Below are 72,089 nucleotides of genomic sequence, written 5' to 3' on the forward strand. Positions count from 1 at the left end.
CAATGGGGGACAGATCCGGAGATCTTGCTGGCCAGGGTAGTTGACTTACACCTTCTAGAGCACGTTGGGTGGCACGGGATACATGCGGACGTGCATTGTCCTGTTGGAACAGCAAGTTCCCTTGCCGGTCTAGGAATGGTAGAACGATGGGTTCGATGACGGTTTGGATGTACCGTGCACTATTCAGTGTCCCCTCGACGATCACCAGTGGTGTACGGCCAGTGTAGGAGATCGCTCCCCACACCATGATGCCGGGTGTTGGCCCTGTGTGCCTCGGTTGTATGCAGTCCTGATTGTGGCGCTCACCTGCACGGTGCCAAACACGCATACGACCATCATTGGCACCAAGGCATAAGCGACTCTCATCGCTGAAGACGACACGTCTCCATTCGTCCCTCCATTCACGCCTGTCGCGACACCACTGGAGGCGGGCTGCACGATGTTGGAGCGTGGGCGGAAGACGGCCTAACGGTGTGCGGGACCGTAGCCCAGCTTCATGGAGACGGTTGCGAATGGTCCTCGCCGATACCCCAGGAGAAACAGTGTCCCTAATTTGCTGAGAAGTGGCGGTGCGGTCCCCTACGGCACTGCGTAGGATCCTACGGTCTTGGCGTGCATCCGTGCGTCGCTGCGGTCCGGTCCCAGGTCGACGGGCACGTGCACCTTCCGCCGACCACTGGCGACAACATCGATGTACTGTGGAGACCTCACGCCCCACGTGTTGAGCAATTCGGCGGTACGTCCACCCGGCCTCCCGTATGCCCACTATACGCCCTCGCTCAAAGTCCGTCAACTGCACGTACGGTTCACGTCCACGCCGTCGCGGCATGCTACCAGTGTTAAAGACTGCGATGGAGCTCCGTATGCCACGGCAAACTGGCTGACACTGACGGCGGCGGTGCACAAATGCTGCGCAGCTAGCGCCATTCGACGGCCAACACCGCGGTTCCTGGTGTGTCCGCTGTGCCGTGCGCGTGATCATTGCTTGTACAGCCCTCTCGCAGTGTCCGGAGCAAGTATGGTGGGTCTGACACACCGGTGTCAATGTGTTCTTTTTTCCATTTCCAGGAGTGTATTTACGTATCCTACACAGACCACATTCAATTTGGATGTTTTCATTGTGCATTTTTAGCTTGATTGATATCTCTGGTTCCAATTGTATTAAATTTGTTTGTATTTTATCGACTTACAGACATGGTCATCAACCATCTTACTATTAAAGAACCTTACAATAGTTAGGAATTTCGCTTCACATTTGCGAACACCAAATATCAATATTTTACCATCCTGTACCTATTACAATTATGATTGATATATCATTAAATCTTACTTATTGTAAAATATAATCCATGATATCTAAAATCTAAGATTTTCGTTTTCTGCTAGAATACAGTTACGCCTGAACCCGTACACTAATTTCTGTTAGCGATAATGTTCTCTTTACAGGGAATGTAGTGGAACCGACATTGAGATCATTGTCTATCCATACTGCTGCACTCTTCTGAACTCTGAATGATGAGCTGTTGTCTTCCTACCTTGCACGCCGCAGGTTAACACAAATTCCTAAAACACTCACAGAGCGTCCTCGCCCATCTGTGGTAGGAAAATACATCAGAACTAGTCCCACACATGTCAGATGATGGCCACCCTGTCAGGATGGTAAAATACCATGGTAAGGTGGTCGAATATATGTAATCAGTCGGCCACAAACATATCCTCTTAAAAAATTTTCTTAATAAATATTTTTGTGTTGTATCAACCAATGGTAAATATCAGTGGGCACTGAAAGTCAGTAGGGGGACAAGGACGTGCAAGACACAGTATCCCCAAAGTATAGTTCTAACACCACTCTTAGCTTTAAGTTTTTCTTGCAAGCGCACAGGTGGCTGACACAGCATTGATTATTTGGTTCTGTCCCAACTGGTAAGTAAGTATTGTGGCAAGGGAACTAGGAGCAGTAGAGAAAGGCTGAAATAGGGTGCGTCAGTTAAAACTGCAGAAACGGAGATCAAAGAAATTAGCAATGGCAGATCGAGGCCTTGACCGAATAGAGGTAGACACCCAGCAAGATAACGTACAGGAAACACAGAACAGCACAACAGAAGACACAACGCCACGAGAAATAGAACAAGTGGTGCAGCAGGACGAAATACTGAGCAACAAGGCGCCGTAAGCGGCGACCAACATATTGCAGAGGTGCAGGAAGTTGGGGATCGGCTTGAATACGTAGAGCCCAAAGTATATGTAATAAGACATACCGCACAACCGAGTACAGGCAATACAAGTCGAAATGTGTCACCGCATGGTTCACTGTAGCGAGTTGCGGACTGACAGGAGAATGTAAACGCAGAACGAAGCGCGTTGGAAGAAGAGATAATAGGACTCGTTAATTTGTCGGAAATTCTCCAGCAATTAACGTGCACCATAACGATACAAAATAGAGAGATAAAACAACAGATGCGTGAGCAGAGTGTGAGAACAGCGAAACAACTCCAACAAAAGAAACGTGAGCAGAATGCGGGAACAGCAAAACAACTGCGTGAATCAAACAACAGTTAGGTCACATAGAGGAAGAGGCAGAAGAATCTCGAAATATGATCGAAAACTTAATAATAGGTCACACGCAGTTAAGAACCGATACGGACAAGGTTCACGTGGTCGTGCAAACACTGTGTGACGACACACAGACCGAATTCAAAATATTACGTGATGATACCCACGGTGAAATTGCAAAGATAACCAATTAGGTTAATGCAATTACACGCAAAGCAGCGAGCACAGCACGACAAATAGTTGAAGACAGTGTGTTGCAAAAACGCATTACGAAAGCGGTTCTCAAGAGGTACGAAACTCGCATCGTGAGAATAGAAGCGAAAACGAAGAATCAGTTTGAAAAAGTCAGAGAAGAACTGTTACGAACTATACCAGAGCGAAGTGATCAACATCATAGAAACTCTGAATTCGTAATAACTTCCGAGTCAATAACGCCACCAGAAAGGCAAGGAGTTTTACAAGGAATGAAAAAAGATTTTATGCAAATATAATTCCAATCGCAGGCGGAGAAGAAGTTAGGCGATAGACGGTCACCTGCGCTGTCACACGTACGTTTCGAATCTTACGAAGAGCAGACGGAACGACGAAGACATCGGGTACCTCAGAAATATTTTTCGGAACAATTCGGACCACATGATGAAGTGACAAGATTAACCAGGCAATACACCGAGCCAATACGTCACAGGGAAATGCAAGGGTGCGAAGGTTATAGCGTAATGCGTACCGCCAGTCACGCAGAGCCGATTGAAGAACGTCATTGCGTTCCATTACAGCGATATCACGCAAGTCTAGACGAAAGTTACAGTGGGCAGTATCCAATGGATTTACTACAACCTGAGAGACTGACAAGTGAAATGATCGGAACACCGGTGTGGCCGAGCGGTTCTAGGCGCGTCAGTCTGGAACCGCGCGACCGCTGCGGTCGCAGGTTCTGATCCTGCCTTGGGTATGGATGTGTGTGATGTCCTTAGGTTAGTTAGGTTTAAGTAGTTCTAAGTTCTAGGGGACTGATGACCTCAGATGTTGAGTCCCATAGCGCTCAGAACCATTTCTATTTTCTGATCGGAACAGAAGCGGCAAGGATTCTCGAATTTCGTACGTTACCATGACGAAGTACGACAACGATCATTTCCTCACAGTAAGGAAGATTCAGCGTTTCCGTCAAGGAAACTCACTGCATCCACGAACCTTCATTGATCAGTTCAGAGTAGGACTACCAGACCATTGGACATTAGCACGCAAACTAGACTTTATATGTGTCCATATGTCTGGAACAGTAGCAGAAACGATGCAAAACGTAGCAGCTACATGTCGATCTTATGAAGATTTTAGAGATAAGTTTCTCTCACGCTATTGGTGGAGTGAAGCGCAAAATAGGGTGAAATATGAACTATTACAAAATCCAAACGTCGGGAATTCAGGAGAGAAGAGACCTGTAAAAATTTTCGAAGCAATGGCAAAGAAAAACCAATGTTTGGACAATTGATTAAATTGTGTACCATAAAGCTGCCACTAAAATACCAGCAGTCATTGGTAGTGCACGGAGGCAATGACGTGGAAGCCTTCAAAGGAATTTTGAGAGAACTAGATTTCATATTTTCAGAAGATGAGGCAAGAAAAAAGCGAAACCCTCCTGAAAACGTGAATGAAAGACCGCGAAATGCCCCGAAGACATCACGAAGGAATGTAAGCTGTTACGAACTGCGTGATAACTCAGCGCCGAGAAGTGACAACAGATTCCAACAACGAAACGGTTATGGGTACGTGACAAGAAATGGCAATGGTTATCCACCCAGGAATGGCAGTAATTTCTACTGAGGGAATAACGGCAATCGCAATGGGTATTGGAGGACAAATACGCCGATAAATTTCCAGCAACAAAACCCGTATCGACAAGTCGAACAAAGACAGGAAGGACCAAAAGAATACCTGCAGATCAGGCCACCAAACCACGATAAACGTTCGAACTGACGAGAGAGGGCCAAGCCAAGGAGAACAGCGCACCTACCAAAGCAAGCTCCATCTGCATAACGAGAGAAAGAAATACTTCGACACGAGAGGTGAAAGATGAAGGAACAGAGCCGCAGTGACCGAAAGAAGGCGAGATACCGTGAACATAAAGTTGGACATGAAAGAGTTGGGAAGCTTTCACAGAAACGGACGACCAGGGCAAAAAGAGGCAAGCATAACGGATGCCGAGTTAAGAGGTAAAGTAATTAGCATTGCAGAGTTATTTAATATTGAAACTAGGGAGAGCCGATTCCAAGAGGATAACGTACCGTATAGAAAAATAAATATTTTGTCACGACAGGTAGTAAATGAGGAAACAGGACATCAGGTAAAGGCAGGAAAACAACAATATCATGCCGGGGAGAAATTAATTGGGAGGATACCGATGAAGGAAACGAATTACCAGAGGCACGCACAACGGGAGAGGAGAATAGGGACGAAGTAATTAAACTTGCCGAGTTATTTGAGGTTAAGACCAGGGAAATAGAAATCAAGTAGGATAATGCACAGTCGACAGAAGTTAAATATAAATTTCAATTGGGCACAGGCCCCAATGTGTACAATGATGGAAGTTACAGAGAGAGTTACAGTTGTAGAATTTTGGAACACGTATTATGTTCGAGTATAATGACTTTTCTGGAGACTAGAAATCTACTCTGTAGGAATCAGCATGGGTTTCGAAAAAGACAATCGTGTGAAACCCAGCTTGCGTTGTTCGTCCACGAGACTCAGAGGGCCATAGACACGGGTTCCCAGGTAGATGCCGTGTTTCTCGACTTCTGCAAGGCGTTTGGTGCAGTTCCCCACAGTCGTTTAGTGAACAAAGTAAGAGCACATGGACTATCAGACCAATTGTGTGATTGGATTGAAGAGTTCCTAGATAACAGAATGCAGCATGTCATTCTCAATGGAGAGAAGTCTTCCGAAGTAAGAGTGATTTCAAAAAAATGGTTCAAATGGCTCTGAGCACTATGGGACTTAACATCGGAGGTCATTAGCCCCATAGAACTTAGAACTACTTAAACCTAACTAACCTAAGGACATCACACACAGACATGCCCGAGACAGGATTCGAACCTGCGACCGTAGCGGTCGCGCGGTTCCAGACTGAAGCGCCTAGATCCGCTCGGCCACACCGGCCGGCAGTGATTTCAGGTGTGCCGCAGGGGAGTGTTGCTATTCACAATATATATAAATGACCTTGTGGATAGCATCGGGAGTTCACTGAAGCTTTTTGCGGATGATGCTGTAGTATATCGAGAGGTTGTAACAATGGCAAATTGTACTTAAATGCGGGAGGATCTGCAACGAATTGACGCATGGTGCAGGGAATGGCAATTGAATCTCAATGTAGACAAGTGTAATGTGCTGCGAATACATAGGAAGAAAGATCCTTTATCATTTAGCTACAACATAGCAGGTCAGCAACTTGAAGCAGTTAATCCCATAAATTATGTGGGACTAGGCATTAGGAGTGATTTAAAATGGAATCACCATACAAAATTAATCGTCGGTAAGTCAGATGCTAGACTGAGATTCTAAGGAAATGCAGTCCGAAAACAAAGGTAGTATGTTACAGTACACTTGTTCGCCCACTGCTTGAATACTACTCACCGGTGTGGTATCCGTACCAGATAGGGTTGGTAGAAGACATGGAGAAGATCCAACGGAGAGCAGAGCGCTTCGTTACAGGATCATTTAGTAATTGCGAAAGCGTTACGGAGATGATAGATAGACTCCAGTGGAAGACTCTGCAAGAGAGACGCTCAGTGGCTCGGTAAGGGCTTTTGTTGAAGTTTCGAGAACATACCTTCCCTCCTGAGTATATCTCGCGAAGAGACCACGAGGATAAAATCAGAGAAAAAAATGGCTCTGAGCACTATGGGACTTAACATCTGTGGTCATCAGTCCCCTAGAACTTAGAACTACTTAAGGACATCACGCACATCCATGCCCGAGGCAGGATTCGAACCTGCGATCGTAGCAGTCGCGCGGTTCCGGACTGAGCGCCTAGAACCGCGAGACCACCGCGGCCGGCTAAAATCAGAGAGATTGGAGCCCGTAAAGAGGCATACTGACAATCTTTCTTTCCACTAACAATACGAGACTGGAATAGAAGGGAGAACCGTTAGAGGTACTCAAGGTATCATCCACCACACACCGTCAGGTGGCTTGCCGAGTATAGATGTAGATGTAGATGTAATAAGGGCATTTAGATGCAATTATTTGGGAGTTTCCTCGAAGAAATAAGAGGCAGATGTAGTTGATCTGAGAGAAGATGAAGTTAAATGAGGAGAAGAAGTTGTAGAAGAGAGAGAGATAGTGGTCGAGGCATATCCAACAGAAAGTTCGAATTCACTGGTAAAAATCCTGAAACGATTCACATAGGATTCAATAGAGGATGCTTTAATGCAGGGAGATGAGGAAGAACAGAGCAAACCGGTCGAGATTCAACCAGTTGTGAAGGCCATGGTAGCAAAAATCTCAATTACTGTAGTCATAGACAGCGGAAGCAAACTAACAGCGATTTCGGAGAACTTATTTAACTAATGCAATGCTAATGAAGAAGTACCGATCTTGAAAACGAAGAAGACTAAAGTGAAGGGAGCCGTCAAAAATCATGTTGCGGATTTCAATAAACAGGCAAGGTTAACTCTTTCGTGCCAATGTCAAAAGATCGAAGCCAATTTCGTTATTATACCGAAATTAACGGTAGACTTGATAATAGGTGCGGATTTTTTGAATCAAACACAAGCTGTGAGAAACATGGGAAAAGATAGCGTCACTTTTGAGAACAATACACTTCTCTTTGTGCCAGGGCTGTACAGTGTCAAACATAGGCGGAAGAGCAAGAGCCTTCCAGACATAAGGAATGATGTTCCACCACTCAAACAAAATGGTATAGACAAAAGGAACCGAGCACACGAGCATAGAATGGGATAGATAAAAGTTTAGGACATCATCATGTTAACCATATTTGAAGGTATGATGAATAACCATTTAGAGGCATCAGTAAATAATAACAATGAAGTGTGTTTCCCGACACGACGTGGCCAGGAGTCTGAGGAAAAGAAGACACAGAGGAATTAGAAGTACCTTAAATTTTTATATGTAGCAACTAACATTGATATGTAGAGTTTTCAAAGGTGAAACGGATAAATCATGATCTAATAGCATGACATACTAACATGCCACACCACGACACCACACACAACGAACTTAAGGAGTCTCATTAGCTTAAGGTATCAGGAACAAATTGGAATCTGATAGAGAAACTAGGACTGTAACGCAGAGATAGGACGCAGAACCAAGTAAAGAATTTCTTACGAGGAGTAAATTAGGCATTAGGCGTAAGGAAGATTATAAGAAAAGGTTTTTGTACTCAAGTCTCCTGCAAGAAACAGTCATCAACGGCCCACCACAACGATGAGAGCTGAAGAGCGTAAATGACGTGAATGTATACAATCAACGATCTTCAACGATGTGTCCACCGATACTCAAGTCGAAAGGACTGCAGGGAACGACGGGCATGAGGGAGAAAAAAAAAAATAAATAAATAAAACTGCAGAGCTGAAGGAAAATCAGTCAATGCTGAACTACACGTCCTAATCAACGACTGAAACACTAACGAATGTAAAACTTCAAAGCAACTAGTAGTCAATAATTTCCTATATCCTGCTCAGAGGAGGGACAAGGTTCAAGTGAGAAGAAAGGGAGATGCTAGGAAGAACAGAAGATGAAGAGTCCCAAGGCCGATGTTGAAGAGAATGGAATAGAAAAAGGTTCCGACTAGCAGTGATATAAGATATTCTCCACAATGTGTAGTATTCAGGATTACTATCCATCAAGAATATATTGGAGGAAGACAGCATCAAAGCCCTGAAGACAGTACTTCAGGCAATTAACACGTATCAGGAGTCAGGAACGCTAAACTTGTGTTCCAACAAATACATGACAACGTAATCGAAGAGTAGTTTTAAGATCTGTCCAACACAGGTTGAATCTGACCATAGCGATCCATATAGCACAGTACAAGTGACAGGAGTTCACCACAATTGATTGATTGAAGTTACTTGGCAGAGGCACATATTCGTTCTCCCATAGCTCCAAACGCAAGCAGAATAGAAAAAAGTACTGACTAGCAGTGATGTAAGATATTATCCACAATGTGTTGTATGCAGGCTTAATACCCATCAAGAATATATTGCAGGAAGATAGTATCAAAGTCTTTAAAACCCCACACAAAACACACACCAGAAACTGCTCATCATACCTCTCATTTCTCATGAACTGTGAGGGTGTTTGTACAGAAAAACGTACTATAACAGTTCATGCAGGCATGTGGGTCGCTTTGGTTCAGTTGGCATAGTATCATATAATCATTTGTAGTAGTAGATTCAATAGATTCAGACAGTAGACCCTATGACGAATTTATACCGCAATAGATTCCCAGCTAACTGTAGGATTCTCAGCCAGCTGTACCATAGCGACCCATACACTCTTTTGATGGGTAGCGCTATAACTTATTTAACGAACACTGACTTTTGCTGTAGGCAGGCCTTGGTGTGATGAAAGCTTGATATCGATAGAGACAGAACGTTGAACTCAACCATCCTTCCCGCAAACAGAATGAGATTTAATGTCTTGGCTGGCACTGTATTTTTAAGTAATCCCTAACATAAATTATAAGTGTTTTACGTTTTACATGGGCATCTAAGATTTCCAGCAGATTTCTCTCTGATACTCACCTGTGGCGTCCAGCCTTACTATCGATAAGGAATGAAGTCTCTGCTTTGAATTTCTACCATGTTATTCTCATCTGACATTCCAACACAGTTAACCACTGATCAAGATAGCCGTATTTCTATGACATCACCACGAAGGTATTAATACGCATAGTTCTAAGTTTAGAATTCATGACTGTTTCGATGACGTGAGAATCGAAGATTGCTGACCTGGGGATATGAACGCAATCCAAAATAGTTGTTCCAGTTCACGTGGCACTGTGATCGTCTACCCCCCACCACTCACCCTCAGTGCAGGCTTGCTAACCATCAAGCGAACTTAACAGTTGTGCTCTGTACTCCATAGTGAAAGGCTGATCATTATAATGAGCGTATGGCATTGGTGGCCGGAAGGCCCCCCGCCGCTCCACAAGTTCTTTAACGCCACTCCGGCGACTTGCGAGTGAATGAGGACGAAATGGTGATGAAAGACACATCTCGAGGCAGAGAAAATCCCTGACCCCGCCAGGAATCGAGCCCGGGACTCCGTGCGCGTGAAGCGAGAATGCTACCGCAAGGCCACGAGCCGCGGACAGGCTGATCATCATCATGACGAAGTATCATTAGAAATCTACCACCTCAAGGCAGAAGAAACTGACTCGCACACTCACTTGTAAGCATTGAACCATTCATTTCTCTTAATGTTTAGTAGTCCGCATGCGTCTGTGTATATATACAGTTTTCATGGCTTTCTTTTGTTTTTCTCTCAGTTCAGCAGCTCCGTAATGTAGACGATGCAGTGCCCAATACTTTTAAGTAGCAGGAGCAGATATCAAGCCAGCATGCAGACACACTCCTTGATGAAGCTCCCACCACAATGGAGTGTAAATCAAGTCAGCATGGTGAACTACGAGGCCTGTTCAGAAAGTAAGCTCCGATTGATTGCCAAATTGAAACCACAGTGAACATCAGAAATGTTTTACTTGTAACAATTAGCTACACCTTTCAGCTACTTCTCTACGTAGTCGCCGTTCTGACTTAGACTTTTGTCATAGCGTTGTACCAACTTTTCAATAGCCTCATCATAGAAGGCAGCCGCCAGTGCTTTCCGCCAATTCTCCACGCTGGCCTACACCTCGTTGTCTGTGTCAAAATGTTGTCTTCAAAGACAGCGGTTCATGTGACCAGAGATGAAACTCAGGGGAAGACAATTGCGGACTGTATTGTGGGTAATCTAACATTTCCATTTGAAAACGATGCAGGAGGATCTTCATTGCCCCTGCAGAATGCGGCTGAGAATTGTCGTGAAGACGAAACAGCACGACAGTTATGTAATGTTAGCTGCATAGCTTCAGGCGAAATTTCTCACCAGGCCCTCGTACTTGGCGGCAGACACTATTTTCTAGACATCTTTACGCACTCACTGCGAGCTCAGAAATGAGAAGAGCGACGTGATGCTAACTGGGGTTATACTAGAGACACTACCCAACACATCTGTGCAAAGCTTTATCGGATTTTCATAGTCGTTTCCATTTCGCGACCGATCGGAGCTTACTTTCTGAACGCCCCTCGTATTTCCAGACTTCGAGTTCTCACTAATCCATTCGGGGCATCACTAAATCAACATGCACACAAGCTCCCTGACACAACACCTGATGCACCTGAGCAGGGCACGGAACTGTTTCCAGTCTTCAACTTTCCACTGTATTCAACGTATGCACCAACTCACCGAGCCTCGGTGAAGTCGTTACAGAGTGCTGTTGTTCAACACTATTTATCAACTGACCGCCAGCAAATGGAAGAGTGTTAATGTTGGTTTAGCACCTCACGTAGACTTCAAAACTATAAGGGAAATAGAGAAAGTCTGGCTGAGTGCAAAGGTGCAGTTCAGTGATATAGAGTGGGATCACCTATGCAGTCGAGGTCGCCAATAACTTAGTAATCTCCATTACAATGGAAAGAAACATATTAGTGTTCAATTAGTGGATACCTAGCGCATCAATTGATTCATGTAATACTTCGCAATTGACTTAAAATCTGACACATTACGACGAATTCCAGTTTCTCTAAAACAGTGTCATCTGAATAAGACTTATTTTATAGCACTGCAAGTCTTAATAACTAAAATAAGTACTTCAACTGCTATTGTTTCAAATAACCTAACAACTAGGGTACTTTCTGGAGACTGTTTTTCGATGCTGTTACCTTTGGCTTTGGTAGTGCTGGAAATGATACTCTCAGCGTTGCTACTTATCCGCTGAAATTGAGCGATTTGGCGTACATAGTGTCAGTACTATTCGAAATATTACGTTAGGTATACAGTTTTGACAAGTAAACAGTTGCTTTGTTAATCGTTCCCGTCGAGTGCGTGAGGTTTTGAGTTACGCAGGGAGCAGGTCGTAAACGAAAGGCCGTCGGGCCTATAGAAATGTAAAGGCCACCTGTGGTGGGGGACGGATGAGGGGTCATAAAATTCCGTCCAGCCGATAGCGAAACAGGTAACTTCCAGTGGACCAGAAACAAAAAAAAACAATGACGTCCTTGGTTCAGCCGAAATAGCGATCATAGACATCCGAATGGGGTCATACAGAAACTTTAATATTAAACTTTTGAACCCAAATCCATTATAGAATCTGAAGTGTTCATGCCATTTGTCAATTATATCTCAACATGTCTCTGTAGCCACACGCGGGATCTAAGTGAAAACAGTGGTGGAGTCTCAGTAGAATAATATTAAAGTTAATCATATTTGAAATCCAATCAGCCGCGATAGAGCCGCCTGGACAGACCGTAACAAGTGCCAACCTCATTAGATATGGAGCGTTTGAGCCAAAGGATGAAGATAGAGGTAGGTACCGACGGCAACTTCTGTGAATGATTTTACTCTGTCCTTGGCATAGGTGCTTTAGGGAGTTCACATGAAAGCTGAATTTAAAAATGGCTACTCTGTAATAGGTGGCGGTGGTGGTCTAGCAGGTGGAGAACTGGACTCCAGCTTTATATGCCCCAGGTTCAGTCCTAGATAGGAGCGGCGAATTTTCCTTGTTCCATTCTTTCCAGGACGGCCCCAGCCTACTATCAGATGAGTAAGGGGCTCCTTCCCGAGGGTAAGAGGTGACCGGGGCGATCGGTCCACCAGTCTTCCCCTCCCCGTGGCGCAGCAAAACAGCATTGCGTGTAAGGACTACGAAGATAAGATAAGAGAAATTGAGGCTCATAGGAGGCATATAGATAGTCGTTCTTCCCTCACTCTATTTGCGAGTGGAGCAGGAAAGTAAATGACTAGTAGTGGAGAAGGTACCCTCCGTCACGCACCTTACGATGGCTTGCGCAGTGTTTATGTAGATGTATATGGGCTGCACTCTACCTGCAGCCATGAGCTCGCGCTACATGTTTTACCTTAGCTCCTCTGTAATGTGAGGGTGACGTCTCAATCAAATTAGCTGAGCCAATCATCAAGAGTCGAGTTCCAAGAGGCGGCTCTAATCAGTTGGTATTTTTCTCTAAATTGTGCATAAGCTAGAATATTATGGTTTGTGTACTTGTTCAGCAATCAGGAAATCGATAACGACATTCCAGTATTTTCAACACTCCATAAAAGCACCAGTAAGGCTGTCTTATTTATGTCCACACCTTTTATTCTTTTCTTTAGGAGCATGACGAATCTGATATTTTTAATTCACAGACTTCAGCGTATCACATCGGTGAAAAGTATTTGCTTCAAATCTTCGTTACCGCTGAGGCGAGTGGACATTAATCAGAGTAGCGATGATACGTCCATGTGTCGGACAATGGTAGAGTTTTAATGGACATTCTGCCGTGACATAATTAAAGTATTTGAAGTTCTAATAACTTCTTCCAAATGTGAGTAATCATTAACACCCTTTGTCGTTATTGATATTTCTCTTTTCATCAATTGTACTACCAAATATGATTACTATGTTATAACCAAATCACTATATAGACTTCAGATGGTTTTATGTTAGTTTGAGAAGGAGTCAGATACAAAGGAACACACACAGGATGTTTAAAAATTACTCCAATAAACTTCGAGGAGATGTAGGAGATGTAGAAAGTGTCTTAAGGAACAAAATGAGCATAGGAACCCATGTCCGGAAACGTCGTCCAACACGCCACAGAGCGTCTAAATAGTAGGCGCCGGCAAATGCCACTAGACCTCCCCTTCGGCAGCGGGTGGGACGTTGTACATGACAAACCGCAGGCAGGTCGATATCTGTGGTTTTTGATATTGGGTAATCGCGACCGATTGCCACGATTGCCAGTACAGAAGATCGAGCTAGCTGCTGCGTAGACATAGCTTGTCTCTTATGAATGCGATGCTCTTTTGTCGTGGTAGCTGATGGTATAGCGAAAGTCCCCTATTTTGGGGAGGTTATTGAATTTGGGATTGTCCTGTGTTTCCGCCAAATAGGTGGTGCCATCATGTGATGAACATTGGAGCTAAAGGACAGGCATGTGACTGATCCTGGAAGCCCATGTTTTCGGTAGAGGATCATTGTATTGTGTTATTACAAGCATGAAAGCGTTGTTCACTTTCCTGAAGGTTTTGTTCATTGTTAGGATGATGGAAATATATTGTAAGATACGAGTAAATGTTTAAATAATTGTGCATACATTAAATCTATACCGCTTTAGGATTGCAATGACATAAACAGTTTCGTTGTTCACAAACTGTGAAATGCACTAATGGAACACGATTCCTTAGCATGTGCAGGTGCCTCAATTTGGGGAAGTGTGGGAATCCTAATATGTGGCTCCCAAAATTGGGATGCCAGATTATTCGTTGTAACCCTTAGTTCGTCTATATGTATGTTTGATCACTTTTGCTTCCTATTAAATTAATTTTAGATAAATCCTACTTACGTCATCTTTAAACATGTTTTCATTTTGTGTGCTGAATGGCATAGCAAAGAAAATATTTTAATAGAAACTGAGCCAGCCGGAGTGGCCGAGCGGTTCTAGGCGCTACAGTCTGGAACCGCGCCACCGCCACGGTCGCAGGTTCGAATCCTGCTTCGGGCATGGATGTGTGTGATGTCCTTTGGTTAGTTTTAAGTAGTTCTAAGTTCTAGGGGACTGATGACCTCAGAAGTTAAGTCCCATAGTGCTCAGAGCCAGTCAATAGAAACTGAGTAAGAGTAGCTAACAGTAGTCTACAATTCTTTTGTAGATGACACCTAGAAAACGTTGGGACCCCAAACAAATAGAGGCTGTCATTTTGCCTATGCGAGGTAAAGAAATGAGAAGCTATAAAGCGTCTCCAATCTTCGGTGTTCCTCAGACCACAATGGAACGCTATGTTGGAGACAACACATGCCCAGATGAATCTGTGTACACAAAAATAGGAAGGAAACCTATTTTTCCTCGAGAAGTGGAAGAGGACTTCAACTACTGCATCCAAACGAAACAGCGATTCTATGGTTTCTCTAGAAAAGATGTCCGAAGACTTTCCTATCAACTTGCTATAAAAAGTAACATTGAAAACCCATTTTCGAAAGAAAAACAGCAAGCTGATAAAATATGGTTACGCATCTTTCTAAAAAGGAATACTGAATTCTCTGTTATGTCTTCCTAAGGACTTTCATTCGCCAGACATTTATGAGTCGGCCTTAGCTTCAATCAAGAGCAACTCATCCAGATTGTTTAACTGTGACGAAGCTGTTATCACAACTGTACAGCATAAGCACACTAAAATAGTTGCGTTGAAGGGGATAAAGCAAATAGCTTCTCTACAGGCTGCTAAAAGCGGTGCACTCGTTACTGTAGAGACTAGCATGAGCCCTTCAGGACACGACATGCACCCTCTCATGATCTTCTCACGGCAGAATATGAAGATGGAATCAAGGGGCTTTGTTCCTCTAGGTTCCATTTATGCAGTCCACCCTTCAGGGTGGATTAAAACATGTATTTTTATACAATGGATTTCCCAATTCTTGCTCCATGTGAAACCAACGGAAGATGGTCCTGCGGTTCTCATCGTGGATGAATACTTCAGCCATGCCAGAAATATTGACGTGATTAATTTGGCCAGGGATAACCATGTCTCCATTGCGTCTCTATAGCCTCAGAACACCCATAAAATGCAGCCATTGGACGTTTCGTTTATGAGGCCACTGAAGACATTTTGTGCTCAGGAGACTAAGAGCTGGATCTGAGTGCCATGTTGGTCGTGTACTAACTGTGTACTAAACAAGCGACATTTTTTCGAAAAGCTTACGTACATGCAAGAACAGCAGAAACAGCAGTAAAGGGTTTCTGGAAGGCATGTCTTTCCCATGTAACCGTCAGGATTTCCGACTCCATGAATTTGTTGTTGTAGAAGATCTAGCTGATCCTCCTGAGAACAGTCCGTCTGCGAATGAGGATCCACAAGAAGGAACTTAGTGTGCATCTCAGAAAAATGCCATTCCTGAAACACTGAAATCTGAAGAAAGCGCTGTTCCTGAAACTCCAAGATTCAGATTTGGCATGGCAAATGACATCAGTCATCTTCCAAAAATCAGAAACAATGTATGTTCCAGAAGATGCCGCACTGGTCATGTTCAGCTGATCACAAAGTCTCCTTATGAGCATCAGTTAGTGGACTCAAAACAAAGAGTGACAGCTACAAAGCAAGATGGCAATGCACGACATGGCAAGTGCGGAGCATCAAAACAGGCACCTGGACGTGCCAAACTGACTGGCAAGAAACGGAGGAACATTGAATCTCCATCGGCGTCCGAAGCAGATGGTGAAAGCGAAGATAGCAACGACAATGAAGACGTGGAAAGCATCTATTGTGCCGGGCTGTCTTTAGGCGATCATAATGGAGAGAACTGCGTTTGGTGCTGAAAATGCATGGGATGGGCACATACTACATGTACTACAAGCAAAAAATATGTTTGTGATAAGTGTCGTTAAAGGTGCTACAAGTGCTAAATATCTGATTACATGGCTTATATGCAACGGTCATAGCACTTTCCGAAATTAGGAACCCAGTTTCAAGAAAAAAGGATAATTGGATTTAACATCTCGTCGACATCGACGTCATTAGAGACGGAGCACAATCTTGGATTGTGTCAAGGACGAGGAAGGAAGTCAGACGTGCCCTTTTCAAAGGAACCATTCTCCAATTTCAAGAAAGACAGTTTTGCAATGTTATTTGTTTTGCGGCATATCTAATGTGAATGTATTAAGTGAGCGGAAACTGAACATGCATCGTAATTCTAACGTGTTAAATAAAGTATATTTAGTGTTTGTGCTATCATAAACGGTTTTTATTTTCTTCTATAACTTACTTAAAAAAGCCTCCCCAAATTAGGCGGCTTTCCCCTTTACAGGATGTAACAAACAAAGAACGACAGCTTTTAAATTACACGGGTGAACGTCGGCCTACACAGCAGCCACCACGTCATCTCCGCTGGAGTGCGCCGCACTCGGCCGCATTACATGAACAGCGGCAGACATTCCGAGACGTCGGCACCTTTATTGAATTCAAAGGACAGAAACCATCAACACAAGGAAAGGGCCGTCAATTAAAAAGTTTAACTATGCAACATGGCATTTCGCATCATGTAGAGCCCGCTTTACCTCAAAGGGTTTCGTTCGTTAACAATGAATTGCAGTTTAGAATACTCTATTCTTGAAACTATGGCTACAGCACTCGAAATGTCGTATGGAACAAGTAAAAAAGATCTTGTGAATGAAAGTGGTTTTTACCGTTCGACCAGTGATGAGTTCTAGAATTTATTCTGAGACTTTTTGGCCTATCGCTTATGGCAATGAAAAATATCAAGTTGCACAATGGTTTATTGTCTACATTCAAATGCATGTTCCCATAAAACTGGATGAGTAAATCACCTCACAGATAGTGAGGCGAAAGAAGCGTTGTATCATTGTAAGAGGTACAGAGGCGAGCGAGTGTGCTGGGGCTTACCCCAGTTCACTACTACCAGCCACACATCATAACGCGCCTGTGCTCAACATACAAAGGACTGGACCATAATTCACGAGTGAAATTAAACGTTAAATTAACTTTTCCAAACATCGTCAGTGTACGCTTAAAAGCTTCAGATTGATCAAATGAATAGGCTAGGCAAAATGTACGATCCTAATAAAAAATAACTAAGCTGAAAAATAAAACCACAAAGCTAACAACTGTTCAGAATACGCAAATGTATGTCAGAATTAAAAGTTACAAGTTTCAACTAGACCAGAGCAATATTTTGGTTAAAACTGAAGCCGCTAAATACTAGACTCAGAAAGCTGAAAATTGGTAGGTTGCCTTAGTTTCATGTAAGAACATGAATTGGGCAGATTTGTATGCGTTTTGGTAAAAGTATGAAGTGAACTCGCGAGGGCCGTACATCGTCGTGGATCGCTTAGATTTCACGGAAGTAACAGTTTGTGTACCGCCTGTAATGTTGACAAAACAACGCGTCAAGTGGCGAGATTATTTTCCACATGTAAGAACATGAAACATGTGACACCAATAAGCTACCTTTATTAGTTTTTAAGTTTTTTACTAGTAACCAAATTTGGAACGTCCTTATTCATGGTAAATTAAGTATCATATTATGTATTTGTAATAGAAAGTTCTGATTACAGCACTCGATTACATTCATACAATAATACAGCCGTACCAAGTTTCAAGACTGGGTTGTAAATAACAATGGTTACAAGGAATCTTAAAGAGACAGTTCAGAGATCATGTTCAACTGTCGGTTCCGTTCCGAAAATTTTTAGCTAGAAAAGTTTAAATGCAGTCGAGCTAAGACTTTTTCAGTAAATGAAGCAAACTTAACTCTGTTTATATAAAAATTAAGAAGATTGTAAATTGTTAAACGACAGAGCTATTATTTAATACGTGTCCGAGAAAGGGGCCTTTTAGATACTGTTACCTGTGCCTAGGGCCGTTGATAGCAGATATTCCATTTGGCGGTTCGCTGCGCTCCTACTGTATATAAATATAGCCAGAGAGGCAGTGGAGGAGACACTTCGCACCGAGATATCAAATTACTCGCGCCAGCCAAACGGCTGGTGCGCTTTGTATCTCGGATGACGTCACAATTGGGCAGATTTGCATGCGTTTTGGTAAAAGTATGAAGTGAACTCGCGAGGGCCGTACATCGTCGTGGATCGCTTAGATTTCACGGAAGTAACAGTTTGTGTACCGCCTGTAATGTTGACAAAACAACGCGTCAAGTGGCGAGATTATTTTCCACATGTAAGAACATGAAACATGTGACACCAATAAGCTACCTTTATTAGTTTTTAAGTTTTTTACTAGTAACCAAATTTGGAACGTCCTTATTCATGGTAAATTAAGTATCATATTATGTATTTGTAATAGAAAGTTCTGATTACAGCACTCGATTACATTCATACAATAATACAGCCGTACCAAGTTTCAAGACTGGGTTGTAAATAACAATGGTTACAAGGAATCTTAAAGAGACAGTTCAGAGATCATGTTCAACTGTCGGTTCCGTTCCGAAAATTTTTAGCTAGAAAAGTTTAAATGCAGTCGAGCTAAGACTTTTTCAGTAAATGAAGCAAACTTAACTCTGTTTATATAAAAATTAAGAAGATTGTAAATTGTTAAACGACAGAGCTATTATTTAATACGTGTCCGAGAAAGGGGCCTTTTAGATACTGTTACCTGTGCCTAGGGCCGTTGATAGCAGATATTCCATTTGGCGGTTCGCTGCGCTCCTACTGTATATAAATATAGCCAGAGAGGCAGTGGAGGAGACACTTCGCACCGAGATATCAAATTACTCGCGCCATCCAAACGGCTGGTGCGCTTTGTATCTCGGATGACGTCACAATTGGGCAGATTTGCATGCGTTTTGGTAAAAGTATGAAGTGAACTCGCGAGGGCCGTACATCGTCGTGGATCGCTTAGATTTCACGGAAGTAACAGTTTGTGTACCGCCTGTAATGTTGACAAAACAACGCGTCAAGTGGCCAGATTATTTTCCACTTTTAAAGGCGAGAAATTAATGTTTGGTGATTAGAAGCCGGGGTGATAGACCATTTTACTCAGAACGTCCTGTAGAGATCGTCTCTGAATTGTTAACAGCGCCATTTCCAATACGGATATTAATTATAGTACTAAGACTTATATTTTGTGCGTGCGAACTTTCAGAATATATCAATCAGTTAAAACTCAAAACTTTTATTTATAGTCATTGTTCCTCAAAAAAATGGCTCTGAGCACTATGGGACTTAACATATGAGGTCATCAGTCACCTAGAACTTAGAACTACTTAAACCTAACTAACCTAAGGACATCACACACATCCATGCCCGAGGCAGGATTCGAACCTGCGACCGTAGCAGGCGCGTGGTTCCGCACTGAAGCACCTAGAACCACACGGCCACCGCGGCCAGCCATCGTTCCTCATCCCGCTGAGTTAATAACATTTTCTTTAAGTGAGTAAAAAGAGTGAAGTTGACTTGCAGACTGGGAATTATTGTCGGTATGTTTTCCATCGCTTTCTGGCTGACCGCAAAAATTATTTTCACGTTCGTGAAGACAGCGAAGGTAGGTGGAAAGCACGCTCAGACAATGTAAGTCTTGTCATAACGACATAGGGAAGTAACGGCTATTTGACTGATAGCCGCCGCACGGGACTAGCCGAGCCGGCACGGTAACTCAGCGTGTTCGGTCAGAGGGTTAGTAGCCGTCTGTAATAAAATAACTGAGTTAATGGATCAACGACGAACTGAAACGGGTGTCTTGCGACATCCGCTACGAGCAGCTACAACGAACGAAAACGAACAAAATGACAGTAAAAAAAAAAAGTGGTCTAAGGCGCTGCGGTCATGGTCTGTGCGGCTGGTCCCGGCGGAGGTTCGAGTCCTCCCTCGGGCATGGGTGTGTGTGTGTTTGCCCTTAGAATAATTTAGTTTAACTAGTTTGTAAGCTTAGGGAGTGATGACCTTAGCAGTTAAGTCTCATAAGATTTCACACACATTTGAACTGATAGCCGCCGTGGCACGGTAGGAAGAAGGTAAGACATACGACCTCTTGTAGGACCCTACCTAGTAACGGACTGTGCAGCTCAAACTAACCTTCGGGCTGATGACAGCTTTACCTATTTATGCCATAAAGAAGTTGCTCTTAGTCAAGTTCTTCTATTTAACTGAAGACCATCTTCACAGTGTTTCTTAAAACTAACTTTATTCGTTGTAGTGTAACTGATATTAGCACTTCAATATTACAATATTCCATAATTAAAGATCATTCAGTTGTATAGCAGTCAAAGACAATATATATCTTTGAATATTTTCAACATCTCAGAGACGTCTCTGCGTGGAATCTGTGACATATGATGAATCTAGTCTAGAAAAAAAGACTCAAATTCCAGTTCAACATCTTACTTTCGATATTGCATGTCTTTCGTAAATCACGTTATGAAAATACCGGCGTATCTTATAGACATCTTCCTCATCTCACAAATTTAACTAAATATTTGATTTCTAATAGCGCAAGAGTTATAATTCAGCCAAGAAAAAAAATCTTATTTGAAGGTGAACAACTTTGAGTGACAAGTTTTCAATAAAACTCTCCCTAGTGCTAAGCTGGTTGGTGTGTACACTGTACATGCCATATAACATGCAAACTGTTTGACCTGGCGTGTTGTGTGATACACGTAAAGTACGCACCTACTGCCAAGCAGTAGGCGCTGGCAATTATTACAGCAATCATTTCGGCTAATAAACACGTACCGGTCGCATAATTGTCTCATTAAATGCAGTTTCACGTGCTATTTCTGTCGGAGGACTTGTTTCAAGAACTTTACGAAAACGTTGAGAGTCCATTCATGCCTAAATAAACGCATTCAACTCAGAATCGTACGGCAGACGGTTCATCTTATCTGTGTGAAGCATTCATAGTCAGTAGGAGTTCATTACGATTAAGAGTTTGTTTGTCTCGCAAAAGCAAGCTGCAGACGATATTCAGTTCAGGATTTTTATGCTGTCAGGTGGAGCAACTCGTCTTTGTTAAATATCCATGCCGCGCGGGATTAGCCGAGCGGTCGGAGGTGCTACAGTCATGGATTCTGCGGCTGGTCCCGGCGGAGGTTCGAGTCCTCCCTCGGGCATGGGTGTGTGTGTTTGCCCTTAGGATAATTTAGGTTCAGTAGTGTATAAATGGTTCAAATGGCTCTGAGCACTATGGGACTCAACATCTTAGGTCATAAGTCCCCTAGAACTTAGAACTACTTAAACCTAACTAACCTAAGGACATCACACACACCCATGCCCGAGGCAGGATTCGAACCTGCGACCGTAGCAGTCCCGCGGTTCCGGACTGCAGCGCCAGGACCGCTAGACCACCGCGGCCGGCAAGTAGTGTACAAGCTTAGGGGCTGATGACCTTAGTAGTTAAGTCCCATAAGATTTCACGCACATTTGAACATTTTTAAATATCCATGTTTAGTATTATACGCGCAGTCCAGCAAGGCTCTCTGCGAGGTGGAAGGAATCGGATAACGTTGTCCTACACTGACCAGTTTCCGCTCTCTATCAGCATTATCTAGGCAGAAAACATGTATTTAACTAATCTAACACATCTATGAATCAGATGACTTCAGTTATTCATAACACTTCCACAATTATCAACTCTGTGTGTCACTTCTCGTTTCGTAGACACACATTTTTTCTGCTGCCTGAAGTTGACAGCGATAAGAAATCAATTAATTCAAATCGGTGTCATTTATTTATGATACTCTGCAACTTCCATCAGCCGCCTCGCCAAGAGTCTTGCTCGGTTAATGTGTGTGTGTGTGTGTGTGTGTGTGTGTGTGTGTGTGTGTGTGTGTGTGTGTGTGTGGTATGCAGTACAAAGTAACAGTACATCGAATGGCTATAATTAAAGTCTCTCTGCTCAAGGAGGTCCAGTGTGGGCTGTAAGTATCGTATGGCAGCGAAACTTGATGGATATTCTAATGCGTTGATGCGGAACCGATCTGCGATGGAAAAAATTAGTTCCAAATTTGGCCATTAGGTGCAAATGTGGCGCTGTAGAGCATCTCGCCTTCTCTGGTGCTCATACTGAACAAACGGTGTAAGCGGCGTTTAGAAATAAAATCAACATTACGCCTGCCTCACCTGTTTGACCATATCTATCCAATTCTCGTTGCTAACCCATTACATATGGAAACAATTCTATAAGTCTTTCTTGGCTTCACAGCGACAGATTTGCACCTGGTGGCGAAAATTGGAACAAATTTTTCTCCGCGTATACCGGTTCCGTTGTAATGCATCAGAACATCTACCATGTTGCGCTACCATACTATAATTACAGCTCAAACTGGACCTCTACGAGTAACTGCACTTTAATTATAACTACCCAGAACTATAGCACACGCCAGCCAACGGCACCATTTTGCTGACAGTGAAGCTTGAGTGCGCACGTGGCCCGTGTTGTGTTTCTTTATTACTGCACGTACGATGACAGCTGTTTCTTGTCATTGCTGTAGTTGTTTATAGTTGACATAAGGGACATATTAATAATAATACACGAATAATCAAGAGTTATACAGTTCAACGTAAGTCAGTACGTGGAACAATGTGAGAAGCAAGCCGAAGTCCGCTGGTGTAACGTACCACAATGTTTCCAGAGAAGTTGAAGCATGTGGTCGTAAACAGAGACAGAGAATAAAATGCGGTGCAGCAAAATATTCTCTTCTTCCTTCTACACAGAACGTTTCAGTCATCATCCTTTTTTGCTGTTCAATACTATAATAACGGTTCAGCCATTCTGTTGTAGGTGTCCCTTGGTTTACCTTGGCCAACCAATGGTAAACCTAGGATGCAATCTAGCGTAATAGTCTGGTGGTTTAAGCCGTCCACTCGCACTCCCAAAAAATGAGACCTAAACCGTCATCAGACCATCCAGATTTACACCATCCTTGTTTCCATAAACCGACTTGGCAGTTAGGTAAGTGCTGGGGTTATTTATTTGAAACGGACAAAAGTTTTCCTCGTCCTGTCTCTAATGACCGCGTCATCGCTAAACCATTCTGCCGCACTCCCACTAGCGAGAGGAACGCTCTCGTGAAACACGACCAAGCGTCGTGGGTCTGCCTGGTGACGCTGGAAAGCGAGGGAGCTCACGTTGCAAAAGAAAATGTGTCGTTTTAGATCGTGCGTTTGCTTCTACCGACGCAAGACGGCAACAGGTTGTACAAAGGAGACTTGTGTAATCAATCTGCAAAACAGTGAAGCTATGTAGCGTCTGGAATGCATTGTTACTGACAATGATGTGGGAATCAGAGAGTATAGGGATCAATGTCAGAATGGTAGCAGCTGAGAGAATGTCTGATGCGCTCAAAATTCCTTGAGTTGGACCGAAAGAAGCGTTTTCAAAGCAGTCACAAAACCAACCAGTGGAACAAAGCTCATTTGGAGTGTTTTCTTGAGTAAATATTTCCTTAAAAACTCATAAGTGGAATTAATTACTGCTAATGAAAACAAAATAATAGTTCAATTTTTTATGAGTAAAGCTGCACAAACAAAAAATTGCCTATTACTCTGTCAAAGTGTGTGAATTTTTGATGTGTTTTGTGGATAGTTCCACGAGTCTCAGGTTTACATTTATTGATTTATTTTTGGAGCATAAAATAGTAATTCCAAACTTTTGAAAGACTCTTCCGTGGCTAAATACCGTAAAGTCGTCTACGAGTACAATTTTCTAACCTAACCTAACCTATGTATTTCCTAATTCCTTCTATCGTCTTTTTCTTGCGTGTTTATTTCGATTCTGGTAACAGTTTCATCCTTCATGCTGCAGCTGTACTAATCACACCCGAACTCTCTTTCATGGTGGGATTTCAGAGCGCTACTGAATCAAGTTTTCGTTGACACTGCAGTCCGTATGAAATATCCGCGACCCACGGCTCGTGGGTTCATTCAAGCATCTGTTCCCACGCCTCTCCACTAGGATGTTCTCTTTAACAAGTTAACGACCCACAATTCTGACACTGCTGGTCGTCTCTTTGTAGTAATCCGACTAAACTCAGAGCAGTTCGAAGATCCACTTACAGGACTGGAGACATACAACGCTAAATGCGTGCGTTTAACCAGCAAATGGCTCCTTACATAGTTCTTGGAAATGTCAGCAAAGAAAGAATCTCAGGATAAGTGTACTAAGTTATAACAAACGCACTGCTGGCCACTAAAATTATAAAATCATGATGACGGCATGCAACAAACGTCGACTTCGAATACAGTGTTCAGCATTCAGAAACCGCATTATAATGTTGTTTGTGAGAAAATCGTGGTATACATCGTGTAAGATGGAGAAACGTTTACCGTGCAAGTGTCGGGATTCGGCAGAGGCAGGATCGTGGTAAATAGCGATTTCGGTTCATCATTCCACATTACTGCTGTTCGCGTTGGTCAGGACTCCACGATTAACATGCGAACATGGAACCTTTGAGTTCAGGAGGGCAATGCTCAACGTAATGCAATACCTTCACTGCCACACGCAAATAGCGCCCGAGAGAATAGAAATATTGTCCGCTCGGTCGTGCAGGATTGTACAGCCACGTCATATAATTTGGGCTTTGGCTTGTTTCCAGCATGACAAGTATCTATACGGACAAGCCTTGGTTTTGCGTAGAGCATTACGATGGACGTATCCATGTGTGAAGGCTCCGAGTATAGCGAACGTTGCCATATTGCATTCGTCATTGTTGTACGGGTCCAGCAGCTGGCTTGATGGTATAGGGCGCCACTGGGTACATAAGACGATCAACTCTGGTTCGTGTAGCTGGTAATTTGGACAGCAGGAGTTACATTTCTTACGTGTTAAGGCCGTTGGCTGCGCCCTGTCAGAAAAGCCTCCGTGATGTTATGTCTCAAGATATCGCAAGATGGCATGTTGCCCGTACTGCCCTACCGACAGCAGCAATTCCCATTTGTCATTGACATAGTGTGACAGTAGTCTTCGATTACTGTCGATTGGGATCTGTCTTACGACAACGGTTCTTACGCTGTCTTAGATGATTCCGAGTGGTACACCATTCCTTGTAGACGCTTTAAACTATCTACGTTGATACACCAACAACTCAACCAACTTCATTCACAGCTTGATTATGGACACTTCCAAACGCTGTAGTTGGTTTTTACCATTCCGTCACGTCCCGACGTCGAACTATTCTACGGCCCTGACTCCGCACAACCGACTGGTTCATACACAGAACTTCACCGCAGTGATTTATGGTGGAGAGTGTTGTATTCACCATACAAGTTTGGCCCCCTACCTAAAGGTGGCAGGAAGCGAAACTACAACTATAGAAAGTAGTTGCTGTATTGAGGTGGCATGCAAGCACGCAGCAACTGTCTTGGCACGAGACAAAATCGGACTACAGCAAAAATAATGTTGGCAAAAAAATTTACAACTAACAATCGTTTATTAATAAGTGTATAACAAGTACTCAGCTTTAGTTTGATGCTGATGAGATGGTGTGGGACCGATGGTAAAGTTCTGAACACTGGTCTAAATATAGCTCGGTGAACGAAGAATAACTAACCCAATAATAGTTCCAGTCTGGCTCCGTTGGCTGTGACAGTATACACGGTGGTCAGAAACACTCCATAAAGCTCTTAAGGGCAGGTTGTGCTGAGAAATAGTTGCTCAGGAGAAAATTTGATATGTTGCGCCGTTTCCGAGTTGATCAGCACTGAATTTGGCCAATCAGGCTGTCGAACACGTAAATCCAAGCGGCACGCCAGCGACGGTGTCGACAAACGTGAACTTCATTTGGTTTCTTCAAATTGAAAAAAAAGAGCGATACACAAATTGGACATTGGACAGTAGTACTGATCGGAACCGAGCCAAAGGCTGAGTAGTCTAGTGCGCTATCATCTACACTATAAGAACAACTGACATTAATTGTATCTGGCGGGCCGCTTGAGTTTGCGCCCGCAACGGCCTGACTGGCTAACTTCAATGCTAATTAAATCTGAACAGGCGCAAGCTATCGAATTTTTTTTGGACAGCTAGGTCTCAGGATAACCTATCCTGAAAGCCCCTTATAAGCCTTTCATACTGTTTCTGAGCACGCTGTATAAGTCCAGACTCTATCAATAACGCACATGGCGACTCTTGGCTTACACTGCGACAGGGTGCGATGGCTGCAGCAACTGAGGGGAACAGCGACAACTGGAAACTGGTCGGATGAAACTGTGCGTTCCGCTGTTGGCGATGAAGGTTTGCGAAGTATTTATCTGGTGATAGGTCGAAGTAGGATGTAGTCCCTACTATCAGCACACTCTGTGGTGTCAGAGTATATGGTCCCTGTTATTAGCGCCATCCATGTGACACTTGCTTGTAGCTATGTGGCGCTACACTGTAAATTGGCCCAACACGTGTCGCTCTCTGTTTGCGGAGTGCTCCAGAAATGTTGCGACGAACTTAGAGGGGTTGTAGAAGATGTCTTTGAGGAACAAATTGATTGTAGGTACCAGTACCCAAAAACGTCATCCAACGATGCTGCAGAGCGTCGAATTTATAGGCGCTGGCACCTGCTACCGGGTCACTCCTTTCGCTAAAAACGTGACTTTGTACACTAATGGAACGTAGGCAGAAGGTCTCCAAATGTTGCTTGTTATTTAGTGATCGTGACAGATTCCCACGATCGCCAATGGAGAAGATGAAGCTGTCTGCTGCGTACAAAGGTCTTGTCTCCTATGAATAAGATGGTCTGTTGCCTTGATGGATGACGGTTTAGACACAGGTTTCTATTTGCAGTTGATTTTTCTCCTCTATACCCATCTGCAGGTGGTCGCTCATGTCGGCGCCAATGATGTGTGTCGCTACGGATCGGAGGAAATCCTCTCTGGCTTCCGGCGGGTATCTGGTTTGGTGAAGACTGCCAGTCTCGCTAGCGGGATGAAAGCAGAGCTCACCATCTGCAGCATCGTCGACAGGACTGACTGCGGACATTTGGTACAGAGCCGAGTGGAGGGTCTGAATCAGAGGCTGAGACGGTTCTGCGACCGTGTGGGCTGCAGATTCCTCGACTTGCACCATAGGGTGGTGGGGTTTCGGGTTCCGCTGGATAGGTCAGGAGTCCACTACATGCAACATGCGGCTACACGGGTAGCAGGGGTTGTGTGGCGTGGGATGGGCGGTTTTTTAGGTTAGATGGCCTTGGGAAAGTATAGAAAGGGCAACAGCCTCAACGGGTGCGGGGCAAAGTCAGGACACCAAGCAGCAATCGGTATTGCAATTGTAAACTGTCGAAGCTGCGTTGGTAAAGTACCGGAACTTCAAGCGCTGATAGAAAGCACCGAAGCTGAAATCGTTATAGGTACGGAAAGCTGGCTGAAACCAGAGATAAATTCTGCCGAAATTTTTACAAAGCCACAGACGGTGTTTAGAAAGGATAGATTGTATGCAACCGGTGGTGGAGTGTTCGTCGCTGTTAGTAGTAGTTTATCCTGTAGTGAAGTAGAAGTGAATAGTTCCAGTGAATTATTATGGGTGGAGGTTACACTCAACAACCGAGCTAGGTTAATAATTGGCTCCTTTTACCGACCTTCCGACTCAGCAGCATTAGTGGCAGAACAACCGAGAGAAAATTTGGAATACATTTCACATAAATTTTCTCAGCATGTTATAGTCTTAGGTGGAGATTTCAATTTACCAGATATAGACTGGGACACTCAGATGTTTAGGACGGGTGGTAGGGACAGAGCATCGAGTGACATTATACTGAGTGCACTATCCGAAAATTACCTCGAGCAATTAAACAGAGAACCGACTCGTGGAGATAACATCTTGGACCTACTGGTAACAAACAGACCCGAACTTTTCGACTCTTTAAGTGCAGAACAGGGACTCAGTGATCATAAGCCCGTTGCAGCATCCCTGAATATGGAAGTTAATAGGAATATAAAAAAGGGAGGAAGGTTTATCAGTTTAGCAAGAGTAATAGAAGGCAGATTTCAGACTACCTAACAGGTCAAAACGAAAATTTCTGTTCCCACACTGACAATGTTGAGTGTTTATGGAAAAAGTTCAAGGCAATCGTAAAATGCGTTTTAGACAGGTACGTGCCGAGTAAAACTGTGAGGGACGGGAAAAACCCACCGTGGTACAACAACAAAGTTAGGAAACTACTGCGAAAGCAAAGAGAGCTTCACTCCAAGTTTAAACGCAGCCAAAACCTCTCAGACAAACAGAAGCTAAACGATGTCAAAGTTAGCGTAAGGAGGGCTATGCGTGAAGCGTTCAGGGAATTCGAAAGTAAAATTCTATGTACCGACTTGACAGAAAATCCTCGGAAGTTCTGGTCTTACGTTAAATCAGTAAGTGGCTCGAAACAGCATATCCAGACACTCCGGGATGATGATGGCATTGAAACAGAGGGTGACACGCGTAAAGCTGAAATACTAAACACCTTTTTCCAAAGCTGTTTCACAGAGGAAGACCGCACTGCAGTTCCTTCTCTAAATCCTCGCACAAACGAAAAAATGGCTGACATCGAAATAAGTGTCCAAGGAATAGAAAAGCAACTGGAATCACTCAACAGAGGAAAGTCCACTGGACCTGACGGGATACCAATTCGATTCTACACAGAGTACGCGAAAGAACTTGCCCCCCTTCTAACAGCCGTGTACCGCAAGTCTCTAGAGGAACGGAAGGTTCCAAATGATTGGAAAAGAGCACAGGTAGTCCCAGTCTTCAAGAAGGGTCGTCAAGCAGATGCGCAAAACTATAGACCTATATCTCTGACGTCGATCTGTTGTAGAATTTTGGAACATGTTTTTTGCTCGAGTATCATGTCGTTTTTGGAAATTCAGAATCTACTATGTAGGAATCAACATGGATTCCGGAAACAGCGATCGTGTGAGACCCAACTCGCTTTATTTGTTCATGAGACCCAGAATATATTAGATACAGGCTCCCAGGTAGACGCCATTTTCCTTGACTTCCGGAAGGCGTTCGATACAGTTCCGCACTGTCGCCTGATAAACAAAGTAAGAGCCTACGGAATATCAGACCAGCTGTGTGGCTGGATTGAAGAGTTTTTAGCAAGCAGAGCACAGCATGTTTTTATCAAAGGAGAGACGTCTACAGACGTTAAAGTAGCCTCTGGCGTGCCACAGGGGAGTGTTATGGGACCATTGCTTTTCACAATATATATAAATGACCTAGTAGATAGTGTCGGAAGTTCCATGCGGCTTTTCGCGGATGATGCTGTAGTATACAGAGAAGTTGCAGCATTAGAAAATTGTCGCGAAATGCAGGAAGATCTGCAGCGGATAGGCACTTGGTGCGGGGAGTGGCAACTGACCCTTAACATAGACAAATGTAATGTATTGCGAATACATAGAAAGAAGGATCCTTTATTGTATGATTAAATGATAGCGGAACAAACACTGGTAGCAGATACTTCTGTAAAATATCTGGGAGTATGCGTGCGGAACGATTTGAAGTGGAATGATCATATAAAATTAATTTTTGGTTAGGCGGGTACCAGGTTGAGATTCATTGGGAGAGTCCTTAGAAAATGTAGTCCATCAACAAAGGAGGTGGCTTACAAAACACTCGTTCGACCTATACTTGAGTATTGCTCATCAGTGTGGGATCCGTACCAGATCGGGTTGACGGAGGAGATAGAGAAGATCCAAAGAAGAGCGGCGCGTTTCGTCACAGGGTTATTTGGCAACCGTGATAGCGTTACGGAGATGTTTAACAAACTCAAGTGGCAGACTCTGCAAGAGAGGCTCTCTGCATCGCGGTGTAGCTTGCTCGCCAGGTTTCGAGAGGGTGCGTTTTTGGATGAGGTATCGAATACATTGCTTCCCCCTACTTATACCTCCCGAGCAGATGACGAATGTAAAATTAGAGAGATTAGAGCGCGCATGGAGGCTTTCAGACAGTCGTTCTTCTCGCGAACCATACGCAACTGGAACAGGAAAGGGAGGTAATGACAGTGGCACGTAAAGTGCCCTCCGCCACACACCGTTGGGTGGCTTGCGGAGTAAAATGTAGATGTAGATGTAGAAAAGCATTGTAGATTTTCCAGGGCTCCAGGACAAAAATAAAGTGCAGATGGAAACCTGTGTCGAAAACGGTCATTCGTCGAGGCAAAGGAGTGTCGTATTCATAGCAGACATGGTCTGTCTACGCAGCAGCTAGATTCATCTTCTGCACTGGCCGTCGTGACAAACAGTCGCCATCACTGAATAACAAACAGAGCTGCGAGACGTTCCACCTATGGTCTGTCAGCGCGCGAAGTCACGTTTGCTGCCGAAGGAGTGCCCTAGTCTCAGGCGTTAGCGCCTGTAACTACGATGTTCTGTAGCGTCGTTGCATGAATTTTTTGGACACGGGCTCCTGTCCTCGATTTGTTCCTCAAGACACGCTCTACAGCCAATCTAAGTGTGTCGCAACATTTCTGGGACACCCTGCGCACTGTATCTGATGGAGGACACAGCTGTAGTTCATGTAACCATCATAGCATATAGAGCGCTCGAAAGCTATCAGTTCGCTCTTTTAAGGGGATGACTAATGTTTTTGTTACATTATCATTCAGTAACTGGAGGTATCATATGCTGACGAAAAATGGTTCAAATAGTTCTAAGCACTATGGGACTTAACATCTGAGGTCATAAGTCCCCTAGACTTATAATTACACTACAGGCCATTAAAATTGCTACACCAAGAAGAAATGCAGATGATAAACGGGTATTCATTGGACAAATATATTATACTAGAAATGACATGTGACTACATTTTCACGCAATTTGGGTGCATAGATCCTGAGAAGTCAGTGCCCAGAACAGCCACCTCTGGCCGTAATAACGGCCTTGATACACCTGGGCATTGAGTCAAACAGAGCTTGGATGGCGTATACAGGTACAGCTGCCTATGCAGCTTCAACACGATACCACAGTTCATCAAGAGTAGTGACTGGCGTATTGTGACGAGCCAGTTGCTCGGCCACCATTGACCAGACGTTTTCAATTGGTGAGAGATCTGGAGAATGTGCTGGCCAGGGCAGCTGTCGAACATTTTCTGTATCCAGAAAGGCCCGTACAGGACCTGCAACATGCGGTCGTGCATTATCCTGCTGAAATGTAGGGTTTCACAGGGAACTAATGAAGCGTAGAACCACGGGTCTAAGACATCTGAAATGTAACGTCCATTGTTCAAAGTGCCGTCAATGCGAACAAGAGGTGACCGAGACGCGTAACCAATGACACCCCATACCATCACGCCGCGTGATACGCCAGTATGGCGATGACGAATACACGTTTCCAACGTGCGTTCACCGCGATGTCGCCAAACACGGATGCGACCATCATGATGCTGTAAACAGAACCTGGATTCATCCGAAAAAATGACGTTTTGCCATTCGTGCACCCAGGTTCGTCGTCGAGTACGCCATCGCAGGCGCTCCTGTCTGTGATGCAGCGTCAAGGGTAACCGCAGCCATGGTCTCCGAGCTGATAGTCCATGCTGCTGCAAATGTCGTCGAACTGTTCGTGCAAATGGTTGTTGTCTTGCAAAAGTCCCCATATGTTGATTCAGGGATCGAGACGTGGCTGCACGATCCGTTAAAGCCATGCGGATAAGATGCCTGTCATCTCGACTGCTAGTGATACGAGGCCGTTGGGATCCAGCACGGCGATCCGTATTACCCTCCTGAACCCACCGATTCTATATACTGCTAAGTCATTGGATCTCGACCAACGCGAGCAGCAATGTCGTGATACGATTAACGGCAATCGCGATAGGCTACAATCCGACCTTTATCAAAGTCGGAAACGTGATGGTACGCATTCCTCCTCCTTACACGAAGCATCACAACAACGTTTCACCAGGCAACGCCGGTCTATTGCTGTTTGTGTGTGAGAAATAGGTTGGAAACTTTCCTCATGTCAGCACGTTGCAGGTGTCGCCACCGGCGCCAACCGTGTGTGAATGCTCTGAAAAGCATATCACAGCGTCTTCTTCCTGTCCGTTAAATTTCGCGTCTGCAGTACGTCATCTTCGTGGCGTAGCAATTTTAATGGGCGGTAGTGTACTTCAATCTAACTAACATAAGGACAGCACACACATCCATGCCCGAGTCAGGATTGGCACCTGCAACCGTGGCAGCAGCGCTGTTCCGGACTGAAGCGCCTAGAGCCGCTCGGCCACAGTGCCCGGCCATGCTGATGAGATGCATAAATTATAAAGCAACATAATATAAAGAAGAAATAAAATTTTTGGGACGAGGTGAGGGTATTAGAGAAAGGGGGTAGGGGATGCAAATCTGATTTTAGTCGTGGTATCTGTTGTATGTGTTTGATAATGGATTACTTGCCGAAACGATCAGTAACAGCAGCCACCTATGGAATAATGTTACCTTTCAGACATTGCTCCGTATGAACTGGACAGATCACAGACTCGAGGCGCTGAGCGACATTCCTTTAAGCTGGTCTGCTCTATACGTGAAGCACAGGTGGGATCGTGTAGCAGGAGAAGACGGAGAAGGAAGCGTGATTCAAGTGCAAGGTCGTCCGGCCGGCGATGGGGGCATTGGTGGTTCTGGCAGAGGCCACGCGTGCACCGGCCAGCCTTGCGCGACTCGAGGCGCCCCGGTTCACTTTCTCCGGCGGCAAGGATAAGTGCTCGGCTGCCGGCTGCCGGCTGCCCGTTGATAAGCCCTCAGTGTGCAACGCAGCCCCGCGCCGCCCGCGCCCGCCGGCTCTCAGGTAAGCACGTGGCCGCTCGCCAGCGTCTGCCGCTTCATGTGCCGCACAGCTTGCCCAAAATAAAATCGTACCGCGGAAATTTAATTTTCGCTGTTGGATTTACTTGTCACACCTAAAGCGATCTTGCTAGCCCCATCGAATACAGTCTTTTGGAACAACTATTGTATTACGCGAATGGCGTCAATGAATCAGCCCTTTCGATTTCTTCGTCACGATGAGAGATTGTCTGTGCGATTCCCTGACGAATGCCAGTGACTTCGTAAGGAGGAGGAAGGTGTTCGAAGAAAAGTTTTTAAAAACTTTAGCCAATTTGAGAGGCGTGTTATTACTGTTATTTTTTTATCCAATTTTGATAACAAATGTGCACAATCACAAGCTTGTATAATCTTACATCTCCATGGCTATCGACTGCTTCATCCAATGTGTGGTGAATGCCCATTATCGTTCTTTTGAGCGTTCGAAGAGGACTGCTAGCAAGTCAGCAACGATATCGTGGACTGACTGTAAGGACCACAGTCACAGTCTGCAGAAGCAGCCAGTCCCCACTTGTGCAGTAGATGACAACATCGGCGTTGCCAGGTTCGAATCTGGTTCATGATCTCCCATTGATATCTGGGGAGATCGAATTCAAGTATCCACAGGAAAGGATATTAACTAGATGCTTGTTTACTTCTGCTGCAGAGCTACAGCTATCTCTTCGGCCACAATGTCTTCCAATATTTCTTTTCTGCTATATGGCCTGAGCTGCTCTACTGTAGCGTATTACTTTCCTCTGTAGGCCACGCTTATCAGTAAGTACAACAGCTGTACCATAATTCCTGTCGCCCTGAACTCCAATAGAACAGGTACGATAACAAATTTTTGAAGGAAAATCGGCTGTACGGAATCGGCTGTATTAAAACAAGCAAAGGTATTACGAATCTTTTTTTAAGTGAAATGACAATATGTAAACAACATGCCGGCCACCTCCGCAGCTCAGTGATCAGGGTCTCTGACTACTTACTATGCGGAGGACCCAGATTTGATTGCTGGCACTGCCAGGGATTTTTCCACGGTGGCAGGACTGGAAGAAGGTTCAGTCAGGCTATTGATGCCAGCTGAGGAGCCACTTGAGTGAGAAGTAGCAGCTTCAATTTCGCGAAAGCCAACAACGGCCGAGAGAGTGGTGTGAAGACCCCACTCCCCTCCATATTCCGTCCATACCGCATCCAATGACGCCATTGGCGGAGCGTGACAAGGTGGTCGGTCGGACCCTATTGACCCACCAATGCCAGAAAGCGGAGCTTTTGTTGTTTTGCTTAGTATTTTATAGCTCGCTGGTCAATATGGATGGGAATGAGAGCGCCTGCCTCGAGATACTAGAGGAGATCTCTACGTATTTCTCATAAAGTAGGCCTTGTGGGGTTCTCGGGAATGTAAACACGCGCCTGATATTACGATTCCATGGTTCTCTGAGAGTTGGTGCACAACAACAGGCACTGAATCCTGCAGATTCGGCCAGCAGACTGTCGGAGGTGTGGCCTTCTATAAACAGCGAATAGCATATGTGCTTTCTATTATGCCTGCAACGTTAAATAACACACGAGAAAAATTCAGTAATTTCATTGGAACTGTATCATTCGCCTCGCGTGAGACGAAGAGAGATGCACTAAATTGTAAATGCTAATGTGGAAAAAATAAAATGAGCGTATGGCATTGTTGGCCGGGAGGCCCCATGTGGGGAAGTTCGGCCGCCAAGTGCAAGTCTTATTGCAGTCGACGCCACACTGGGTGTCTTGTGCGCCGGTGATGAGGATGAAATGATGATGAGGACAACACAACATCCAGTCCACGAGTGGAGAAAATATCCAACCTGGCCGGGAATCGAACCTCGGCCCACCTGGATGGGAGGCAAGCACCTTACCACCCACCTAAGCAGGCTGACAATGCTATTGTAATAGCTTCGCATTGAGCAGTTATATACAACCACTCGCTTGATGAAAGATCCGTACCTAAGGATTGGAAAGCTGCACTGATCACACCAACATACAATAAAGTCAACAGACGTAATCTGATGAATTACAGACCCGTATCACTGACGTCGATTTTGAGTAGGATTTTGGAAGATATACTGTGTTTGAACATTATGAAATACCTCCAAGACATCAATCTACTGACACATAGCCAGAACGAATTAAAAAACTATCGTTTTTGTGAAAGGCAACTGGTTTTTATTCACAAAGTTAATGAGTGCTATCGACAGGGAATTTGAATTCCATATTTCTAGATTTATTGAAGGTGTTTGACACCGTTCCTCACAAGTGACTTCGAATCAAATTGCGTAACCACGGAGTATCGTCGGAGTTGTTGCGCTTGGATTCGTGATTTCCTGTCAGAAAGGTCACAGTTAATATAAACTGACGGAAAGTTATCGAATAACACAGGAGTGATATCCAGCATTCCCCAACATAGTGCAATAAGCCCTCTGATGTTCCTAATCAATGTGAACGATCTAGGAGTCTGGGCAGGTCCTTTAGATTGTTAGCAGACGATGCTGTCGTTTACCGTCTAGTAACGTCATCAGAAAATCAAAACCAATTGCAAAATTATTTACAAAAGATATGTGTATGGTCCATAAAGTGGCAATTGACTCGAAACCGTAAGAACAATAAGTCACATAAATTTAAAGGCTGTCAATGATCTAAATACGTATGGGTTGCAATTACGAACAAGTTAATGGGAAAGATCAAATAGAAAATGTTGTAGGAAGATATACCAAAGACTGCGTTTTATTGCCAGAATACTTAAAAGGCGGAACAAATCTACTAAAGAGACATTACACTTGCCCAGCTTCTACTGGAATACTGCTGCACGATATCGGATCCTTACTAGATAGGATTGACAGAGGACATCGCAAAATTTCGAAGGACAGCTTGTCTTACATTATCGCGAAAAAGGGAAAACTATGTCAAGGATGTGATACGCAAGATAGGATGGCAATCATTTTAACAAAGGCATTTTTCGTTGCGGAGAGATTTTTTCATGAAATTTCAATCGTAAACATTCTCCTCCGAATGCGAAAAAACGTTCATGTTCAGAAGAAACAGAACACCTTGAGCGATTAGAGATAGGACGTTCATATGCACAGAACATGTAGATTAATATGTTCTGCAGAAATGATTGGCGTTTCTGTCAGTTCGGTTCAGAATGTGTCCTTTTGCCTAGTAGGCACAGGGTCCACCATAGGCCCTGATAATTTGTCCCGTGCGTGATGGCATTGATGAGTATAAGGCACGAATGTTGTCCTGTGGTATAGCCATTCATGCTGCATTCATCTGGTTCCAAAGTTGGCGGTGGACATTGGGACACAGCACAACACCCGTCTATTGGTGGCAAGTCTGGTGATCTGGCGAGCCAGGGCAAAAGGCTGACATCCTATGACACCAAGAAGGACGTATTCGTGCAGCAATAAGTGGTCGAGCATTGTCATGCTGAGAAACGATGTGTGGGGTGTTGTGCAGAAATATATGGTTACAGGTCACAGGATGTCATTCACATAGGTCACACTGGTTACAGCGCCATGGACATGCACCAACTGTGGTTTGTGGTTGTATCCAATAGCACCCCAGATCATAAGGCCTTGAGCTGGCGCGGTATGTCTTGTGTGAATGCAGTCACTGAGATGCCGTTCCCCTGTCTGAGGCCATTATTTTCGAACAAACGGAACCTGGATTCGTCCGAAAACACTGTTGCTATTCCTGTCACCAGTGAAGTTGTTCCATACACCATTGCTGTCTAGCATGCTTGGCCGGCCGCTGTGGCCAAGTGGTTCTAGGCGCATCAGTCTGGAACCACGCGGCTGCTACGGTCGCAGGTTCGAATCCTGCCTCGGGCATGGATTTCCTTATGTTAGTTAGGTATACGTAGTTTTAAGTCTAAGGATCTGATGACCTCCGATGTTAAGTCCCATAGTGCTTAGAGTCATTTATTTTTGTCTAGCATGTTTCTGCACATACGACTGCGAGGCATCCTGCACGTCTGCTCACGTCACACTGATCCATTACGTTCGGTTTATAGCGACCACGATAGCCGCAGGCGTATCTTACCAGTAGGTGGTGTTGCGCCGCTATATATATTTTTTTTTTTTCATGAGTGTATTTTGTTGACTACTACCTACATAGGGTCCGGGACCGGTAGCTGAGTGGTCAGCGTGACAGAATGCCAATCCTAAGGTCCCGGGTTCGATTCCCGGCTGGGTTGGAGATTTTCTCCGCTCAGGGACTGGGTGTTGTGTTGTCCTAATCATCATCATGTCATCCCCATCGACGCGCAGGTCGCCGAAGTGGCGTCAACTCGAAAGACCTGCACCAGGCGAATGGTCTACCCGACGGGAGGCCCTAGCCACACGACATTTCATTTCACCTACATAGGGAGCAGTGACCATAAGAGAAAAAATAGCAGGCACGGAAAGATTCAAGTGTTCGTTTTTTCCACTGCTATTCGGGAGTGGAACCGTAGAAAAATAGTCTGAAAATGATTAAATGAATCCTCCGTCAAGTACTTAACCGCGAATTTGAGAGCAGTCACGCAGATGTAGATATAGACCGTATTTGTGGTGTGTATTGGTGGCACTGGAGGGGAAATCATGGGCTTTAGAATACTTCACGGATGCTCCAGAAAATAAAGAGCGATGTCATATTTGTTCTTCGTATATTAGTTTCTAAAGCCAAAATATGACGGGCATGATTCGCTGTTTGAAGAACCATAAACTATTTTGGGGGCGTCAGACGTGAACTGGTTTGTCTTCTTTATAGATCTGAACGCCTTCTGCGTTGATTTCATTTTGTATGTGCTTTACGTGTAAAACTTTTCGACTGTGACGTCATACTCTATCTGATCAAAAGCGTCGGGTCGCCTATTAGCGGATATTAATATGAGGTGTGCCCACCCTTCGCCTCCATGACTGCTGGAACTCTGCTGTGGACAGTTTCAGTGAGGTATCTGAAGGTCTGTGGAGAGCGACGTTAGACGCTAGGGTCTGGAGCGACGTCTACGTTCCAACTCATCTCACTGTTGTTGCATTAGGTTCAGGTCTGGACTCTCCGCAAATACTATTGTCCACAAACTGTTGGCTCACAGCTGCTGCTTTATGACAGGGTGCATTCTCACGCTGATACAAACAAGCATCGTCTCCTCTACTGTGCGCAGTACACAATGCTGTAAGACGTGTTCATATCCTGAAGCGCAATAAGGGGACGACAGCCTGATCACAGGCCGATTCATTATTCCAAAAAAATTGTTTCCAGTCATCCAATGTCCACCGGCGTTGCTCGTTACGTAAACCACCCCAAGCGGCCGGCCGGTGCGGCCGAGCGGTGCTAGGCGCTTCAATCTGGAACCGCGCGACCGCTACGGTTGCAGATTCGAATCCTGCCTCGGGCATGGATGTGTGTGATGTCCTTAGGTTAGTTAGGTTTAAGTAGTTCTAAGTCTAGGGGACTGATGACCTCAGATGTTAAGTCCCATAGTGCTCAGAGCCATTTGAACCATTCTGAACCACCTCAAGCGTCCCTTAAAATTGGCTATAGAAATACATGGCTCGTAAGGAGATTCTCGACATTGCACCCCATTCTTTTGAACTCCCTACACACAATCATTGTGCTGCTGGACTGCTGGTAGCACTTTTGAACTCACTAGATTCATTCCGCTGATTTCGTGCGATTTTTTTACAAACACCCTCGAAAATACTCGAGAGTCCCTACCCGTCAGTACATGAGGTGTGCCTGGTGTTGATTCAGCTATAGCAGTTCCTTCACGTCCTCACTTCACGGTTACAACAACTACAGTCAGCTTTAGAATAGTCGAAATGTCCCTGATGGATTTGTTACTCAGGTGACATCCAATGCCTAGTCCACGTTCGAAGTCAGTGAGCTCTTCTGACCGATCCATGCTGTCGGGGCCAGTCTCTCGTGTCATCTAGTGATCAGTTTCGTATTGCACACGGATACTTTCGATCGGTTAGTGTATTTAAGGTACCACCCGCACGTATATATTGCAGGTTTGGAACTTGTTTTAGGAGACCAATCACTGTGTTAACAAGAACGTGCGCCATTGTTTGTTGATGTTGTAGTAGTTATTTTATGTATGTAAATGAAACATTGCATCAGCTCAAGTAAAATTTTAAGGCGACATCCGTTTTGGAACCGCATCAAACTTTCGGGCACTTTGAATTATCGTATATTTCTCCTTTTGCTACTTCCTGTGGACAAATTGTCGTGCTGACGTCGAATGGATGTATCGGCAAATTTCAGGAAAAGGAATTCTGGCACGAAAGCGATGATTATTGTGAGGGGATGAATTACTGCAACATCATCAACATACAGAAAAGGCTGAAATCCGAAATTGTGACTTATTGATAAAGCTAGCCCCAGAAAACTTAAAAAATGTTATCGCGTACATCGTGGCATACTAAGCATCATCCTAAGCAGATTTCTTGTTTATTCAGCGCACGTGCTCTTCGGCAGTATTTATTAATTTATTCTAATAGTTTAGACGTCTCTACTTCCCCCAGGTTTCATAATATCGCTTTTGTTGTCGTTTCATTGCTTTTAGTGCAGGATTCTAAGATGTTCCACAAGTTTTCAACGTATGTAAATCAGAAGACTGGAATGTTTTCAATTATTTCGAACTGTTCTAGAGGAACAACATTATAGCAACGTTTCATAATTCTTATTATCACTGCCCCGTTATAATATAAAACTGTATTCATCTACATCTATACTCAGAAAGTCACCACGAAGTGTGTGGTGGAGGGTACTTCACGAATAAGTGTTTCCATTCCAGATTTAGTTTTTCCGCATTCACACGCGTTTCTTACAATACATCAATATATCATGCTGTCCGTTATTATTTCAACGAAGTGCAACTTTCCGATTTCAGTCCAGTTTATTATGCACCCCAAAACACTAACTCACCTCCGTACCTTATGGTTGGAATTATTGCGCGTATTTGGGCTGTAGCTCTGCATGTGCTCGTTGCAAAATTAAATGTATTGTGTATATCAGCAAATTCTTTAATTAAGTTCTGAATAAACTACATTCTTACATGATTCCTTACTAATCGTATGAAAAAGAATTATTCTGCTCATCTTTGCATTTTTCCGAGTTATGGTTCTGAATGAGAAGTTTATAACAAACGCAAGTCGTTGAGTAATTCAGTGGAGAACAAATACAACTTTATTCATTGGACAACGATAAAATTAATTAATTTATGAGTACCTACGAAACTGGGTTTAGTTCTATGTCTACATTAAAATCTATCTACTTCCACATAGATAGGCCGCTAGGCAGCGTACGGCGCGTGGTGTACCACTACTAGTCACTCCTCTTTCTATTGCAGTCACAAACGGAGTGAGGGAAAACGACTGTCTGTATGCCTCATTCGAGCCTTGATTTCTCTTATCTTATGTTCGTCGCCCTTACGCGGAATGTATGTTGGTGACAGTAGGATCGTTATAAAGTCAGCTTCAAATAACGGTTCTTGGAATTAGCGTTCCTCGAAAAGAACGTCTCCTTCCCTCTAGGGATTCCCATTCAAGTACCCGAAGCATCTCCGTAATATCGGCGTGTTGATCGAACCTACCGGTGGCAAACCTAGAAGCCCACCTCTGAACTGCTTTGATCTCTCTATTTAATCCGCTCTGATGGGGATCTCAAGTACTTGTTACTAGTATTCTAGAATGGGTCGCACTAGTTTTCTATATGCGGTCTCCTTTACAGATGAACCACAATTCCCCAAAACTCTCACAATAAACCGAAGTCGACCATTCGCCTTCTCCCCTAGAATCCTCACGTGCTCGATCCATTTCATATCGCTTTGCAACGTTACGCCTAAATATTTAATAGACCTGACTATGTCAAGTAGCACATTACTAATGCTGTATTCGAACATTACGGGATTGTTTTTCCTACTCATATGCATTAACTTACATCTCTATACATTTAGAGCTAGCTGCCATTCACCACCCCAATTAGAAATTTTGTGTAAGTCATTTTGTATCCTCCTACAGTCGCTCAACGACACACCTTCCTGTACGCCACAGCCTCATCAGCAAACAGTTGCAGATTGTTGCTGCTTCTTATGAAGAAACGTATTTACGTATTAAATTAAGATATATGTTGCGGCAGATCACCCGAAAATGCAGCTGTTTAAAGCCGTAAATCGATACGCTTAACTGCAGCAAGCTACTGTTCGTTCTGTCTGCGAAACAACCACGCTCGAGAGCGCGACAGACGCGTTTAGCTGACGCGAGGCTTCGAGGCTCCCCTAATGATCATAGCCAATCCTTCCTACTTTTGTACAATTTTCTGTTTTGAAATGTTAACTAACTATATTGATTTCAAATCGTCGTGAATTTTTGTTGTTATTTTACCGCTGAGAAACATGATCCTTATGACATTTCACATCAAAATGTTCTCAGTCAGGACGCATTCCGTTCAGCGTATTAAAATAATGTATTATTAAGTGTGTAAATATTTGCATATTACAACAGAGGTAGAATAAACGAATCGTACTTCATAATTCCTTTTCACTCGTAAATCTTGATGCTTCTTTTTCTAGGGGTAATTTCGACGCTCTCTAATTGACACACACCGTAGACCAGGCATAAAGTCTTCTGAAATGTGAGGAAATTACACTAGTTTTAATATTAACTGGTAGAAATGCGAATTGTAACTACTAGCATTATAAGTAATCTGAGTCAATGTCAGTGTAGGGGATTTTAGTGCTTTGCAATAAATCCGAACATAATCACACCAACACCACAGTTCGATTTATACAGGAAGATTGTAACCAACTTTCTGTAGTGTGCAAGCGATGTAGTAGCAATGGCTTCCACTGCAGATGAACATTGACTAAAAATAAAGCTCAAACGGTCTGGCTTCCATCCAGCTCCGAAAAGGTCATTGTTATGCCTGATCTATTTGTGTGGTACTTGCTTGTTGTTACTCAGGGTCATTTGCGTATGTAGTCCCACTTCTTTAGTCATTAATATGAATAAAATGTTTTACTTGAAGTGTTGATGATTGAGTTAAATGTAATGAGAAATTTCACCGGATTCGCCGGGTAAGCAGGACTTTCAAAAACAGATAAGACAAAAATGCAGTAACCGTTGTTAAATGTGAAATTGAAACCGGAATAAAATGGAAAAGTAATACACCCATCCGTATTATAACAAGATAACATCTCACGTTCAAGTTACATGAATCTCGATGACATAATACGAACTACACTGCCTCCCTCTACGTCACGCTAATGGGAGTCGGACTATATCTATCAAAAAACGGCGCAAAAGTAACCTAGAATTGCACAGCTGAATAAAAACGGATACATACCAACTAGATACCAACAAATACTGGCGTAAAAGTCATTATGCCTGAAATTTGATAAAAATTGAGAATTACTGGCACACAGAGATCTTTTAACAGAAAATGGAATACAAACATGCTTATTCGTAATTACAATTTGAGAACGGAAATAAAATGTAAAATTACAAAGAGTAAATAAGTGAAAATGCAATAGTTAAAATATGCAAAGTATGCAGAAAACATCGTTAAAGGCACAATGATAAACACAAGACATGATGATAAGTTGTTGAGTTATTGCTTCCAGTCAAAGTCAAAAACCTTGTAAATACAACTAGACTTCCCGAGGCCGCTGCAGGCGCGCATTATTTTTAACCTTCGGCTGGCCTCCATTGTGACGGTAATTGTCTGATAAGTCGAACTAAGTCTGTAGGGACACAGATCGAATATTATATATTTATTGGCGCATACATACAGTATTTGATAGTCGTAAGTTCACAGCCTTCACATACCAGTGTATGCGAAGAAAAGTGATGAAGAGGTGCAGAGAAAGGAATCAATATTACCTTTCACAGGTACGTGGATATGTTCAGATATTTTATATTACGGACTAACGGTTAGTTCACTTACATTTTCAGAACGGATACGTCACTGACTTTACCTTATTTTTTAAACAGTAGATGATATTTTTGACAGTACTGGTGGACATGAAGCTAAAAACGTTTCATTTTGTGGTGCTGTTAAACAGTTCAGATGTTGGTGAGAAGATCACACAGTCAGGTATCAGGATATACTTACATGCTGCATATGGCACGAAACAATGTAGCTTAACAGATACCGGAGTAATCATGTGATGCTAAATATATTTCATTCCAAAAATTTGGAACACTGTAGTAAACTGAATTTACTTGTGAACAAACAGTTATGGCAAACTTATTCTAAAACGTAAAACAAAACCGGTAAACAATGACTGATTGCCGTTTGTTTACAAATTAAATTTCTGTCTTGTAGCTATATACTTAAATGAGACATTATGTTTGTGACGTAGCTCAAAGAAAGATGTATTAAAACCAAAGCGTAAAACGGCCGCAGAAGTGCCTTTGAAATTGTGCACTGTTTCCGGTAAACCACTGAAAGTATTGAGTGAGATCTTGGTCAGTGTTACCAGTCCTGTATATCGTGAAGATAGGCCTCTTCCACGCCTGGCACAGAACGAAAACTTGACACCATAAATAATGGCGAGGACTGAAACTTGAATTGCCCGGTTTGTTACGTAAGAGAAGTTTCATGACAGACTGTACTGTACTGTTCATCATCAACGGTCAGCACGAAGTATGCACCCTCTAAAAACACACAAGCAAATCTGCTCCTTGTGATTCCTAGGATTTCACTTGGGGAAAAGACACTTGGAATCGTGAGGTAGAGTCAAGGGCGGAGCAAATGTAGGAAATACCTGCATTTCGCAATACAAAGTACAGTGACTTAGTAGTCCGGTAGTGTAGTCAACAGGCTGATGCCTATTGGCAGGATAAGATCGAGTTCCCTTTACAGCAATAACTTTTTTTACTTCGTTAATTTATTAAATCAATAGAAAACACGAGATTAACTCGACGAACAGTTCGCCATTCTTAATACTTGGCTCTCAAATCGCCACAGCATGTATATTCTTTACAACTTGACATCCTGTCAAAGGTCATCCACTAAAATGTAAATTCGGTACACACGATTGTCTGGGAGTCTCAAGAGAGATGTTGAGCCGACTTTTTGCAAGTTCTTTCAGCTGGACGCAACTTTGGCTAGTTGTGCGCACTTAACTAATCCCAGTAATCCTACATGGTGAAGGGACGCACAGTGTAGCAAGTAATCCGAACCACGTGTCATTCTTGGCATATCTTTACATCACTGAAATGTTAAGGTTAGCGTAAAGGCAGACTTAAAAAGTCAGGTGTCTGTTCGGTATTAGATCCCGCGACCTTCTTGTGGCCTCTAAACTCGCACGAGGCGCCACTAGACCACCAAACCCGACGGCGTTCCACTTAAATGAGTTTCCGCTTCCTGCGAGGAAGAGAGTCTATAGGAAGAGCATAAATCATTTTCTGCCACCTCCCCCAGGGGCAGCCAGGGCGACGTTGCAAAGGGTATCGCTAGTTCTTGGCGTGGGGTCAGTTCCGCATGCCCCTATTCATCTCCGCCCACACCTTTCCAGTGGGGCTGAGGTCTATTGCAGAAGGAGTGCTGTCGAGGAAAGAAATTTTTGCGAACCACATTTGTGTGTTGGAGACTTAGCTGCTGGGAACAGATTAATCCCCAAAGATCCAGTTACGCACTAATGGCTCTGAGCACTATGGGACTTAACTTCTCAGGTCATCTGTCCCCTAGAACTTAACAACTACTTAAACCTAACTAACCTAAGGACATCACACACATCCATGCCCGAGGCAGGATTCGAACCTGCGGCCGTAGCGGTCGCGCGTTTCCAGACTGTAGCGCCTAGAACCGCTTGGCCACTTCGGCCGGCCAGTTGTCGCACTGGTGGCATCATAACATTATGCATAATGTGAGTATACTGGGTAGTATTAAGTCGGCCATCTATCCTATGAAGCACCCCAAGTCCACAAGAAAACATCCAGTCTCAAAGCCTCAGACATCCAGCCAATGCGAGACGACTCGCCGATATATTTGACACCGAAATGGACATCGCGCAACGTAAATACTTCTACTGGGCTATAATTCGTAGCGGAAAATACTGATTCGACGGAAAATATTACATTCCGACAGTCACGACAGATATCTTTCTATCAAATGCTAATCTATAGAGTCGGTGTTTATCACGGAGTTTCCCCTTAGCAGCCACATGTCTGTTTTTCGCCTAGCCTCCCTAAGACGACGACGAACCGTCTTAATCAGATTGAGAAATGAAGGAGCCCGGGTTCGATTCCAGGCCGGGTCGGAGAATTTCTCCGTTCGGGTCATAACTGACATTACTATTGAGATGGTGTGTGGGCACGGCTCGAACGCCAATAAATAAAAAAAAAGAGTTTCAATTGTCCCAGGATACTCCATAGAATGTTTCAAATGCACCGTGTTTATAAAAGTATATAGTCGTGATGTGTTTACAAGTTCATTATCCTGGGCGTTAACTTGGCGCACGTTTGCTGGATTCTCCAATATCGTCGTGCCTATTTATCATTATGCAGTGCTCTCAGGAATATCTACCATGTCCCAGGCTGCAACGCCGTCAAATTCCCTTCCCCCACGGGAGGAATAAAGGGGTCACAAATAGCTAGCTGACGTTGAAGCATGGATCATGAATATAGCGGCTGAATTCAACGAGATTCACCAGTCTGACCTAGAACAGTATAATTTCGTGGGCTATTGTAGAATGCATTGTGTGATGACAGAAATGACTCGTCGCGTTAAGCTGTCAGTTATTGCGTCAGAATACTGATGCTACATGCTGGTATAACGTCTAACGTGATAAATTATTCTACACTCCTGGAAATTGAAATAAGAACACCGTGAATTCATTGTCCCAGGAAGGGGAAACTTTATTGACACGTTCCTGGGATCAGATACATCACATGATAACACTGACAGAACCACAGGCACATAGACACAGGCAACAGAGCATGCACAATGTCGGCACTAGTACAGTGTATATCCACCTTTCGCAGCAATGCAGGCTGCTATTCTCCCATGGAGACGATCGTAGAGATGCTGGATGTAGTCCTGTGGAACGGCTTGCCATGCCATTTCCACCTGGCGCCTCAGTTGGACCAGCGTTCGTGCTGGACGCATCATCCAGTCCCAAACATGCTCAATGGGGGACAGATCCGGAGATCTTGCTGGCCAGGGTAGTTGACTTACACCTTCTAGAGCACGTTGGGTGGCACGGGATACATGCGGACGTGCATTGTCCTGTTGGAACAGCAAGTTCCCTTGCCGGTCTAGGAATGGTAGAACGATGGGTTCGATGACGGTTTGGATGTATCGTGCACTATTCATTGTCCCCTCGATGATCACCAGTGGTGTACGGCCAGTGTAGGAGATCGCTCCCCACACCATGATGCCGGGTGTTGGCCCTGTGTGCCTCGGTCGTATGCAGTCCTGATTGTGGCGCTCACCTGCACGGCGCCAAACACGCATACGACCATCATTGGCACCAAGGCAGAAGTGACTCTCATCGCTGAAGACGACACGTCTCCATTCGTCCCTCCATTCACGCCTGTCGCGACACCACTGGAGGCGGGCTGCACGATGTTGGGGCGTGAGCGGAAGACGGCCTAACGGTGTGCGGGACCGTAACCCAGCTTCATGGAGACGGTTGCGAATGGTCCTCGCCGATACCCCAGGAGCAACAGTGTCCCTAATTTGCTGGGAAGTGGCGGTGCGGTCCCCTACGGCACTGCGTAGGATCCTACGGTCTTGGCGTGCATCCGTGCGTCGCTGCGGTCCGGTCCCAGGTCGACGGGCACGTGCACCTTCCGCCGACCACTGGCGACAACATCGATGTACTGTGGAGACCTCACGCCCCACGTGTTGAGCAATTCGGCGGTACGTCCACCCGGCCTCCCGCATGCCCACCATACGCCCTCGCTCAAAGTCCGTCAACTGCACATACGGTTCACGTCCACGCTGTCGCGGCATGCTACCAGTGTTAAAGACTGCGATGGAGCTCCGTATGCCACGGCAAACTGGCTGACACTGACGGCGGCGGTGCACAAATGCTGCGCAGCTAGCGCCATTCGACGGCCAACACCGCGGTTCCTGGTGTGTCCGCTGTGCCGTGCGTGTGATCATTGCTTGTACAGCCCTCTCGCAGTGTCCGGAGCAAGTATGGTGGGTCTGACACACCGGTGTCAATGTGTTCTTTTTTCCATTTCCAGGAGTGTAGAATGACGTTCCTCTACTGGTAAGGTGACTCTACAAAGAAGTCTCTTGGAATGTGTCCACACAGGGTTTAGGTCACTAGACATTAGTTTTTGGAACAAAAGAGAGGTCAGCCACGCGGGATTAGCCGAGCGGTCTCTGGCGCTGCAGTCATGGACTGTGTGGCTGGTCCCAGCGGAGGTTCGAGTCTTTCCTCGGGCATGGGTGTGTGCGTTTGTCCTTCGGATAATTTAGGTTAAGTAGTGTGTAAGCATAGGGACTGATGACCTTAGCAGTTAAGTCCCATAAGATAAAAAAGGTCAACAGTCATCACGTGGAAGAGCCTTACAACTTTCAACTGGAGATTTGGTGCCGCGATTAGAGCGATTACTTATCGACTAGGGCGATATTGGTTTAAAGGGAAATATTTGATAAAATTGAAGATTAACTTTACTTTGTACAATAATTACAGGATAATATAATAACAATATTAGAAAAGGATAGAATGCTACTCACCGGTTGAGTTGCACACATGCACAACGAGAAGACAGTTGCACATTGTAGCTTTCGTTCAAAGCCTTCATCGGTAAAGAAAACACACACACATTCATACAAGCAGCCACACACAACTCATGCACCTATGGCCGCTACCACCAGCAGCTCCGACCGGAGCGGTTATATGTGCTTAGATGTGATCGCTTGAGTAAATGTATGTGTGTGTGTGTGTGTGTGTTTGTTTCCTTTGTTGAAGAAGGCTTTGGCCGCAATCTATAATGTGTAACAGTCTATTCGTTGCTCCTGTCTGCAATTCAACGAGTCACCTTTATGGTGAGTAGGAAGCTACCCTTTTCCTAATATTGTTGATATTCCAACCTGGATTTTCCATTGTCGAATAGTACAATAACATAGATTAGACTAATGCAAAACACGGTTATAGATAATCAGAAGTAATATACTTTCGTATAATTATTCATGAAATCTCTTACCATTAACTAACTGCACACAGAGGCATTTCCATCGATACACCCAAGTTTATTTTCCCGTGTCTATTAAACAAATGCAATGGGCATACTCTGAAGTGTTTCATATTCATTACGCCGTCTTTTCAAAAAGTTCCAAGATTGATTTTGTCGTATAAGCAACGTCAACGCAGTATGTACGGTGGCAGCTTGCACTAACAGCTGGTAACAACAGATGCGCATTCGATCAGTACGTTGTGACCAGGCACCGTTAAGTAGCGGACATGCAGCCGTAGTGTGTCAAATTTTTTATGGAACAACATCTCTAAATCATGAGATAGAGAAATTTTTCAGATATCAGCTGCACTAATCAATATATTAAATAAAATTTTTAAATTAAGTGTTACCACTGTCAATAAAACATGTGTAACAGATGTAACCATACACGCAGAAGATGTAAATAGAAGAACTGTCACCTCATGTCTACCTCAAATTGCCATCTCTTGTTTCTTCCGTTAAATGCATTTCTATTTTAATTTAAAATACACCCACAACCTATTATCTTATTTAATATAATTATCTAAGTTAGCAACAAATTCAAACAAATCTGTGTCTATGCATTTGTACTTGAATAATTTTTATTTTATCCTTTTGTAATATTTTCAACAAAATATGTACCAGTAATAAAACTGAATTTGTACGATACAACATGTAAAATCAACAATGTACGACCTGCTATATAATAACAGGCAGCATGTCGTTATTTGAGAAAGAAATAAATAAATAAAATATGAGCACTGTATTAAATGCAACGGTGACGCGAAAATTTGTGCTGGCCCTGGACTCGAACCTAGATGCTCCACTTCGTTACAACGGTTGCCTTAACCGCCTTTTTATTTTTTTGTACAAATTATAATTCTAGAACCTGAATGTTACAACAACAAAGGTGGTATTCAAAGAATAAACAGAAAAAAATGTAAATCACTAATGCAATTCCAGCAAAAAAAAAGTTCTTCAAGAAACGTAACCGGTTCCATTTGGTACATCGCCATACGTATCTGATATTTTCAACAGCGCATCGAAGGGTAGCTGCAACGGAGGCATTCTGCTTCGCTAGTGCCTCAAGGGAAACAGCAATCCATGAATTAGCCCGTCTCGTTCTTCTCGCATTGCTGACAAGGCAGGACGTTTAGCCGTTAAGTGTGATGCTGCACAGACCATTAACCGCAGCGTACGCTCACTCTGCCTCGGCCATCAGAGTACGCCTCCCGTGTAGCCCAAATTCCCACATGCCGCACACTACAGGTGTAGTATCATCCGTCCTTTATCCCCTATTTGCTCGCAGCTATTCAGCTGAGTCCCGCAAGGGTTCGGAAGTGTGAGTTCATCTGCACAGAAGATACCATTCCGCCGCCACGGCGCATATACGTACATATTTATATGAGTCGTGTCTGTTGTTTCGGTCATGTCCATAGGATCCGGCTTGGGAACCGGGCTTTTCTCTGGAGATATGTATTCCAGGTATTTTCTGTTTTGAGCCTGAGTTCATTGTCATTCAGGTGAGAGATGTTTAAATGGTTCAAATGGCTCTGAGCACTATGGTACTTAACATCTATGGTCATCAGTCCCCTAGAACGTAGAACTACTTAAACCTAACTAGCCTAAGGACATCACACAACACCAAGTCATCACGAGGTAGAGAAAATCCTTGACCCAGCCGGGAATCGAACCCGGGAACCCGGGCGTGGGAAGCGAGAACGCTACCGCACGACCACGAACTGCGGACAGAGATGTTTATCTGTCAAACAATGCGACATAAAACGTTTACTTGTCTGGAGACTTTGATTGTGACGTGTTAGGCACTGTGGTCAAAGAAGCTTACGGGCATTGTTTCGAAGTCAGTGAGTTGTAGTAAGGTCTAGTTAACCGATATTCTTGAAACATACATGAATCCTAGAACATTTGGATGAATCTGTAGCCATGTGTTCAAATGGCTCTGAGCACTATGGGAATTAACTTCTGAGGTCATCAGTCCCCTAGAACTTAGAACTAACTTAACTAACCTAAGGACGTCACACACATCCATGCCCGAGGCAGGATTCAAACCTGCGACCGTAGCGGTCGCGCGGTTCCAGAATGTAGTGCCTAGAACCGCTCGTATAGCCATGTGTCTTGCAAGTTCAAAGTTAAGGCAAAAAGTTGGTAGCCGTAAATGAAGCTAGGCGTTTGGTCTTCCTTACGTAACACTGAATTAAGATCTCCGTCAATTATGAAACTGTCTTTTTTTTCTACAAAAAAAGAAAACAATAAGCGTCTTTCCCGTCGTCCGGTTCAAATGGTTCAAATGGCTCTGAGCACTATGGGACTCAACTGCTGAGGTCATTAGTCCCCTAGAACTTAGAACTAGTTAAACCTAACTAACCTAAGGACATCACAAACATCCATGCCCGAGGCAGGATTCGAACCTGCGACCGTAGCGGTCTTGCGGTTCCAGACTGCAGCACCTTTAACCGCACGGCCACTTCGGCCGGCCGTCGTCCGGTATTCCCCGTCGTATCGTAAATGTGAAATAAGTTTGTGCTGAATATTTTTAAAGTTACTCCCATCCAGTTCTCAGATATCGCTTTATTTCAGCACGGTATTCGTCCTTTATATATTATTGTCCTCCCACGTTCACTACCAATATTAAGAATTATGTCACGTCGGTTATGTGGACTATTATGCTCTAAACTACTTCTCATAGGTAAACTATTTCCACGTCAGGAGCTGAAAGGCAATCTTTCAAACACGGAACTTTACGTCTCATTATAAGCTGATGATATTAATGTTGGATATTTTGTTTACGTGCATAACTAATCCAATTTAACCTCCAGTGTATTTTAACCATAACGGGTAATGCTCCGTGAGCTATGGGTCCGAGGTTTCCATAGGTTTTGGTGTGTCTTTCACCAAGGAAATTTCTACATCCTCTTCTTCCAAGTTTTCTGATATTGCGGTTTCGTTGATGTGTTTCCTTCTAAATTATTATAACTACTAATGGATAATTCTAGAGTTGCGTTTTTGTTTCGAGCTCCTGTGCCAGAGAGTCTGTTTTCTTGTGATATAGTTTTTTGGGGTCTGAATTCTTCTGCTTCGTTGTACTTGTTTCGGCACGTATCCGCACAGATGGGTACTGTTTGCCTCTTCCAGTTTTCATAAGATCCGTGACTTCATTTGATAATTGAACTAATTTTTGACGATTGTAAAGGAACTTTGTGGTGTGGCTTGATCGGATCTTCTTTTGGAATGAGCTTGAATGCTGTTTCGGTTTGATCGTTACATGGTCTATTAGAATAACATCTGCTCTGATGTTTACCATTCGGCGAGCGTGATGCGCTGATTTCCTGGTTCCCCTGTTTCGCCCGCTTGTTTACTGGTACTAGAGCCAGCATCAGGTTATGTATGAGCTGACACGTTTCCAGCAACCTTCGTGTAGTTTGGTGATCCGTGTGGTGAACGAGTTTCTGTGGCAGCAGCTGTATCTAGGCTCTGACGAGGGGGCCTGAATTGCAGACATGTAGCTTCGAAGTGTTTATTAACAATGCAAATCGCTCACGTTCGCTGTTGCCCGTCGCAGATAACTAGGACTCTGAATCCTTGTGTAATTATACAGGATGATTCCGTTTAAGGTAAGTGACCTTGGTCCGAAACGACCGAATCGAAAGTTATAAGCGAAAATCGTTATGATACCTCTGACAGTGGAATGCATGTGACTATAACGTTGCTACTAAGATTGTAGGATAGACAACTTTCAGATGAGGTAATATGGACGAAAACAAAAAAGGCATCTAGTAAACATCGGCTCTAAAATGCATACTAGTAGCTAAGATGAACAAGTGCTCAGACATCTTAAAGTACGCATCTTAAAGCCCATGTTTACTAGGTATTTTTCTTGTGTTGGTCAGTACTATCATCTCTTATAATTTGCGGGTCTGTCGTTTCCGAAGCAAGGAAGGAACATTAGGTTTAACGTCCCGTCGACATCGAGATCATTAGAAACGGAATACAAGCTCAGATGGTGTAAAGGATGAGGAAGGAAATGGGCCGTGCCCTTTCAAAGGAACCATCCCGGGGTTTGCATGGGACGATTTAGGGAAATCACAGAAAACCTAAATCTGGATGGCCGGATGGGGGTTTAAAACGTCGTCCTCCCGAATACGAGTCCAGCGCGCTAACCACTGCGCTTCCTCGCTCGGTTTGTCGTTCCCGGATGACGGTCCCTTACATCACTTTAATAAATTTATCCTTCACCGTCACCCTGAAAGTTTGTAACATCGTCACAGAATCTCTCCATATACTACGGAACATATTTCTGTAAGTCTATTTTAACGTTCATCTCTCCATTTTCGACGTTAAAATGTCTATTACCCGTCCACTTCTCACCACAAACTTGCAGAACTGCACCGTGTTGAGCTAAGGTCTACTTCATATGTTCACCCTCAATTTTACTTGTTCCTCCATTTGTGTGGGTGAAATTCACAATGCCTTCGGTTTTCAGAATCACATCGACACACATTTGATTGTTTGTTGATTTCGTATATACTGCATTTGTGGGGAAATCTAACTGGAACCCTTTGCAGAATTCTCCCACACCTTTATAACAACCTTTCGTCGATGTCCGAAACCTTTGACCTCGTTCAACGATACACACATGCAAACTTCAAAGCAGATTTCCTTAACTTGTGCGTGCTGTGTTACTTCCTGTGTTATGCCTTAACTGGTGAGCTGCTACTACGACCGCACCTCATTCCACGGCTGCACAAGGAAAACTCGTTATTCAACTCGAGTAATGACCAGCAAAAATTTTCTTGTTAAGGATCCACGTAGTGTATCTATGGTTCATAAGAGAATATTCTATTTACAGAAAAGGTTTTGCGTCTTCTTGAAATAGGTCTGGACACAGTCAGGAGCATTTTTGCATGATATTTCAAGTATTAATTCCTCTTCCGCGTGTTCTCAACATAATCTGAAAGAATGGTATGTTCCATTTCATTCGTATCTGTGCTGCACCAGACTTCGACTCAAGCTGCGATTTTTCGCTGTTACTTTTTGTGCTGTCAAGTGTTCGTTTGCACTGCACACTGACCTCTAAATGTCTCCAATATACCAACCTTTGAGATATGTTAAAAATGGTAGTTTTGCTAAACTAACCTATTTTTACTTAGAAGGCGATCTCAGCGTTGCCTTTTGCTATTGAAAATCGCCAGTTATTCTAAAACATTAAGAAGTCTCTCTTTTGGTGCAGTGTGAAAAATTTCCATTTTACATACCGTGTCTTTTACTTAGTATTTCTGTGACGCCAGATGATTGATTATTTTTTTAAATCATGAGGAAAAATGCTGATGGAATTTCACTGATTTAGGCGGTCATAACGCATTTGTGTTTATGAATGGTTCTACCTCTTCTCCTTAAATCTTATTCGTAGTAACTTGAATTTCTGGCATGAAACTGGGTACTGTGCTTACTGAGGTTGGAGTAAAGCGTTTCAGTTAACTCCTTGCGAAACGCTTAACAAGTGTTCTGGCATGAAACTGTGCAGTGTGCTTACTGAGTTTGGAGTAAAGCGTTTCAGTTAACTCCTTGTGAAACGCTTAACAAGTAACAAAAAGTGTCATATTGTCCATGCTGCATCTCAAGCCTCTCGGAGGTTTGCCATACTTGGATTCCATCGGTTATTCTACCACATTGTTAGATTTATCGTAACACTGTGGCTATAATGTGCTTTGTTAGCGAATCTGGTATATTGAATAAAATCAGTTTGTAAAACATTTTTTAAATTGAAACTATAGATGAATGTGAAAAACTAGATAAGACTAACACGCAGCATAACAGATCTTCTGATTGCAGATCTTCCCACACATTTCTTTTTCCGACCATTGGAACAATCCGTTAATGCGCATGTGTTTTGATGGGCGATGGAACAACTTACTCAAATTTTGCTTTTGACTCTAAATGTCACTTTAGAGAAAGAGGCATAACAACAGTAATCTTCATACGATAATACCGAGCGAGGCGATATGGTGCAGTGGTTACACATTACAGTCGCATTCAGGAGGAAGAGGGTTCAAACCCCGACCAGCCATCCAGATGAAGTTTTCCGTGAATTCACTAAATTACTTAAGGTGAAAGTCGGTATGGCTCATTTGATAAAGACAATGCCGATTTTATTCCTCATCCTTCCACGATTCGAGCTTGAACTTCGTCTCTAGTGGCCTCGCATCATACAGCACGTTAAACCCTAATCTTCTTATCTTCTTACGATAATATCTGTCATTCTGGATAGTTCAGCATTGCGAATCACCATTATAGCAACATGACTTTATGAGCAGTACAAACTGATAGTCATATATGCCACTCATTAATTTTGTTATCAGTTCCTTACTTTAACCGGCTAATTTTTCTGTCTATACATGCTTCATATTCCAATGCATACTTAACCTCAAACAAACCGCCAGTAAACATAAATCTGGCGTCATTACCTCCGAACAGTGGGTAAAAATATTGCATTTTTGTTTAAAAATAACTGCTGTGTAGCCCACCATTTCTAGAAAGTATAAACACGTGATGTACAATCGTCAATGCTTCAAATTTGCAAATGTATTTAGTGGTTTGCCACTCATGTATTTCTCTTGTCACTTACCTGTATGCGATAACGTTAACGAAAATCGGCCGGCCGGAGTGGCCGTGCGGTTCTAGGCGCTACATCTGGAACCGCGAGACCGCTACGGTCGCAGGTTCGAATCCTGCCTCGGGCATGGATGTGTGTGATGTCCTTAGGTTAGTTAGGTTTAAGTAGTTGTTAAGTTCTAGGGGACTGATGACCTCAGAAGTTGAGTCCCATAGTTCTCAGAGCCATTTGAACCATTTAACGAAAATCGTTTAATTTCCTCAAGATTTCCTCTTGTATTTCTGTTCTATGTTAGTCTTAATTATATATTCTTCTGCTCTTTTCCTTTTTAGTCATTTTTTCAGGTATAAAGTTATTTTCTTCGAAAAGTTCAGTTTTATTTGCACTTATTATAAGGAAATGCGTTCCTGTAATAGCTATATCAGTAATCACCTTTGAATTAAACGATGACTGACAGACAGCGTAACAGACGTTAAGCGGATTGTTGTTCTAAAACAATACAGCGAGGATGCACTAGGAGAAAATCATAAAAAAGTACACACAACGCTGTTACGCCAAAAACAGGCAAATTAAATTTTAGTGAAATACATAAATAGCTTCACAAACTCAATCCGAAAACATTAGTTTTAAAATTCTGAAGGTTTCAAAACCTCTTCCTATTTGCAGGTTTTTCGAATTTATCACATGAGATCGTTGTTCTTGACGAATTTATCATGGTTTAGTTGGCAGTGGAGTGGTAGTGTGACCCGTTTCCGACGATGCTATTCGGGAAAAGAGCCCAGTATTCGCCTAAATTAAATAGAATTCTTGCAGAAACATTTTCCTGTTCTAAACCTCTGGCGAACCATCTGTTATTAATTAGAGTAGCCGACTGTATCTCCGTGAGATTCATATTCTAATCCAGTGGTTGATGAATTACCGTACTCCGTTCTCCGAACAGTTTCGTTGGCATACAAATACAGAATACTATGAAGGAACACAAATTTGATGATAAATAAGGCCTATTTAGTTTGTAAAGGAGATGAAAGTAATTTTTATTAATACATATTTTCAGAAACATGAAAAAATAAACCTGCTAACTGGCAGTTTCGAGTAATTTAATTCACGCGACAGGAATTAAACTGTGCTGTGTGTAATAGTAAAGTTTGTTTATATAGTTCCCCATAACATAAAAAACGAACTTAAATTGTTGATAGTGACTAAATTACGTAATACTTTCACATTAATTAAAAACATAACAAAAGGACTAATCCGAGTTGTAACAGTAAATACACTTGTACGTCAATACAAACCTAACGGTGCCGACGTTTTAATCTTAGAACTTGAACCGCTTGGACTGATACCTGCATCCGATATTTCCGGAGGACGTTATCATTTTTGTATAATTCTTGGGCAGAGAACAAACACGCAGTAACAGCAATGCAGATCACACAGTGACAAAATTGATGGACTTTAAAACCCGTTCTACAAGTACTTGTGTCCAATGTATTCTGAGACATAGAAATTGTGAAATAGGAGATGAGAGCAATGTAAGTCCATTCAGGCACATAGCTGATGTAATTTCGGTTCAAGATAATACTAAGCTCTTCATTTCTTTAACAATGTACTATTGAACTTGTAGTGCTCGACTTGCGGCATTTACTACTTACAATATCTTGAATTACACTTGAATTCCGCATTTGAGTATCAAATAAAAGGATCGTGAGTGTTGTGTTGGCAGAAGAGCCAACACCGTGTTACAGCTGGAGGCCGAAATGCACGCGTTTTAGCTCACGCAGGCTGGCGTGAGGAGGGAAGAACTATACTGACGTGAGGTCTGGAACATGACAAGGAATGAGAATTCAGAAAGCGGACATAATTAGTTTGATACTTAACTTTAATCCATTAATGAGGAACGTCGCTCTTGACGGTACATGATTCACAGTATTATCTGTTCAGAAGACATATAGTAACTGAATATGGCGCCTTGCTAGGTCGTAGCAAATGACGTAGCTGAAGGCTATGCTAAACTGTCCTCTCTGCAAAAGAGAGCATATGTAGACCGTGACCCATCGCTAGCAAAGTCGGTTGTACAACTGGGGCAAGTGCTAGGGAGTCTCTCTAGACTAGACCTGCCGTGTGGCGGCGCTCGGTCTGCAATCACTGATAGTGGCGACGCGCTGGTCCGACGTATACTAACGGACCGCGGCCGATTTAAAGGCTACCACCTAGCAAGTGTGGTGTCTGGCGGTGACACCACGGTGAGCACCAGCCACCTAGCCTCCTAGTAATAATGGGGCTCTGTCCTTTAGACATCAAAATTCGAGAACAAGCAGCTTGGTACTGGGTCAAGAAGGGGAACAACGCGAAAACAGAGAACATCATGGGAATACTGGTAATAGATAGGAGAGAAATACGTAGGAGGGGCGAGGACCTATGGCAACGGTCTTGGGAAACAGAAGAAACTGGCAGAAGAACATTTGGGTTCTTGCCATATGTAAAAGAAAGGCTAGGGATGAAGTACTTTGAGCCAACGCGGGGTCTAATACACTTTCTCACTGGTCATGGGCCCTACCCGACATACTTGTGTCGGTTTGGGAAAAAGGCTACACCCGAGTGTGACTGTGGAGCTTCGGAGGGCACTCCCGACCATGTGGTTTACGAGTGCCCCCTTTTCGATGATGTAGCAATGACACTGAGACAACAACTTCCACACAATAACACATACGACCTATTACGACACGAAGAAACTTTCGACACTTTAAACAAACTGGCAGACGAGGTGTCACGAAAGGTATTGACGGCATACCTTGCTGACTTTCATGATTAAGGCATACACCAAATGTGTCCCATTACGAGATACAAAAGGGTCGTTTACGATTAGAGACACTTACCGAATGTGACCAATTACCCTCATCCTATACCGCCTGTACGTGGACTGGTCGACTTCTTAGTTGCAATCCACCACGTGCAGGACTAGGGGGATCAGGGTACACCAATAAAGACCAAAGCACCGGAATTGACGTAGGTTTAGTAGTAGTTGTAGCTCTAGATATAGATATTAAGCTAGGAACCTGCAGCGACAAACGGTCTTGGCCAGCCCAGTGTCAGGGGCACGCTCATCGGGATTAGCTCGATGAGCAGGGCCTAAAGCAGTAGGTTTATATCTATGCTGACACACCTGTAACGCTGCAGGCAGTTAGGAATAAACTAGTAGGAAGATAGTAATAATTAGTATGTAGAATTTAGCTGTAGTCTGCTCATTATTCTCTAGTATTCTGTCTGTAGCTCACAATAATTAACATAGCATAATATAATAATAAGAATAAATAGCTGCTGAAACACCTAATATATGTAGATTAGTTATGACCCACTAATCACTAAGGTAGTGGGTTCCTTTGTATAAATATTATTAATGTTGAATAAAGAATTTTTTTTTTTAAAGTCGGGAATATTATTATAAACAAAAGTCTATTGCACCATGTCTCTACATATATAGTTTACAGATTACCATTATATGTGAAATGAAATAAGACACTGTCCAGTCACATTAATGTGAACGTCTGTCAGGAGCCTGAATGAAAACTTTTTGTATCGCGGGCCGCTGTGAGACGTGCAAGAAGAGAGTCACTGAGCTTGTGGAAGGATGTGGAGCCATGCCGACTCCAGTGCCGTGGACACCTATTCTAGGTTTCTCGGCTGAGGATCCATGACGTGATCATCACGATCGAGGTAGTCCTACAGGTTCGCGATTGGGTTTAAATTCGGGGAGTTTGGTGACCAGCGAAGTACGGTAAAATCATCCTGGTGCTCTTCGAACCACACACGTACACTGCAAGCTGCGCGACACATTGTATTGTGTGTGAAATCTTATGGGACTTAACTGCTAAGGTCATCAGTCCCTAAGCTTACACACTACTTAACCTAAATTATCCTAAGGACAAACACACACAACCATGCCCGAGGGGCCGGACGGTGTGACCGTGCGGTTCTAAGCGCGTCAGTTTGGAACCGCGTGACCGCTACGGTCGCAGGTTCGAATCCTGCCTTGGGCATGGATGTGTGTGATGTCCTTAGGTTAGTTAGGTTTAAGTAGTTCTAAGTTCTAGGGGACTGATGACCTCAGTAGTTAAGTCCCATAGTGCTCAGAGCCATTTGAACCATGCCCGAGGGAGGACTCGAACCTCCGCCGGCACCAGCCGCACAGTCCATGACTGCAGCGCCTCCGACCGCTCGGCGAATCGCGCGCGGCTCACATTGCATTGTCCTGCTGGTAGATGCCATCGTGCTGAGGAAAAACATACTGCATATAGGGATGGACATGGTCTAGAAGAATGGATGTATACTTGTGTTGATCCGTTGTGCCTTCCAGAATGACGAGATCATCCAGGGAATGCCACGAAAACATTCCTCAGACCATAACGCTCTCTCCTATGAACTGGACCTTTCCGACTATTGTTGCGGGATGTTTGCTTTTAGTCCGATGGAGCATAAAACGTCCAGTAGAGAGAACGGCGTGCAAATTCCGGCATTCTTCCCCGATGAACCGCAATCAGTATGGATGCATGAAACAGGCATTTGCTGTGGACGCGCATAAGCCGCAACGTTCGTTTTCAGTCGTTGAAGAGACATTGTTAGTAGTCCCTTGGTTCACCTGGACGGTCAGTTTCTCAATAGTTGCACGACTATTCTCTCGTACACATCTCCGCAGCAGTCGTTCACCCCCGTTATTTATGGCCCGTGATGCACCACAATTTCGCCGGCCGCTGTGGCCGAGCGGTTCTAGGCGCTTCAGCATGGAACCGCGCTGTTGCTACGGTCGCAGGCTCGAATCCTGCCTCGGGCATGGATGTGTGTGATGTCCTTAGGTTAGTTAGGTTTAAATAGTTCTCAGTCTAGGGGACTGATGACCTCAAATGTTAAGTCCCTTAGTGCTTGGAGCCATTTGAACCATTTGAGCACCACACTTTCCTCATCGCCGGTTTTGGATAGCGTTATTTTTCCATGCACAGTATAGTTGAACCAGGCCAGAAGGATGTCTCGCAGGCCGTCAACACTTTGTACTATCCTGATATACAACTGTGACTGCGGGAAACGCCTGGGCAGCTCTTGGTGTCCGGCACATATCTTTCATAGGAGACAGTCAGGTCCCACTCCCTCAGGTGGTCATTATCTATGGGCGACACGTTCTTCAACTAGTCTGGCCAAATACATTACAAACTGGTAAATTAGACGAGCGTAGAACTGTCAGGATATATGCTCTTTCGGAATGTTTTGCGTCATTTATATTGCTAGAATCATTTCATGAAGACTTGATAAAAAAAACGCCTGCATCTAGCAGTACTAATGTGTCTACGAGCAAACATCAAGAATTAATTTAATTGTAAATCGCTATGCTTATAAAACAAAGGTTTAATCACCTATGAAGGGGGTTGGATATACTTCTGGGGACTTAGCTAACTTTTATTCCAGTGTCTGCCAGCGATACCTCCTGCTATGTTAGAAATTAGGATACAAACCACCGATTTCATAATGTCGATGACATCGGAAGGCACATAAATGTTAGACAACAGTAAGAACCGCACAGCCGTATGGTTTTGATAGGTGAGAAACACTGAGGGGCGTTTCCCCTGACTGCACAGAATTTCTTACTAGTATGCAACATTTTAGTAAGTTTTTCCGTGAAGTGTAATTCTTACGTACGAAAACTATTTGTGTAGAGAGTATAACTGTGATGAAAGTGTGTAGTGTTGTCGAGAACAAGGTGATAGAGTTAATCTTTACAGAAACAAACAGCCTATTCCTCTGGAAAGTCTTCACTGTGTCCGCTGAGTATAGGGTCTCCATCCGACAGAAGGATCAACAAACACAGCTTTACATTACATATTCTTACATTACATGACATATCAATCAGAAAATTCCATGGGAATACAGAACAAGGGTGTGCAGCTTAGTAATCAAGTATTGTACACACCCGATAAAATCGTTGTGCCTGTAGTTCCTTTCACAGTTGGACTTCAAAACTGTTACCTTCAGATCATTCACAAACAAGGAAGAGTCACTGCGAACGTAAATAGCCAGTGGCAGTTACAACGTCTGGATAGAATACGTTAGGTGTGCCACATCTATTCATTCGAGCATTCACACAGATGTAATGAGAGCCTATGGTACCTAAAAGTTATTATATGTATAATATTTTGTGAGTCGTCATTTTATATACAGGGTGTATCAGATAAGAGGCGATCAAAAAGTTTCAGTTTGAAGGCACTGCTGCAGCGAATGTGTTGCGTAGCGCGACGCCGATGCGCATATATACTGAGATGACAGAAGTCATGGGATAGCGATATGCACGTATACATATTGCGGTAGTATTGGGTACACAAGGTATAAAAGGGCAGTGCGGTGGCGGAGCTGTCGTTTGCCCGCAGGTGATTTACATTAAAAAGTTTCGACGTTATGGCCACAAGACGGGAATCAACAGATTTTGAACCCGGCCGGCCGCTGTGGCCGAGCGGTTCTAGGCACTTCAGTCCGGAACCGCGCTGCTGCTACGGTCGCAGGTTCGAATCCTCCCTCGGGCATGGGTGTGTATAATGCCCTTAGGTTAGTTAGGGGACTGATGACGTCAGATGTTAAAAAAGTCCCATAGTGCTTAGAGCCATTTGAACTTTTTTTTTTTTTTAATCGCGGAATGGTAGTTGGAGCTAGATGGATGGGACATTCCATTTCGTAAATTGTTAGGGAACTTAATATTCCGAGATCCACAATGTCAAGAGTGTGCCGAGAATACAAAATTTCGGGCATTACCTCTCTCCACGGACAACACAGTGGCCACCGGGCTTCACTTAACGGTCGAGAGCAGCGGCGTTTGCGTAGAGTTGTCAGTGCTAACAGACAAGGAACAGTGGGTTAAATAGCAGCAGAAATAAATGTGGGACGTACGACGAACATATCCGGTAGGGCAGTGCAGCGAAATTTGGCGTTAATGGGCGATGGCAGCAGGCGACCGACGTGAGTGCCTTTCCTAACAGCGCGATGATGAACCCTAGACGACTGGAACACTGTGGCCTGCTCAGATGAGTCCCGATTTCGCTGGGTAAGAGCTGATGGTTCAAGACCCCACGAAGCCATTTACCCAGGTTGTCCACAAGACACTGCGGAAGCTGGTGGTGGCACCCTTGTGGTGTAGAATAGACTGGGTCCTCGGTTATGCTTCGGCTATTTGGAGACCATTTGCAGCCATTCATGGACTTAATGTTCCCAGACAACGATGGAATTTTTGTCAATGACACTGCGCCATGTCACAGGGCCATTGTTCGCGATTGATTTGAAGAACATTCTGGACATGTCGAGCGAATGGTTTGACCACCCAGATTGCTCGATACGAATGCCATCGAACATTTATGGGCCATAATATTGTGGTCAGTTCGTGTACAAAATCCTGCACCGTCAACACTTTGGTAATTATGGACGACTATAGAGACAGCATGACTCAATATTTCTGCAGGGGATTTCCAACGATTTGTTGAGTCTATGGCACTTCGATTTGCTGCAGTATAAGAAGGAGGTCCGACACGATATTATGAGGTATCCTAAGACATTTGACAGCTCCAGCTCAATATGTTATTGGGTTTGGAGGAAACGCCCTGGCGCGGCTCTTCGAGTCAGGCGCATGTCTTTCATAGGGTGCGACCAGGTCCCTTCCTCAGGCGGTCATTGTTTATGGGCAGCACGTCCTCCAGCCAGTCCAACCAAATACATCAGAAACTGGTAAATTAGACGCTCTTAGAAGGCTCAGGCTATTGTCATCTCATAAAGACTTCATAACAATAAGCCAGCATCTCGCTGTACTAATGTTCCTACGAGCACCCATTAAGAATTCACTTAGTTGTAAATCACTGTGCAAATAAAACCACGGTTCAGGCATCTGTAAAGAGGGTTAGATCGTATTACTGGAGACTCAGCTCACCTTTGATCCGGTGGCTCTCAGCGATACCTCCTGCAATGCTAGGAAGTAGCGTACATGCCACCGCTTTTCTAATTGCAAGGCCACTTTCCACGAGGCAGGTAAATGTGAGCCAATGGCAAGAATGACATAGTCGCATAGCTCTGATTGCTGAGAGATACTGAGAGGCGTTCCACTTGACTGCAAGACGTTCCTCATGCCTTTTGATTTTAGTAAGTTTTTCCCTGAAGTGTAATTCTTAAGTATGAAAACTACTGGTGTAGAGTGTATAATTGTGCTGAAAGAGTGTAGTATTGTCGATGACGAGTTGACAGTTTTAATCTTTACAGCATCAGATAGCCTATTCCTCTCGAGACCCACCAGGGTAGCCAAGAGCGCTAACGCGCTGCTTCCTGGACTCGGGTAGCGTGGCGGCCCTGGATCGACTCCGCCCGGCGGATCAACGAAGAGGCCCAGTGTGCCGGCCAGCCTGGATGTGGTTTTTAGGCGGTTTCCCACATCCCGCTAGGTGAATACCGGGCTGGTCCCAACGTTCCGCCTCAGTTACACGCGTCGCAGACATTTGAAACACTTTCGCAGTATTTCACTAGATGCAGAGAGCTGGGGTACACTGTTTCCATCCCTGGGGGTACGGAGTGGCGCCAGGAAGGGCATCTGGCCACCCCAAAAACTAATCTTGCCAAATCCGTTCTAACCGCGCCAACCTTGCGATCGCTGCGGGACTATGGCATAAGCAAAAGAAAGAAAGAATAGCCTATTCCTCTCGAATATCTCCAGTATGTTCGCCGAATATAGTGTTCCTATCCGACTGGAGAAGCAATAAAAGCAGATTCTGTGACATATTCTTACATTACATTACATATTATTATGAAGGTTCTAGGTGAATCCTGAATGTGGCCTAGTGATCAAATATAGTACACACCCAACAAAATCGTTGAGCTAACAATTTTTATCACAGCTGGGAGCTTAACTGGTACCTTCAGTTCATTCGCAACTAATGAAGTATCACTGCGAACGTGACCAGCCAGTGGCAGTTAACAACGTGTTAGGTTTACCGCATCTATTCTTTCGAGCATTCACAGAGATGTAAATGAAACAGTACGTTACTTAAAATTTATTATGGGTGTAACACTTTGTAAATCGTCGTTTTATATGCAGCGTGTATCATATAAGGGACGATCAATAAGTTTCGGTTTGAGGGCGCTGCTGCTGTGTATATGCAATGTAGCGCGACTTCGATGCGGGTATATAAGCACCGACATGTAGGTAAGAGATTACTGTGGCTCCAGACGGGGTGGCCGGGCGGTTCTAGGCGCCACAGTCTGGAACCGCGAGACCGCTACGGTCGCAGGTTCGAATCCTGCCTCGGGCATGGATGTGTGTGATGTCCTTAGGTTAGTTAGGTTTAACTAGTTTTAAGTTCTAGGGGACTGATGACCACAGATGTTAAGTCCCATAGTGCTCAGAGCCATCTCTGTATTGGCTCTAATTTCTCGAATTTTCTCTTGTGGTCATTACAAGAGACGTATGTGGGGGGAAGTAATATGTTGACCGACTATTCCCGGAAAGTGCTCTCTCGAAATTCCGATAGTAAATCTCCGTGACGCACAACGTGTCTTGTAACGTCTGCCAATTGAGTTTTTTGAGCATCTCCGTAACTCTCGCGCCCGCTAAACGATCCCGTGACGAAACGCGCCGCTCGTCCTTGCATCTTCTCTGTCTCTTCTATCAGTCCTACCTGGTAATGGTCCCAGACAGATGAACAATATTCAAGAATCGGTCGAACAAGCGCCTTATAAGCCACTTCCATCGTGACTGAGTTACATTGCCTTTAACGTCTTCCTATGAATCCGAGTCCGGCATCTGCTTATTCCTGTGTTTGTTTTATGTGATCATTCCACTTAAGATCGCCTTGGATAGTTACTCCTAGATATTTTACGGTAGATACTTTTACCAGAAATTCATTATCAGTTGTGTGGTTTTACAGTAGTAGTTTTCTTTTCCTATGTATGAGCGATATGTTACATTCATCGACGCTCAGGACCAACTCCCAGAGCCTGCACCATTCATCAGTCAGCAAATCGTTGCTATCTTCTGGCGTTGCTAATTTGTTACAGACAACGCCATCATCTGTGAACAGCCTTAAAGGGCATCCGACGCTTTCTACTAGATCTTTCATATACGGGGTGATTATAATTAAATTTAACTTTCAAAACGCTGTAGAAATAACACCACTCGTCAGAATGACGTCAAATTGCAACGGAATATTATCGGAGAAGGGGGAAAACGTATGGCAGAAGAAAAAAAAATAGTGTAAAAATTGATCAATAGAAGGCACTGTGTGTGTCATAATACGCAAATGAAAGCACCTGTCATGCGAACGACCCATTGAAGTTGGTATAAACACGCCGGGTACACGGATTTTCCACCTTTCGCGTCTGGGACATTCACCATGACTGTCTCAATACAGGATAGCGCTCTGCTTGTAAAACTATATTACAACAATGATGACTGTGCACACGTCGCTCTGCTGAAGTTCCGGATACTGAAGGGTTTGAGAAAAGGCGTTGGTCCGATAATTGCCGTGGGTCTGGAGAAAATGATTCGGAAATTCGAAAAGACGGGTTCTTTTGGTGTGTAACCTGGTAGAGAGAGGAAACGAATTGATTCAATGCAGGAGGAGACGTGTGGTAGTGTGCAAACGTGTAGTGCACGGAGAATTGCCCGAACATTGGACATACCCGTGAGCACGGTGCGTAACATCCTACGAAACATTCTTCTTTGCTATCCATTCAAAATTACTCATGTGCACGTGTTGCTTCCTGTTGACATGCTAGCAAGAAAGACCTTTGCTTTAGAATTTCTTGCTCGCATGGAAGTGGACAATGATTGACTGTGGAAGATTTTGTGGATAGACGAAGCCCAACTCCATCTGATTGGATATGTCAATACACAGATTTGTCGAAATGGGCAACGGAAAATCCACACGCAAATCAACCAGTACTACTTCATCCTAGAAAGGTCACTGTGTGGTGCGGGTTTACGTCATCATTTATCATAGGACCATATTTTTTCGAAGAGACAGGTGCTTCCGGTCCTGTTACCTGTACCGTCGCTGGTAAGCGCTATGAGTGTCTTTTGCGCAAGCACGTCATTCCAGCTCTCCAACAGCGTGGATGTGTGGATGGGGTCATTTTTATGCAAGATGGCGCTCCTCCGCAGATTGGAAATTCAGTAAGCAGCTGCTGAAGTGCCGTTTCGGAAATGCTAGAATTATCAACCGCCATTTCCCTACAGCCTGGCCGTCCCGATCACCTGATCTTAATCCGTGTGACTTCTGGCTGTGGGGCTATCTGAAAGGTGTTGTGTTCAGTGTTCCGATTGCAAACTTAGCTGCATATAAGGCATGCATTGCGCAACACATTCTGAACGTGACCCAGGCAACACTTCGATCAACTGTGGAACATGCTGTTTCTCGATTTAAACTTGTTGCAGAAAACGGCGGACAACATATTGAACATGTTTTGCGCCAGTCACACGGAAATTAATAATCCGATTTGATTTTGATTGAAGCTTATTATCCGGTTTTTGGTCTCAGGGCAATTAAGAACCGATTTTTGCCATCCGATATGATATGAGCTGGCCGTGGTAACTAACAGTATCACACTTGTACACCCATGCACACTCAGTAATACAGTTTGTTTAACGTCAAACGTACACCTTAGGCATTGTTGTATGATTAATTTGTCATTTGCAATCGACTACTATTAAATTATTATGCTTACAGCGCCGTCTATTGTTACATTTTGTAACTATTTATTTTTCTTCTGCCGTACGTTTTCCCCCTTCTCCGATAATATTACGTTGCAATTTGACGTCATTCTGACCAGTGGTGTTATTTCTACAGCGGTTTGGAAGTTTAACTTTAATTATGAGTTCCGCGTTCGGTTATTTCAATATTTCGACGTTCGTACGACAATTGAAAAGAGGAACAACGCTACGATCTTCCGCGGTGAAACAATTTCGGAAGACGGAATTTAATATTTCGACGTTCTCTCTGTTATCTTCCGTTTCGGTGGCAGTATGGTCACTGTGTGAATCAGTAGATGATTTTGACCGACTTACTGATTTTACATACGACCAAAGTCTCTTAGGGTTTTTACTCAGATCAGTTGACAAAGTTTTACTTTCAAAGTCATTGGACGCTTCTCTCATTGCTCTCCTTATGCTTATTTTCGCTTCGTTCAACTTTTGTTTCTCAGCCAGGTAGGAAACAGTCTCATTGATACCTATCTGTAGAAACTTTGTTTACAAAAATGGTTTCAGGCGTTGTCGAGACATTAACTTTTAACGTTCATTACATACAGAAAGTATTTAAAAAGGAATAATCTCACCCATGTGCTTGTCTTAATTTGGTCTTTCAAACTATGTTGCTGGCTCCTCTGTCACGAGTTGGGTTTTGGTTTTACTAGAGATAGTCTTATTTGTTTCTCGTCACCATTACCGAGATAAACAGTCTCAGTATTGATGCTAGACTTACTTTATAAGGTCGACTGGAGAAAGGCACACTTACCTATTCAGCATTCGTAGTTTCAGAGATAGCTTTTGGCAATGTTGACACAAACACAATTTTTGAAATTCTGAAAGTAGCAGAGAACAAATACAAGGTGAACATTAATAAAACCGACAACCTACTGGGACAGATTACTGACTGGAAATGGAGTAAGAAAGGTACTATGAACATGTGTATGGAAGTGCATCGTTGCCACGGTACATGGCGCTGACCAATGACAGTTCCTCTGACCACGTTCCGTGTGTTTCTTATGTGTTGCAGGCTGTGTAACGTATTGTACTGTAAATAGCAGACTGGTGTGGTATTCATGTCGGGAACAAGCCGAGACGGTATTTGCACTCTCACAGACACCAAACACATCACACACCATTTCAAGTCCGTTTTGAGCGTCAGTGTGAGCATGGGTCCTTTTAGATAGACGAACGTGCAGGGAGGCGGCTGATTGTGGGTACACTTGGAGGTAAAGTTTCTACAGGACATTGAGACAAACCTTAGTAAAATCTCCAGGCAAGTGGCCCGCCAACATGGTGTAAACAAAAGCACGATTATGTATATCCTGCATGACAACCGCTACTATCCCTAACATCTGCAATCCCATGGAGTCCACTTTGAACATCTGTTGTGACGTGGATGCGATGCGGCTCTGTACAATGTTCCCGGGCGATTTGTTGTCGTTGCACGCACACCGTCCAATTCCAAACACGTGCTCGTAGTACCTTTTTTCCTTCACTTCCTGTCAGGAATCCATCCCTGCAGTTTGTCGGTTTTACTAATGTTCAACCTGTAATTGTACCGAAATCAGAGTTCAGTTATAACAGTCGAAGGACATGAAAGGTACGTAATTGTTGAGAGGTGAGTAAAACAGGGTTGTAGCCTATCGCTGATGTTCAGTCTGTATATCGAATCGAAAAAGTAGTGTAGGAAACCGCGAAGAAATTTGGAAAAAGAATTAAAGTTTACGGAGAATTAATACAATCTATGAACTTTGCCGATGGGACTGCCATTTTGTCAGTGATGGTAAAGGTTCTTGACGATCAGCTGAACGGAATGGCAGTGTCTTGAAACGAGGTTGTAAGATGAACTTCACAAAAGTAAAACAAGGTAATGGACTGTAGCTAATTCCAATCAGACGATGCTGGCGGAATGAGACTAGGAAATGAGACACTAATAGCGGAAGATATGTTTTGCTATTTTCCCAGCAAAATAACTAACGATGACTAAATAGGGGTTTAAAATGCCGACAAACGGTACTAAGAAAAACTTTCCTGAAAAAGAGAAAATTTTTAACACTTAATGCCTTTTTATGCGTTAAGATACTTTTTATGAAAGTTTTTGACCGTATTGTAGCCTTGTTCGGAGTGAAATGTGGACAATAAACGGTACAGACAAGGAAAAAGTAGAAGATTGTATAATGCAGTGTTGCAGAAGACCGCTGAAGATGACTTTTGTAGATCGGATAACTACTGAAGGAGTACTGAATCGCTTTGGGGAAAAATATTGTGGCACAACTTGACTAGAAGTAGAGTTCAGTTGATAGGACAGGCTAAGAAGTGTCGTGGAATAGTCTATTTGACAATGGAAGGAAGTGTGTACGGTGGGATAAAAAGTTGTAGAACAGTATCATGGCTAGTGTACAGTAAGCGGTGTCAAATGGATGTAGGTTGCAGTCGATTTGTAGTAATGAAGAGTCTGCACCAGATGGACTATCGTGGAGAGCGGCTTCAGTCTTAATGCTGAAGACAATAATAACAACAAAACTAAAGACTTCCTGTTCGAAAGTGCTCACGTTTGCACATCTTCAAAATCAAAATTACTGCTGGGTTTGATACAGTAACGTGTTGCCCAAACCCATGCATTGTAATATGCTTGCATCCTCCTTGTCATGCAGTCCACAAAGTGGTAGAGAAGTTTCTTCGACAGTAGCCCTCCGTAAGTCATCCAGCGTGTAAAGAGCGTTTCTGCGACGATGTACTACGAGTTTCAGCTGCTCCCAAGTATGCACATCCACTTTCCCGAATCCTGGAGGAAGGCGTCCACAAGATGACCGCAGTGCGCTTGTATACTAGTACCATCAAAGACGAACCAAGTGCCGTAATAATGACTGTAATGTAGACGATAGTTTGGATGTTCTGTCCTGATACTGCAGTCCTCAAAATACCCCCGATAGAAATAAGAACCAACCAGCCACCGTGCATGATACTGGCCTAAAACATGACTGACTCATCTCCTTTAAAAAACACGAGGATGTGCACATCTTGACACTTTTCTACAACGATCATCAGACGTCAGACAAATCCTGCACTCGTCAATAAATATAATCCGACGCCTTTGCGCAGGTAACGTTCCATTGTTCTCTTGCCAAAATATTCTGCAGGGATTGTACTGTTGTTTGTAGTCCGCATCTTGGGGACATATTTATCGTATGGACACGGTTGCGTACTATTTGCCTCGAAACAGCCCCAGGTGTCTCTAAAATGCAGTAAGCAGTTGTGTTGCGTTCTCCTCGGACTACCTAAGAGCTATAATTTGTAAATAGCAATCATCACCAGCTGTTGGTGACAGCGAGAAACCACTATGACACATGTCTTCCTTGTTTTCTGCGTCACGGTACGAGCTGAATGTTCCACTGTTCGCTGTGGTGTACCTCAATTCGGTGGACATCTTCCCGTGCTGATACTCCTCAAATGTGACTGCGATCAGAGTTGAAATTGCCCTGCCAGGCGTATTGACAGACTGAATAGCGTACAGAATTCACACTGCCATGGTCACGATTATAAGAGGGTGGATCGAAAAGTAATGCCAACTGCGGCATTTAAAACTTAATAATGGACGTATAACAGAGGATTTAGTACATATCATAGTCTGAACTGTCATCTGCACAGCACTACTATTCAACGTAGTCAGCATTTGCCTCATAGTTGAACCCAAGCATAAAATCCAGTTTGGAAAAATTCATGGTTTTGTTTCTTGATACTTGATTCTAAAGCTGTGTTACTCTCATCCGTGAAGAACGTGTATGAGGACAGTGTAATTTACATCAGTGATGTGCAGCACTGGATGAAATTTGATAATGAAGAAACTGGCATCAAACACAGGGGTGCTGAAAAGTAATGCCTCCAAATTTTTTTAATGAAAAATCTTAAATCTTTTTAAATAAAACAAACGCTATTAACATTATACATATTTACTCTTCATGTATACATATTTATAACCCCTGCCTCTAGAGGACTCCGAATTGTAACGTGTCATATAGCGATGTGTAGCATAATTACACTGAGGTGACATAAGTCACGAGATAGCGGTATGCATACATACAAATGGCAGTAGTATCGCGCACACGAGGTGTAAAAGATCAATGCATTAGCGGAAACTGTCGTTTCTACTCAAGTGACTCACGTGAAAGACTTTCCGACCTGGTTATGACCGTACGACGTGAATGAACAGACTTTGAAAGCGGAATTGTAGTTGGAGCTAGATGCATCGGACATTCCTTTTCGGAGATTGTTACGGAATTCAATATTCCGAGTTGCACAGTGTCAAGACTGTGACGATAATACGGAATTTCAGGCATTATCCTTCATCACGGAGAAGACAGTGGCCGACGGCCAATAGCAGCGGTCTTTACGTAGAGTTGTCAGTGCTAACATGCAAGCAACACTGTGCGAAATAACCGCAGAAATGAATGTGGGACGTAAGACGAAATGTGGTGTTAATGGTCGACGGCAGCAGACGACCGACGCGAGTGCCTTCGCTAATAGCGCGACATCGCCTGCAGCGCCTCTCCTGGGCTCGTGACTAGAAAACTGTGGCCTGGTCAGATGAGTCCCGATTTCAGTTGGTAAGTGGTGATGGTATGGTTCGACTGTGCGCAGATCCTACTAAGCCATGGACTCAGGTTGTCAACAGCTCACTGTGCAAGCTGGTGCTGGCTCTATAATGCTGTGGGCTGTGTTTACATGGAATAGATTGGGTTCTCCATTGGGTTTGGCTACTTGGAGACTACTTTCAACCATCCGGGGATTTCAAGTTCGGAAACGACTATGGATTTTTTTATGGATGTTAATGCGCCACGTCACTGGACCACAATTGTTCCCGACTGGTTTGAAGAACGTCCTGAACAATTCGAGTCAATGATTTGACCACCAAAATCGCCAGACATGAATCCCATCGAACATTTATGGGATATAATCTAGAGCTGAATTTGTGGACAAAATCCTACAATGGCAACACTTTCCCAATGATGGACGGCTGTAGAGACAGCCTGGCTCAGTATTTCTGCAGGGGACTCCCAGTGACTTGTTGAGTCCATGCCACGTTGAGTTGCTGCACTGCGCCGCGTAAAATGAGATCCGACACAATGTTTGGAGGTATTCCGATACCTTTGTCACCTAAGTGTACGTCGGAGAGTCAGATACAGCGTACTGCAATCGAGTTTCTAATTCGAAAAGTTCGTCCGCATATGGAGTACTCACTCCTTCAGCTGGTCAATGCCAGATCACACACAAGCGCTGTGGCATTTGCCACAATCCGAAACCTCGGGTTCTGTCATCAATCATCCTCCATACAGTCCTGACTTGGCCACATTCGTTTTTCATCTGTGTGCAAAACGTAAAAGACACATCCGATGACTTCACGTTCATAGTGATGAAGCGCTGCAAGCAGAGATGAAGGTGTGGCTCCGTCAACAAAGTCAAACATTGTACGGTGACGTTATC

The sequence above is a fragment of the Schistocerca americana genome, chromosome X (assembly GCF_021461395.2).
Source record: "Schistocerca americana isolate TAMUIC-IGC-003095 chromosome X, iqSchAmer2.1, whole genome shotgun sequence".
NCBI lineage: Eukaryota > Metazoa > Arthropoda > Insecta > Orthoptera > Acrididae > Schistocerca > Schistocerca americana.